A 70,589-nucleotide genomic window follows, 5' to 3' on the forward strand; every position below is an offset into this window, starting at 1 on the left:
CCGGGGTGGACTGCTCGCCTGTGCATCGGTTGGGGACGTCTCTGCGCTACTGACATGTCTCCGCTCGGGATGGTCTTTTGCTGGCCCCACTATGGACTGGACTCTCACTGTTATGTTGGATCCACTAGGGACTGTACTTAGAGGGGGGGTTACCCACATATGCGATCTTCCCCAAGATTTCTCATAGTCATTCACATCGACGTCCCTTGTGTGGGCTCTGTGTCGAGGATATCGTTGTGGCTTGTGCAGCCCTTTGAGACTTTTGTGATTTAGGGCTATATAAATAAACATTGATTGATTGATTGATTGATACTGAAATGAAGGCTAAAAGGGCATTAATGGGAGCCTTAAAAAAAGAAAGAAAGAAGTAACTAAATAGTTACTTTTCACAGTAACGCATTAATTTTTGGTGTAAGTAACTGAGTTAGTAACTGAGTTACTTTGGAAACAAAGTAACTAGTAACTGTAACTAGTTACTGGTTTTCAGTAACTAACCCAACACTGTTTATGGGATGCAAAGTTTCTATAGAAAGGGTGAGTAAATTATACCTCTCTATTTGAAAAAGCACATGAATTCTTCATTTATTGTCATTTGTTGGCGTGTCAGAGGTCACACAGGCCCCTGAAATAGATGCCCAGGCTATGCCTGTAAAAATCTTTATGAGATTGTCAACAACGTGTGAAAAACTTTGACCAAATGCTGAAGTCCTCAACTGTGCTCCGGCGTCCAGGAAACATAGAAAGTCTGCGTTTATTTAAGGACGGGTTTCGGACTGGTGGTGAAAACTGACCTGTTGACTCCAATAAAAAGGTGGAGGTCTGGTGTTAGGAGTTCATGCCCAAATCCACACATAAAATAACAATTATTATAATAAATATAGTGCATAGTAAATTGTTCTATCAATATAAATGATTAATTTGAGGATGACTACATTTTACATTTTATTTTGAAATACGGAGTGAGGAGTTGTCATTTTGGATATGTAAAAAACAACACAAAAAAAATGTATATAGTAATGTGCAAATATAAAAAACTAATATTTCAGTGATTATTGTTATATATTGTCATATTTTAGTGATTTTTTAAATCATTTCCAGGCAGTGAATTGTTTTTATTTTTTAATGTTGTTTGTTTTCTTTTTATTTATTTGAGTCCTTTTAACCGTAAGCACATTTTCACAATGCAAATTGTTTGCCATTTGCCAAAACTTGAAATCGAATTTGTAGCAATGTCCCTAGTTTTAAGAGCTATTTCTTCTACTTTACACCGTGACATTAATTTAGCATAAATAATTATGCTCTCTGAGCTGCCACCTTACTGTGGTAGAGTAGTTTGCGTGTCCCAATGATCCTAGGAGCTATGTTGTCCGGGGGCTTCCATGCCCCCTGGTAGGGTCTCCCAAGACAAACAGGTCCTAGGTGAGGGATCAGACAAAGAGCAGTTCGAAGACTTCTATGGAAATACAAGAACTGAGACTCAGATTTCCCTCGCCCGGACGCGGGTAACCGGGGCCCCCCTCTGGAGCCAGGCCCGGAGTTGGGGCACGATGGCGAGTGCCTGGTGGCTGGCCTGTCCCCATGGGGCCCGGCCGGGCACGGCCCGAAGAGTTAACGTGGGTCCTCCCTCCAATGGGCTCACCACCCATAGCAGGGGCCATAGAGGTCGGGTGCAATGTGAGCTGGGCGGAAGCCGAAGGCAGAGCACTTGGCGGTCCGATCCTCGGCTACAGAAGCTAGCTCTTGGGACGTGGAACGTCACCTCGCTGGGGGGAAAGGAGCCTGAGCTAGTGCGCGAGGTGGAGAAGTTCCGGCTAGATATAGTCGGACTCACTTCGACGCACAGCAAGGGCTCTGGAACCAGTTCTTTCGAGAGGGGCTGGACTCTCTTCCACTCTGGCGTTGCCAGCAGTGAGAGGCGACGGGCCGGGGTGGCAATTCTTGTTGCCCCCCGGCTCAGAGCCTGCATGTTGGAGTTCAACCAGGTGGACGAGAGGGTAGCTTCCCTCCGCCTTCGGGTGGGGGGACGGGTCCTGACTGTTGTTTGCGCTTACGCGCCAAACAGCAGCTCAGAGTACCCACCCTTTTTGGATTCGCTCGAGGGAGTACTTGAGGGTGCCCCCCTCGGGTGATTCCCTCATTCTACTGGGGGACTTCAACGCTCATATTGGCAACGACAGTGAAACCCGGAGAGGCGTGATTGGGAAGAATGGCCGCCCGGATCTGAACCCGAGTGGTGTTTTGTTATTGGACTTTTGTGCCCGTCACGGATTGTCCATAACGAACACCATGTTCAAGCATAAGGGTGTCCATATGTGCACTTGGCACCAAGACACCCTAGGCCGCAGTTCCATGATCGACTTTGTAGTTGTGTCATCGGATTTGCGGCCTCATGTTTTGGACACTTGGGTAAAGAGAGGGGCGGAGCTTTCTACCGATCACCACCTGGTGGTGAGTTGGCTGCGATGGTAGGGGTGGATGCCGTACAGACCTGGCAGGCCCAAACGCATTGTGAGGGTTTGCTGGGAACGTCTGGCAGAGTCTCCTGTCAGAGAGAGTTTCAATTCCCACCTCTGGAAGAACTTTGAACATGTCACGAGGGAGGTGCTGGACATTGAGTCTGAGTGGACCATGTTCCGCACCTCTATTGTCGAGGCGGCTGATTGGAGCTGTGGCCGTAAGGAAGTTGGTGCCTGTCGTGGCGGTAATCCTAGAACCCGTTGGTGGACACCGCCGGTGAGGGATGCCGTCAAGCTAAAGAAGGAGTCCTATCCGGTTCTTTTGGCTCATAGGACTCCTGAAGCAGCGGACAGGTACCGACAGGCCAAGCGGTGTGCGGCTTCAGCGGTCGCGGATGCAAAAACTCGGACATGGGAGGAGTTCGGGGAAGCCATGGAAAACGACTTCCGGATGGCTTCGAAGCGATTCTGAACCACCATCCGCCGCCTCAGGAAGGGGAAGCAGTGCACTATCAACACCGTGTATAGTGAGGATGGTGTTCTGCTGACCTCGACTGCGGATGTTGTGGATCGGTGGAGGGAATACTTCGAAGACCTCCTCAATCCCACCAACACGTCTTCCTATGAAGAAGCAGTGCCTGGGGAATCTGTGGTGGGCTCTCCTATTTCTGGGGCTGAGGTTGCTGAGGTAGTTAAAAAGCTCCTCGGTGGCAAGGCCCCGGGGGTAGATGAGATCCTCCCGGAGTTCCTTAAGGCTCTGGATGCTGTGGGGCTGTCTTGATTGACAAGACTCTGCAACATCGCGTGGACATCGGTGGCGGTACCTCTGGATTGGCAGACCGGAGTGGTGGTTCCTCTCTTTAAAAAGGGGAACCGGAGGGTGTGTTCTAACTATCGTGGGATCACACTCCTCAGCCTTCCCGGTAAGGTCTATTCAGGTGTACTGGAGAGGAAGCTACGCCGGATAGTCGAACCTCGGATTCAGGAGGAACAGTGTGGTTTTCGTCCTGGTCGTGGAGCTGTGGACCAGCTCTATACTCTCGGCAGGGTCCTTGAGGGCGCATGGGAGTTTGCCCAACCAGTCTACATGTGCTTTGTGGACTTGGAGAAGGCATTAGACCGTGTCCCTCGGGAAGTCCTGTGGGTAGTGCTCAGAGAGTATGGGGTATCGGACTGTCTGATTGTGGTGGTCCGCTCCCTGTATGATCAGTGTCAGAGCTTGGTCCGCATTGCTGGCAGTAAGTCGGACACGTTTCCAGTGAGGGTTGGACTCCGCCAAGGCTGCCCTTTGTCACCGATTCTGTTCATAACTTTTATGGACAGACTTTCTAGACGCAGTCAAGGCGTTGAGGGGATCTGGTTTGGTGGCTGCAGGATTAGGTCTCTGCTTTTTGCAGATGATGTGGTCCTGATGGCTTCATCTGGCCAGGATCTTCAGCTCTCACTGGATCGGTTCGCAGCAGAGTGTGAAGCGACTGGGATGAGAATCAGCACCTCCAAGTCCGAGTCCATGGTTCCCGCCCGGAAAAGGGTGGAGTGCCATCTCCGGGTTGGGGAGGAGATCTTGCCCCAAGTGGAGGAGTTCAAGTACCTTGGAGTCTTGTTCACGAGTGAGGGAAGAGTGGATCGTGAGATCGACAGGCGGATCGGTGCGGCTTCTTCAGTAATGCGGACGCTGTATCGATCCGTTGTGGTGAAGAAGGAGCTGAGCCGTAAGGCAAAGCTCTCAATTTACCGGTCGATCTACGTTCCTATCCTCACCTATGGTCATGAGCTTTGGGTTATGACCGAAAGGACAAGATCACGGGTACAAGCGGCCGAAATTAGTTTCCTCCGCCGGGTGGCGGGGCTCTCCCTTAGAGATAGGGTGAGAAGCTCTGTCATCCGGGGGGAGCTCAAAGTAAAGCCGCTGCTCCTCCACATCGAGAGGAGCCAGATGAGGTGGTTCGGGCATCTGGTCAGGATGCCACCCGAAGGCCTCCCTAGGGAGGTGTTTAGGGCACGTCCGACCGGTAGGAGGCCACGGGGAAGACCCAGGACACGTTGGGAAGACTATGTCTGCCGGCTGGCCTGGGAACGCCTCGGGATCCCCCGGGAAGAGCTGGACGAAGTGACTGGGGAGAGGGAAGTCTGGGCTTCCCTGCTTAGGCTGCTGCCCCCGCGACCCGATCTCGGATAAGCGGAAGAAGATAGATGGATGGATGGATGGATAATTATGTTTTGTCTGTTCCGGTTTCCAAAGGTCAACATTGAGAAAATAACTATTCAAAGAAAATCATCACATAGAAAGTCTTCTTCAAAGATTCTGCATCATCCCAATGATGCTCGGTTTAAGGATTGCACCTTGAATAATTCTTGTTTTCAGAATAAAACACTTACTTTTAGCTTCAAAGTCCTGCTTGTTTTTACTACTTACTTAGGCCTTTAAATTCCCTGAGGAACATAGGCCATTGATGAAAGTCCTCCATCCCCTTCGGTCTTGTGCCCTCCGCTCCAGTTGTTGCCATGACAGCCCTTGCGCCTTCATCTCCTGCTCTGTGGTTCTTCTCCTTGTTTTTAGACTAGCACATTTTAATTCAGAATGTCTTTTCAGACATCTTCTATCTTCTCAGCTCTTTTTTGTGATATGTGTGCTTTTTTAATGCCCCAGAATGAAGCACATATATTCTCTCCGATATTTTACATTCCAGCAAAAAAAACTTTTTTCAAAATGCATCAAAATAATTTCATGTCAGCAACAAACAAAAACAAGACAAAAATAATAATACAGTAATGTGCAAATATAAAAAAGTTATTTTAATTATTTTTTTGGATAATTTCCAGGCAGCGAATTGTTTTTCTTTTTTAATGTAGTTTGTTTTCTTTTTATTTGAGTCCTTTTAACCGTGAGCAAATAGTCACAATGCAAATTGTTTGCCACTTGCCAAAATGTAAAATTGTATTTGTAGCCATGTCCTTATTTTTAAGAGCTGTTTCCTCTACTTTACACCGTGACATTAATTTAACATGAATAATTATGTTTGGTCTGTTCCGCTTTCCAAACGTCAACATTGAAAAAAATAACTATTGAAAGAAGGTCATCATAACATCATGCTGTTTAAGCAGAAATCCATGCAGGAAATCACCGACAATCAGAATAAGAATCAAATCAGAATCAGCTTTATTGGACAAGCATGTGAAATACCAGGAATTTGACTTGGTAGGCCTTGCTCTCTTTGTTCATTGTAAACAATAATGATTAACTACAAATATTAACAAGTACTTCAATAAGTCAAATGTAAAAGGCTAATAAATAACAGTGCAGTGATGAATAGAGCAAAGAGCAACAAAGATGATGACTTGAACATGACTTATTATATCCAAAGTCACAGATTAGCTCCAGAGTTGCAACTGCGACATTATTATTAGTATCCCTTTAATTTAGGTAGCCAGGGACTGCAGATGGAAATTAGCTATTTAGCTATAATCTGGTACAGAACATATCTGTCTTTGAACTTAATGTTTCTGTGCATTGTCCCTTCAAATAAAGACTAAACTAACTAACTATTGCGATATTTCAACTTAAGAGCACAAATAAGCAGCATTCTGTGTTAGCATTCACAGAAGAACATTAAAAGAGTTTGGTGGTAGCAAAACCTGCCTGAAATATTTTCCCGGTCATGATGAGTTTAAAAGCTGTTCTAAACCAGCTGTAAAAGAAAGCATAGATGAAGGGGTTAAGCATGGAATTGGAGAGGGTCAGCCAGTTTAGTGTCTCTATCACAGCAACGGGCGTGATACGGAAAGTGAAAGGCTGAAAGATGATACAAACAAAGTACGGCGTCCAACATAGAATAAAAACTCCCATCACTGTAGCCAACGTTTTGGTCGCTTTCCTCTCCATCTTACTGACGCCTCCTGACTTTGACTTGTGGATGACGCGTACTTGCCTCTGTGCCACGAGAAATATTCTCAAGTAGATGCTGAGCATGATGATGACTGGAATGTAAAAGGAAAATATGCACCCTATAGTGATTGATATCAACGCGTCCATTAAACAGCTGCCTTCACATTTGCCTTGATTAAATCCCGCAACCGTGACTCCGATTCCTAACAGTGCAGAAATCCCCCAGCTTACCAGGACCATAGCACCAACCACACGGTGGCTGATTTTGCTCCTGTACGTCAGGGGCTGGCACACTGCGTGGTATCTGTCGACAGAAATGCAGCACAGGTTCAAAATGGACGCCGTGCTCAGCGTGACGTCAAAAGTACCTCGTATTTTACACAACAGGCCTTCGTGATGCCAGCAGGAGAACACAGTGAAAGCCATACTGAAAGGAAAAACTAGAATCCCGACGAGCAGGTCGGCCACAGCTAAAGACAGAATGAGGTAGTTAGTCGGACTCTGTAGCTGTCGGAAACAAACTACAGCGATTATTACGAGAAGGTTCCCGCATACGGTGCAAAGTGACAAAAAGCCAAGAAAAACATACAAAGCAAGGCACGCAACTGAAGGATGACTTGCAAATATGTAAGTTGTATAATCTAATGTGTAGCAGGGGTGGATGTCATCTAAAACGTTGGTCTTGTTGACAGTCATCTCCTCTTCCATCCCTGTGGATTCCTGGAATCAAATACACAACTACTGAAAAGCATACAACACCATCAGGAACATAACATGACAAACTCTTACCAAGTCAGTCAGAGCATCAATGCTGCTCTCAGTTTCCGTGGAGCCCTTTTCAACTTCCACATAATTAACATAATTCATGCAAATATTTCTCGGCCAATGATTTTGCATTCATTGATGACCGCACGTTTCAGTGGTTTGAGACGTCTCGAAACCAGTTTGATGCTTGAGGTGGAGACATAGTAAGTACCTCTAACACAGTACCAACTCCCAAAAGATCAGCCAAGCCATCGGCCCACATGATGACCTGCTCGCCACGTTCATAAAGCGGAAACTGAGGTGGTACGGACACATGACCAGATCCTCAGGCCTTGCAAAAAACATCCTGCAAGGTGGCAGGAGACAAGGGACACAAAAGAAAAGATGGGAAGATAATATCGGAGAATGGACTCACTTGAAACTCACTGAGGCAATGAGAGCTGCTGAGGACAGAGAAGGATGGAGAGAGCTGGTCAACAGATCGTCTGTGGTGCCCCAACGACCCCCCGGGGTTATGGGATAGGTACAAGGTACAGGTACAGGTACAACTCCTGGTACCTGGGAATCAATACTGATACTCAATGGCACCAATGTGTGTGTTGATAAATGTTAATTTGTTTAAAGGATGATTTTAATCCACATTAAAAACACTTCCTTGTGGTCCAGATAATATTATTTGATATGCTTTGGTGTACGTTTGTTATGATCGGGTTGCATGATGATGCGGGGTATGTTCTCCCAGGATGCAGAGGACAAATCCGGACAGGACTTGCAGGCAAGGACTTGATTTAATAGTTAAGCAACACAAAACAGGTACAAAACAGAAAACAAACCGACTGGATAAGGTGCCGAGCGCACCGGAAGCTAAGGCTACAACTTAGCACAGACTAAGATCACGAGCAGGAGCTAGGAGACAAGCAAAACCTCACGTAACAGTGGCGTAATGCAAATAAATAAGCCAGACCGACTGACTGGAAAAGGCAGGCTTAAATAATGTCAGTGATTGCAAACAGGTGCGCGTCCGGAACAGAAGCGGCAGGTGAAAATAATAAGTAGCTATGGAAACCAACTCAGAGGTGAACAAACAGGAACCAAAGGAGTCCAAAACTAACAGAAAAACCCAATGACTCGAAAAACCCGAACAGAACATGATCCGGGCAGCGGATCACAACAACGTTCTGGGTAAATTTTGCTTCACCATCTTTTAATAGACTTACTGGTCCTGAGATAAGCCAAAAGTTCAACTCAAGGCTTAACTGATTCTCAAATACATCGGTGAAGCACTTTAGCTACGGAGCTAACATGATAGCATTGTGCTTAAATGCAAATAGAAACAAAATAAATAAGCCCCTGACTGGAAGGGTAGACAGAAAATCAACAATACTACTATCAGGAGACACCGAACCAAACACTGGACCTGTAAATACACGGTTAATGCTGTGCCGCCTGTCGAAGCCTAGCAATGCTGTTGTTAACGACGCCATTGAAGCTAACTTAGCTACGGGACCTCGTCAGAGCTATGATAAAAACATTAGCTATCCACCTACGCCAGCCCTCATCTGCTCATCAACACCCGTGCTCACCTGCGTTCCAGCGATCGACGGAAGGACGAAGGACTTCACCCGATCATCGATGCGGTCGGCGGCTAGCGTCGGATAGCGCGTCTGCTATCCAAGTCAAAGTCCTCCTGGTTGTGTTGCTGCAGCCGGCCGCTACCACACCGATCCCACCTACAGCTTTCTTCTTTGCAGTCTCCATTGTTCATTCAACAAATTGCAACCAACACAGATGTCCAGAATACTGTGGAATTTTGAGATGAAAACAGAGCTTTTTGTATTGGATTCAATGGGCTCCGAATACTTCCGCTTCAACCGTTAACGTCACGCGCAAACGTCATCATATCGAGACGTTTTCAGCCGGAAGTTTGCCGGGAAATTCAAAATTGCACTTTATAAGTTAACCCGGCCGTATTGGCATGTGTTGCAACGTTAAGATTTCATCAGACTGGGTTTCAGTAGGCCTTTAACAAAAGGGCCCTCATCTGTATAACTTTATGATAAGAAGACATATTAACTGACACCTTATCCATTATCCAGTGTTGTAAATAATATTGTCTTCAATTAGCACCAAATTGATTCTCTAAAATATGATCATGATCAGTCGACACGTGTACTGTGCAGTGAGAAATTGGGTCCATAGCTCGTCATATTTAAATAAGGTGGTGATGTGTATTTCTGGTCTTGTCATCCTCGTCCGGACAGAAGGGTGACACGGCAGTGCGGCTGGATCAAAAGAGACACTTTACCAAAAGTTGCTTTATTACAGGAGAGCGTCATTATACAGGACTGCAGTTCCTGGAGGAGGTCAGGTCAAGAAAATGAAGCACTCCTAACTTGGAGAAGCCAAACCATCAGTTTTTGTATTCCTCCTTCCTGTCTCTGTGTGTGTGCTAAGTCAGGAGAGCGCATCCTGACCATAAAAGGAGAAGTTTGTGTGTAAGTGTCAGAAAAACAACTGCTCTAAGTCATAACTTAAATGTTATGCGTTGGGCTGAACATGTAGTCTCTTCTCAAGGATAGGGCTATCACTTTTGCATTCAAAAGTCCCAATTAGGGCTTCTAGTGTCCTAAACATGTGACACCATTTAAAGTACATTTAAACGTTGGAGCTGCTTCAGGGTCACATCTGTGGTCCCACAAAAACACTGTGCCTCATCTCAAAGCCCTATCAAGTTTGAAGTGGGAATATAATTCCAGGGCGTCATTATCTGCACGGAGACAGCCCTGTGGATGACCCTTGACCTTTTTTGTAATTTTTTTTAGATTTACCCCATTCACTTTTAAATTGAGCGGTGGATGCTTGATGTCTTTCTTAAGGTTCAAGGGGGAGTGAAAATGACTAACCTCTCTCCTTTCCTTCTCGCTTCCTTTATTTGAGAGGGGGAGATCAGGTGACAGCCAACAAAAGGTGGAAACTCCACAGCTGCCGAGTTTTTTCCTTTTTATTCCTACACCGGACCAATGCTGAAACCACATTCATTGCCTACAATACATTACAACACCGTGTTTTTCAATATTCTACCATAAAACAAGGTTTAAACTCTTTTTGTTAACCAACTTAAGTTAAAAGTTAAAGCACCAATGATTGTCACACACACACTAGATGCGGCAAAATTATTCTCTGCATTGGACCCATCACCCTTGATCACCCCCTGGGAGGTGAGGGGAGCAGTGAGCAGCAGCGGTGGACGCGCCCAGTAATCATTTTTGGTGGTTTAACACCCAATTCCAACCCTTGATGCTGAGTGCCAAGCAGGGAGGTAATGCGTCCCATTTTTATAGTCTTTGCTATGACTCGGCCGGGGATCGAACTCACAACCTACCGATCTCAGGGCAGACACTCTAACCACAAGGCCACTTTCCTCAACACACTCGACCCTGCCCAAGCTTCCCCTGCTCTTCCCTGATCTCACAATTCATGCTTTTTACAAGAATAACAGCAAATCTAAACATAGTTAAAGAGTCTAAAGCAGGGGTCACCAACGCGGTGCCCGCGGGCACCAGGTCGCCCGTAAGGACCAGATGAGTAGCCCGCTGGCCTGTTCTAAAAATAGCTCAAATAGCAGCACTTACCAGTGAGCTGCCTCTATTTTTTAAATGTTATTTATTTACTAGCAAGCTGGTCTCGCTTTGCCCGACATTTTTAATTCTAAGAGAGACAAAACTCAAATAGAATTTGAAAATCCAAGAAAATATTTTAAAGACTTGGTCTTCACTTGTTTAAATAAATTCATTAATTTTTTTACTTTGCTTCTTATAACTTTCAGAAAGACAATTTTAGAGAAAAAATACAACCTTAAAAATGATTTTAGGATTTTTAAACAAATATAAATGTTTACCTTTTAAAATCCTTCCTCTTCTTTCCTGACAATTTAAATCAATGTTCAAGTAAATTTTTTTATTTTATTGTAAAGAATAATAAATACATTTTAATTTAACTCTTCATTTTAGCTTCTGTTTTGTCGACAAAGAATATTTGTGAAATATTGCTTCAAACTTATGATTAAAATTCAAAAAAATTATTCTGGCAAATCTAGAAAATCTGTAGAATCAAATTTGAATTTTATTTCAAAGTCTTTTGAATTTCTTTTAAAATTTTTGTTCTGGAAAATCTAGAAGAAATAATGATTTGTCTTTGTTATAAATATAGCTTGGTCCAAATTTTTATATATTCTAACAAAGTGTAGATTGAATTTTAACCTATTTAAAACATGTCATCAAAATTCTAAAATTAATCTTAATTATGAAAAATTACTAATGATGTTTCATAAATTTTTTTTTAAATTTTTTTAAAAAGATTCGAATTAGCTAGTTTTTCTCTTCTTTTTTTCGGGTGAATTTAGAATTTTAAAGAGTCGAAATTGAAGATAAACTATTTCAAAATTTAATTGTCATTTTTTTCATGTTTTCTCCTCTTTTAAACCGTTCAATTAAGTGTAAATATCATTAATTATTAATAATAACAGAGTTAAAGGTAAATTGAGCAAATTGGCTATTTCTGGCAATTTATTTAAGTGTGTATCAAACTGGTAGCCCTTCGCATTAATCAGTACCCAAGAAGTAGCTCTTGCTTTCAAAAAGGTTGGTGACCCCTGGTCTAAAGCAAGGGTGTCCAAACTGAGGGCCGCACATGGAAAAATTAAAGGCCTACTGAAAGCCACTACTACCGACCACGCAGTCTGATAGTTTATATATCAATGATGAAATCTTAACATTGCAACACATGCCAATACGGCCGGGTTAACTTATAAAGTGCAATTTTAAATTTCCCGCCACACTTCCGGTTGAAAACGTCTAGATATGATGACGTATGCGCGTGACGTAAAAAGTTGATACGAAAGTATTGGTACCACATTGAATACAATACAAAAAAGCTCTGTTTTCATTTCAAAATTCCACAGTATTCTGGACATCTGTGTTGGTGAATCTTTTGCAATTTGTTTAATGAACAATGGAGACTGCAAAGAAGAAAGTTGTAGGTGGGATCGGTGTATCAGCGGCGGACTACAGCAACACAGCCAGGAGGACAGAGATGGATAGCAGACGCGCTAGCCGCCGAACTCACCTTAACTTCCTCCGTCTCGCCGACCGCATCTGCAATTGGGTGAAGTCCTTCGTCGCACCGTCGATCGCTGGAAGGCAGGTGAGCACGGGTGTTGATAAGCAGATGAGGGCTGACTGGCATAGGTGGATAGCTAATGTTTTTAGCATAGCTCTGTGAGGTCCGGTTGCTAATTTAGCTTCAATGGCGTCGTTAGCAACAGCATTGTTAACCTTCGCCAGGATGGAAAGCATTAACCGTGTATTTACATGTCCCTGGTTTAATAGTATTGTTGATCTTCTGTCTATCCTTCCAGTCAGGGATTTATTTATTTTGTTTCTATCTGCATTTAAGCACGATGCTATCACGTTAGCTCCGTAGCTAAAGTGCTTCACCGATGTATTGTCGTGGAGATAAAAGTCACTGTGAATGTCCATTTCGCGTTCTCGACTCTCATTTTCAAGAGGATATAGTATCCGAGGTGGTTTAAAATACAAATCCGTGATCCACAATAGAAAAAGGAGAGAGTGTGGAATCCAATGAGCCAGCTTGTACCTAAGTTACGGTCAGAGCGAAAAAAGATATGTCTTGCACTGCACTCTAGTCCTTCACTCTAACATTCCTCATCCACAAATCTTTCATCCTCGCTCAAATTAATGGGGTAATCGTCGCTTTCTCGGTCCGAATCGCTCTAGCTGCATTGAAAACAATAGGAAAATGTGAGGAGCCTTTCAACTGACTACATCACGCTACTTCCGGTAGGGGCAAGGCTTTTTTTTATCAGATACCAAAAGTTGCGATCTTTATCGTCGTTGTTCTATACTAAATCCTTTCAGCAAAAATACGGCAATATCGCGAAATGATCAAGTATGACACATAGAATGGATCTGCTATCCCCGTTTAAATAAAAAACATTTCATTTCAGTAGGCCTTTAAAGCATGTGGGGGCCATTTTGATATTTTTCATTTTCAAACCATTAACAAAATATATGCATTTTTTATTTATTTTACCTTAAGGGGTCCCGGGGACCATAAAGGGTCTCAGTCATTAAAATGTTAAAAATAAGTCAGATTATTATTTTTTTCAAATTATTTAACGCTTACAGTAAATCTCTATATCAACTTCAAGTTGATATGAAGTAATACAAAATGTTTTATGGCTTTTCTGTCAAAAACAACTTAGTTTTTTTTTATAGTAAAACTGAAATATGCAGTATTTAGTAATAGAACCCTAAAAGATCAATAATGCAGGACACCATTGATTTTAATTTGTTCATATTTTTGAGTAATCACAGTGAAAAAATAAATAAAAAATCACTAAATATATTTGGGACCCAAAAGGTGCCCCACTCATAAAGTGATACATTTTTATTAGGTTTTTCTTTTACTTTCAACACTTAAGTTACGAGATCAACTTCAGATATATCTGTCCATTTTATGCTGGAACGGTTATTTTGTTTGTTTTATGCGCTTTTGTCAAAGAAAACTTTGATGTTTTTATATGGCTACTACACAATATATGCAATATTTACCACGTAAAACATTTTAAAGTGAAATATTTGAAGTAATTGGAGCCCTGATAATAATTCATTATAACATGGATTTGTTGTCATTATTTTTTTTTTTTGAGCAACGGCAAAAAAAAGAAAAATGAAGAAAGACAAAAGAAAAAAAAAAACAGCCTGCATGGCAGCTTTTGTGTCAACATTGCAACTTTTTCTCGTTAGATTTCACCTCATTCCACTTTTTTTAATGTTCTTTTTTTATTTTTACAATAGTATTTCCAGAATGTGTGGCGGGCCGGTAAACAATTAGCTGCGGGCCGCACTTTGGACACCCCTGGTCTAAAGAGTCTAAGCATGTTTGATATTCGAGGTGGAGAAACTGGCCCTAAATGGTGCCAATTTTCAATCCTGGAGTGTGGTAACAAACGTCATTTTGTTCAAAAGTGTGACGATCTGTCACATTCACGCCGGGTTGTGTTTTCCTGGGTTGGTGTTTATTTCCTCTCAGTGCTCTTATTTGGGTTCAATTTCCTGCTTGTCTCCCTGAGCGCTGTTTCCCTTCACCTGCTGCTGATTGGCAGCCGGGCCACACCTGGTGTTAATCAGCAGGCTGCTATTTATGCCTGCCCTGTTCCTCAGGGCTCGAGGGTTGATTTATGTTTTGGACCGTTTACATGCACGACTGCTTCTTTCTCTGTTTAAATATATTAAAATCCTCTTACCTGCGTGTCGATCACCTGTTTCGTTCATTTTGGGGTTCGCAACATAAACACCAACCCAGGAAAACACAACCCGACGTGAACGTGACAGATCGTCACAAAAAGTGATTTAGGATTATTTTTAATCTACATTTAAAACACTTCCTTGTGGTCTAGAACCACTTCGCCTACTCAGTGGCCTAGTGGTTAGAGTGTCCGCCCTGAGATCAGTAGGTTGTGAGTTCAAACCCCGGCCAAGTCATACCAAAGACTATAAAAATGGGAGCCATTACCTCCCTGGTTGGCACTCCGCATCAAGGGTTGGAATTGGGGCGTAAATCACCAAAAATGATTCCTGGGCGCGGCCACCGCTGCTGCTCACTGCTCTCCTCACCTCCCAGGGGGTGATCAGGGGTGATGGGTCAAATGCAGAGGACAAATTTCACCACACCTAGTGTGTCTGACAATCATTGGTACTTTAACTTAACTTTAACGTAACTTAGATCAGTGTTTTTCAACCTTTTTTGAGCCAAGGCACATTTTTTTGCGTTGAAAAAATGCGGAGGCACACCACCAACAGAAATGCGGAGGCACACCACGAGGCACACCACCAGCAGAAATGCGGAGGCACACCACCAGCACAAATGCGGAGGCACACCACCAGCAGAACTGCGGAGGCACACCACCAGCACAAATGCGGAGGCACACCACCAGCAGAAATGCGGAGGCACACCACCAGCAGAAATCATTACAAAACGAAACTCAGTTGACAGTAAAAAGTCGTTGTCGCAATTGTTGTATACGACTTTAAACCATACCGCCCGAATTCAGCTGACATAGGCTCCAGCGACCCCGAAAGGGACAAGCGGTAGAAAATGGATGGATGGACTTTAAACCATAATCAAGCATGCATCACTACAGCTCTTGTCTCAAAGTAGGTGTACTGTCACCACCTGTCACATCACTCCCTGACTTATTTGGAGTTTTTCGCTGTTTCCCCGTGTGTAGTGTTTTAGTTCTTATCTTGCGCTCCTGTTTTGGTGGCTTTTTCCCTTTTTTTGGTATTTTCCTGTAGCAGTTTCATGTCTTCCTTTGAGCAATATTTCCCAGCATCTACTTTGTTTTAGCAATCAAGAATATTTCAGTTGTTTTTATCCTTCTTTGTGTGGACATTGTTGATTGTCATGTCATGTTCGGATGTACTTTGTGGACGCCGTCTTTGCTCCACAGTAAGTCTTTGCTGTCGTCCAGCATTCTGTTTTTGTTTACTTTGTAGCCAGTTTCGTTCCCCTAAGTTTCACTGCCTTTTCTTAGGGACACTCACCTTTTGTTTATTTTTGGTTTAAGCATTAGTCACCTTTTTACCTGCACCCTGCCTCCTGCTGTTTCCGACATCCACAAAGCAATTAGCTACCGGCTGCCACCTACTGATATGGAAGAGTATTACACAGTTACTCTGCCTAGCTCTAGACAGCACCGACACTCAACAACAACACATCATATGCAGACTATAATTACTGGTTTGCAAATTTTTTTTTTAACCCAAATAGGTGAAAATAGATAATCTCCCACGGCACACCAGACGGTATCTCACGGCACACTAGTGTGCCGCGGCACAGTGGTTGAAAAACACTGACTTAGATAATATATTAGATATGCTTTGGTGTAACTTCTCTGTGAATTTTGCTCCACAGTCACTTTTATAACCGTATTTTTTTTTTTGTCTGTCTGCAAAATGTTGGATTACAGTGGATTGTGCTAGCGGGTCCAGCGTGGTTAGCACCACCTGCTGTTATATCCTCAGGACCCAGTCTCCCGGGGATACCGGAGGTGGCACTTGTTTGTCTGGGGTCTTGGAGGAGACATCTTGCACCTGTGGTGTCACACAACTAATGGCTGATAATAGCAGTCTTAGTATATTTAGAGTAAAGTTTTTGAGCTTGGTCTCTAACTTTTGGAGTATTTTAGGACCAGCAGTTAATTTATTTGTTTATCTTGTTTAGCTAAGACAGCTCTTTCTCCCGTATATTTATTTCTTAGACATTATTTTTAAACATTACAATTTCACCAGATTTTTGTTACAGTATTTAAATATTTATTCCTGTGTGTATGATCGCTCTATTTGAACTTTTCCACATGTTTTGTTTATTGATAATTTAAGCATTTCCTTTTCTTTTTTTTTGGACTTATCTTGACCAATGTTCCCTCTAATTTTTCATGTGTGTGAGCAAAGGCAAAAAGTCCCTGAGCATTCAGTGGAGCCCACGTGAACAACATCACACGTGCACACTGTGGCTACACCAGCAGCACACCTGTCCCAAACCTGACTAAATAACAAGTTCAATCTCCATCCTTCCATCCATTTTCTACCGCTTGTCCCTTTCGGGGATCACGGGTGGTGCTGGAGCCTATCTCAGCTGCATTTGGGCGGAAGGCGGGATACACCCTGGACAAGTCCCCACCTCATCGCAGGGCCAACACAGATAGACAGACAACATTCTCTTATTATTATAATCAAATGACAGCAGTCATTTCCATTTCTAATATAAGTGTTTAGGCCCACTTACAATGACAATAACAACAAATATTGTTTTTCATGAACTGTGTACTTGTATTGTTTGTCTGGGTGGAGGTCCTGCTTTGGAAATAATTTGTACCCCTTTCAGACATTGCATTTAGTTCCCATTAAAACATTCACATGTTGCACAATGAGATGTAAGCAGGAGATCATGTGTACATTCCTGCAACTTCCTGTTTGTAAAACAAATTTTTTTTATTAGTATTTATTTAATATACTGACAGCATTTCATGATTAATATTTATAAATTAAGATTCCTAATAAATGACACTAGAATAAGCACACATTTGATTGGTAAATCATAGTGTAACGACCTGGAATGACACTTTATGTGTGGTGTTGGAGTTGTCCGACTTTTTGTGTGGCTGTAAACGCATCACTGGCTAAGTGCCATATGTGCATGTGTTGGCGCAAGTGAGAAAGAGCGAGCGGCTGCTGTTGATATAACAAAGTTGCTTTTGGTCTGGTTTGTACTGCAGAAAATGACCACTTTTGCTAGATATCATTTTTTTTTACTAATGTTTTGGTGATGTGTTTATGGCCGACAATAAAGAGTTTTGCTCAGTAAAGTGATGGATGGAATTCATGTCCTCAAAGCGTCTCGACAGACGTTACAATATTTGAACAATGATGACGAAAACTGGGGTAAAATTTAAAACTTTTTTTTTTTTCATAAAGAAATACAATCATGTGTGCTTACGGACTGTATCCCTGCAGACTGTATTGATCTGTATTGATATATAATGTATATATTGTGTTTTTTATGTTGATTTAATAATTTTTTTATTTTATTTTTTGGGGACCACTGATTTAGATAACAGACAAGAGTTTGTGGATTTTGTGGGTAATACATCTGAACAAATGAGGATTGAATGTGGAATTCCACAAGGTTCGGTTTTAGCACCAAAATAGTTTATTTTATGTATTAATGACATATGTGAGGTATCAAAGTTATTGAAATGAGTATTATTTGCGGACGACAACAACTTTTATAGTTCGGCACATGACTTAAAAGCATTCTCAAACATTATTGAACAGGAAATGATTGAACTTAAGAGATGGTTTGATGTCAATAAATTATCATCAAATGTAAAAAAACAAAATTCTATGATTTTTTTGTAAGAGGAAAAGGGAGGAAACGATCAAACTGTCAATAAATGGAATTGATGTTGAAAGGGTTTATGAACTTAGATTTTTAGGAGTGATACTGGATGACGGTCTGACATGGAAATCTCATATTGCACATGTACGGAAAAAGATGTCCAAGAGTATTTTTATATTAAATAGGGTAAAATATGTGTTAGATTACAGGGCAATGCGTATATTGTATTGTGCACTTATATTGCCATGTATCAGCTACTGTGTGGAAGTGTGGGGGAACACAAACAAGAGTAACATAAAGGCATTGTATCAACTACAGAAAAGAGCTATACGGATTATTCATAAAGCAGATGATCTAAAACACAGCAACATATTATTTATTAATTCTGGTTTATTGAAACTGCAGGAGCTAGTAAAATTACAGACAGTATGTGTTATGTTTAAGGCTAAAAGTAAAACATTACCAGCCAATTTACAAAAAATGTTTGTCATCACTTCTGAGAATGAAGAGCGCAGAAGAAAAGGTCATTTCCAACATCAGTATTCAAGGACAACTTTAAAACAAATGTGTATATCAGTGGTGGGGGTTAAACTACGCAATTCGGTTCCGTAGTTTCAAGCGCTGCCAACGCTTGAAAATTTGTCCCACGGACGGTATGGTATTTTTTATTTATTTTTTTACTTTTTTGTCGTAAAGAAATACAATCATGTGTGCTTATGGACTGTATCCCTGCAGACTGTATTGATTTATATTGATATATAATGTATATATTGTGTTTTTTATGTTGATTTAATTTTAAAAAAAAATTTGTGCGACCGCGGCCCGGTACCAATCGGTCCACGGACCGGTACCAACCGGTCCACGAATCGGTACCGGGCTGCGGCCCGGTGGTTGGGGACCACTGGTTTAAAGGGTTCTTGAAACCAGGTCCAGTCCAGATTATGTCCAGGCAGCTAATGTACACACCTTCATTTATGTACACTCAAATTAGGGAACACAACAACAGATTGCATATAATCTATAAGCAAAATGACATTTTCCATGTATGTACAGTCCAGATTATGTCATTTATGTACACTCAAATTAGGGAACACAACGACAGACAGGCAAACATCTCACTTTCCAGACCCCTCCTTATAATGCTTGATGCTAATGTCAGTTAAGTCTGGTTCTAGAAAAATTGCTTTGGAATACTTTACCTAATATAAGGATTTTAAAAGCTGACTGGAACCAGCTGTAAAAGAAAGCATAAATGAAAGGATTGAGCATAGAATTTGACAGAGCCAGCCAGGTAAGTCCTTCACCAACGGCTATCGGTACCTGGTTGAAAAGCTGTACAGAAAAATAAATGAAGAACGGAGTCCAGCAGATGAGGAAAACACCCATAACTATAGTCAGAGTCTTTGTGGCCTTTCTCTCCATCTTACTGACATTTGCTCCTGGTGTTCTACTCGGATAGTTGGTGTTTTGGATGCTGCGAGCCTGGTTCTGTGCTACAAGGAAGATCTTTGCATAGATGCATATCATTATGATCACAGGTATGTAGAAGGAGCAGATGACTCCTAAAATATATATATATTGTTGCGTCGACAGCTCTTCCTCCCAAGGAAGTCAAAGTCTGCTGTCCACTCCCAAGTTCTTTTAATGGCAAATATGCTGATGTTAAATTGACCACCAAAAGCAGTAGTTGGTATTTCGTTGTTTATTGTCAAAGCTTTGGCAATAATGAGACCAATCCAGCACCCAAGCGTTCCCTAGCCCGGTCCAGATCGGTCTCGCCCAGTCTCCCGGAGGTCCCGTGATCTTCCGTCTGTCCCTCGCCCTCACTCGCTTTGTTTAGACTACTCCGAGTTATCTCTACTCTGACACATTCCAATCTAGAAGGCCAACACCTTACTATGAGACTCAAAAGAGGAAGAATACTAGCTATTATTTATATGACTATAGGAGTTTAGAAAGAAGTAACACTTAAATATGGATATATGGAAAATATCCCGTTCCATCACTCCCCCTTTAAGATCTTCTTATAAGATCTTTTACTACTAGTTAAACACTTCTAAAGCACGCCCCACATTAAAGTAGGTGCTGTTTTTTTTCTTTGAGCAAGCTAGCAATAAAACAACAGCTTATTTACATGGGAGATAGATGGAGGGAGTCCACGTCAATGTCGTCATGGTCAGGGAAGTAAACCAACAATTCTCGAAAGTCTTAAAGTTACCACTTTGCTAGACCCCCTTTAGTGACACTTAGCCTAAGGGGCGATAAAGCAACCGCATGAGGCTATGATGGCCAAAAAAAAAAAAAAAAAACTCCGAATGGAGACCAAGACAGACTTAATTAGGTCAGTCCACCTGCCTAATGTGTCCCTAGACAGGGCCTGGAGGCCCTTTAAGGCCCTCTGAACTGAGCCATCGGGGGCAGTGTTGTTAGGAATGAAGGTACAGCGTTGGTCACCAAACATTGCACACACTCCTTCTTCCTTGGCTAGGATGCGGTCAAGGGCTATGCGGATCTGAACGGCCCTGAGGGAGGTCGGGGCAAGTTGTTCAGCAAGTCCCTCAACGGCGTCACGAGTCAGGTTGGTTAGTCTCAACGGCGGCGGGGAGTTAGAGAGGCCGCTGAAACAGGAGTTCCAAGGGGTGTTAATTTGGTGACTGGGGTCACCAGTCTAACCATAGCACAAAGCCCAACGGCTGACGTCGGGATTCTAATGTACAATCTGTGCTCCCCACAACACCAGAATAAGTCAGCTCGTGCCTAAGGGCCTATCCTAGAGCCATCTATCAGTGTGGTGCACCAGTAACGGTTAATGTCACCCAATTTGTTGGGGGACGGAGAGGGTCCTGTAATTTGAAAACGTGTGTAATTCAGCTTTTGGGCCACAAAGGGAAGAAGTCGGGTGGCATTGTCAACAGAAGGGTACACATGTCAGTCAACTTAAAAGGGGCGGGGTAAGTGTGGGAAAAGGGACGTCCAGCGGAAGAAGCAACACAGTCACCCAGGTTTTGGCATCCACCTGTGCCACAGGTTGTCTGCACCCGCTCCTAAGGTCAAAGGTCAAAGTTACCAGGCCTTCGGTGGTGATGTCATTAGCACGCACGGATGTGAGCCTTTGAAACACCACCGAGGTGGGGTGGTACTTTAGGTGCTACAGAGGGTGTAGAGGTAGTTAACGCCCTCTCAACGACATTAATTTTAATAATTCCTTTAGCGTCTGTATCAGTCAGGTCAAGCCCGAAAACAACATAAAAGGGAAGATGGGCACAACTTACCAGAGTATGTTGTCTGCATCCGACACCAATGGTTCAGGGTTGAGTCGTAACAAATATAGAGGTTATTACCACGGTAATAGCTATTGTGTCCCTTGTAATTAATCACACTGCACAGGTCAAAAAATAAGTCTTGCTATCCCCTTTGACCCAGTCTATTTAAAGTCCGCTGTATGTTCTTAGACACTTGTCAGTCACTGTCGTCAGGAAGGATGAACTGAGACACAAAGACAGTAGAACACGCCCAAGGGATAAACGGGGATAAACATCAAACTTTTCACTTAATGTAACGACACAGATAGTTATGCTGCAAACAAGCAAGAAAAACTAAGAAACATTTAGCATACTGGATTGGTCTCACACAAGGATATACAATATAGAAGTTGAAAAGAGTAATGTAGGTAGAAAATCTCTCTCGTCTCCTGGGCTGAGGGGCAGATGTTGTGGCGATGTCAGCAATGACATCCGCTGGTAATCTGTCAGGTTCTTCAGCTGTAGTGCAGAGGGAGAGGTGGTACCAGGTGTCCCCTCCACCAGCCAGTCGAAGGGCGTGGGACGTCCGTTCCACGACCTTGAAGGGACCAGTCCACCTGAGCTCCGTCCACTTGCGTTTGATGACCTTGATCTTGACCCTCTCAGCGGGCGGAAGGGAATCTGTACAGAAGAACTGGCACACAAATTCTGCAATTTTTTGTGTAAAATACCATTTTGGTTTTACGCTGAGTCCTCCTTCCATGGGGGGCTGCTGGTCCTGTGAATGGCTGACCTGTATGCAACTCGTAGGGTGAAAAACTCAAAGGGCGGTAAAACAGTTTTATTCACGGACCTTCGAATGATCATTAACACTAATTGCAACATGTCAATCCAATTAAATTTGGTCTGTGCACAGATTTTAGCCAATTAGTTTTTAATGTTTTGGTCCATCCTTTCAACCTTACCTTGGGACTCAGGATGGTACCCCAAACCTGTGTTCTAGTCCGAAAGCCTTTTCGACCTAAGTGAGTATTTTTTTTTTTTTTTTATGGTTGCCGTTGTCTGACCTAATCTTTTTGGGGAAACCATGTCGGGGTACTAGGTCATACACAAGTCATTTAATTACTGATATTGCATCCTCTTTTGAGGTTGTTGTTGCTTCCGGCCAACCACTGTGATTGTCAACACAAGTCAGTACGTACCTTTTCCCTTGTACCGTATTGATCATATCAGTGAAATCAAAGACTATACATGGTTCACCCTCACCTCCTCCATATTCTAAATTTGATCTATTAAACTACTATCGATGTGTAAAATCGTTATTTTCAAATTAAAATTAGTTCTAACTTCTTACCCACGGTAAAAACGTTAAAACTATGGAATGTGTCAGAGTCGGATGATTGTCGATTTTGTTCCAAGGAGTCTGTATCCACCCTCACTCACCCCCTTCTGTTTCTGAAAAAAGGACTGTGTTAGTCATACTATCACTTTCAGAAACATCTAAGAAAAAGGTCAGCTAATAGTCAAGTAGCGGAGGACAGGTCATGTTTGAGGTCAATGAAAGTCTCTTTAGCCTCTATGGTCCACTGGGGGGTGGTGTTAGGGTAGGGGACCCCTTAGCGATATCACAAATAACTCAAACTCAACTAAACCCTAACTTTTATGTAACTTATTCAATATGGTGAAAGTAACAAATATGCTTATATTTATATTGTCACCAATACTAGAAAAATACTAGCCTTGTGGCGAATGCTTTAGCAATAGTATTTTGAAATTTTACCACACCTGGTAGCCCCAATAATTCATTAAGTCAAGCTCATGTTGTAGAAAGTTGAATAAAGCAGACACGTTTGTTACTGAATACTTTCTATCAGACTTCTGCCATGGCAACTTTGTGTATGTAATGAGCAACTATAATTATTTGATATGCTTAAATGTGTAATGTGTCGTTTTAGCTCAGCTGTTGTGTAGCTGCTAGCTCCTCGTAGCCTACAGGTGTCTAAAGTGCAGCCCATAGTAATGTGTTTAACATCACTATGGGCTAAACCTAAACAATTGAAAATGTGGTATTTGGGTGTCGGTGTAATGTTTGGCAGCTACGCCGTGTCTTATCATTGGACCTAAGTTCTTTGGTTTTGTAGGCGAGACAGAGAGCAAGGGAACAATGTGGGACACTATTGTGTCCATCTTATACCATGCTAGCTGTTGCAAAGATAGGTCAACATGAGCAGCCACACCTTGAGTTCCAACATATATAAATAATCATAACATATGGCGAGTCGGGTGGCAGAACACACGGAAGCATCTCAGTCAGTCAGGGTTTTCACCGTTAGAGCCATTCCTGTTGTTTCAGGCTGTGGTATGCTTCGTAGTGGTGTCGCAGCTGGGTGGTTCAGCCGTCAGGTAACACCAGGAATGTTCCTTCTTTGCGATTTGAATGTCACGGTACAGTCTGTAAAGGAGGTCCAGCAATCTGAACCGGAAGTGGTTTGGTGACAGTTAACCTTCTTGTGACCCCAGCGAAGCCTTCGACCTTTAAAGAGGAAGCACACAGTTTTTTTGGTACCTCTGCATTCAGAATCGAATGGGTGGCTGATAAAATTGTCCGTTGACACTCATGTCCAGCAGGGGTCCTGTCGGTACTTCCTGCTGCGGCTCCTGATGTGGGCGTCCTCTTACACGCCTTCGTGTTCGTTTGTTGGCACGACGGAACCTTTCCTGTTCGGAAATGTTCGGACAGTCACGACTCCAGTGACCAGGCTGGTCACGGCCGAAACAGTGTCTACCCCAGACCGGCTTTGAAGCATCGTGTTGTCCACCACCCGAGTCCAACCGCACGTCTGTTGAGGATTCTTTCCTCCACCTGTTGGAACTCAAAAGCAAGGTCACCCACTGCTGAATATACCCTAGCTGATCTTTGACCTTTTGGTTCTTTTAACCTTTTATCTTCAGCGATCTGTAATTTAAGTAGTCGTTTCCTTGTTGCTCTGTCATTAGCCCTATTTTGCATGGAATGAATAAAATGTCCTGCCATATATTGTTTTGGCACCGTGTATATCAGGGTTAACTTTGTCCAAAGTGTTTGGCCAAAGGTTCCCTCCCGGAGGTACAGGTGGGAAACAAGGTCAACAATGGCTTGCATGTATGCATCGGCAAGAGACTTATATTAAAGTAGGCCCCTATAATTGTCATGTGTCAAAAATGTCTGGTGTGCACCGCCCTCTGCTGGAGGAAAATGGTCAGACTTGCAAAATAAGCGGTTAATACTTTCTCTTTTAACGTTGATGTTCCAGGTAATTTAATGTTCAGTGAATGTATAGGATAGGCTGATGTCGTTGTGGCTTGTACAGCCCTTTGAGACACTTGTGATTTAGGGCTATATAGATAAACATTGATTGACTGATTGATTGATGGTTGATGGTTGATTATATGACCAAAATGAACTTATTTCATTTATTCATTCATTTTCTATCGCACTCATAGTTTTATTCCATTTTGCATCTAATTATTCCTATTGATTTCTTCCCATTTCACTCAAACAACTAAACAAACAAATAAACAAACTTGCAGCTAACCACAATCAACAGCATACCATTTACGAATACCTTCATTTGTCACTTTCTCATCTTTCTTTCACTTTCGTTTTCCTTTACAAACAACCTCCTGTTCCCTAACTCTTCCTTACACTTCACACAATGTTTCTATTTTCTGTTGTCCTAGAAACCATTCACGTAACGTAAGGTTATAAACATCCTTTTCCCCTATTGTTAATGTCATTTGTCAAAAATGTCTGCCGTAGGAAAATGGACAGACGTGTAGAAGGGGTTAATTTTCGGAGGCAAGATCAATCTTAGAGGGGGCGTGTTAATACCTCCTTCTCTTGTCACTGGAGTAGGGGGCGGTGTCAGTCAAAGTCTGGGCGGGTCGTTTGAATTGTCTTGCGCATGCGCGGCAGACAAAAAAACCAATCAGTTCATTCTGTCATTAATCATCGTTTCTTTTGCTGCATTTCGTTTTTCCACGTAATCCCCGTTTACTTTTATCATACGCCAAACTCTTAAATTCTCGAGCACCAACCCTGTTCCATTTTCACCAGCGCGCGCACACACACACACACACACACACACACACACACACACACACACACACACACACACACACACACACACACACACACACACACACACACACACACACACACACACACACACACACACACACACACACACACACACACACATACACAAACACACACATGTAAGCACATGAGCAAGCAAGCGCTTACGCACACACACATGTAAGCACATGAGCAAGCAAGCGCTTACGCACACACACACGAGCACGCGCAACCTGCAGCACACACACACACACACACACACACACATACACACACACACACATGTAAGCACATGAGCAAGCAAGCGCTTACGCACACACACACGAGCACGCGCAACCTGCAGCACACACACACACACACACACACACACACATACACACACAAGAAAAAGCTGCACCTACCCTTATCTCTGCGTTTCACTTTACCATAAAACTTCCAGTTACTTTTTTTTAATTTATTTTTTATTTTATTTTACCAGACGTTTGAGTTCACGACTTTTCGAGTATTGTAAACTCCCTCTTAACCCTTTCAAGGAACGTTCTCCTTTTTTTTTTTTTCTCTACCTGCTAGTTCCATTGTCGACAACCGTCCATTCAATTGATCATTGAACGGTAGCCAATCATCACATTTTGCCCCGCCGCCATCACATTTCTGTTTGTCACACTCCAAGGCCATTGTGTCTATATTTTCTTAATTCTAGTGCCCTCAACGCAAAGGGATCTTCCAACCCGCTTCCTTAGTTTTAGTGTCTTATCACACTGGGATCTATCAACCCGCTTCTTTAGTTTTAGTGTCTTATCACACTGGGATCTATCAACCCGCTTCCTTAGTTTTAGTGTCTTATCACACTGGGATCTATCACCCCGTTGCTCTTTTAGGCGGCGACCAACTACCCAGGGTGAGCCACACCCAACTATTAGTTCACTCGTCAATGAAACTGCCCGTCACGGTAATCGAGACACAATGCCGTGAGTTGCACACTCCAAGGCCATTGTGTCTATATTTTCTTAATTCTAGTGCCCTCAACGCAAAGGGATCTTCCAACCCGCTTCCTTAGTTTTAGTGTCTTATCACACTGGGATCTATCACCCGTTGCTCTTTTAGGCGGCGACCAACTACCCAGGGTGAGCCACACCCAACTATTAGTTCACTCGTCAATGAAACTGCCCGTCACGGTAATCGAGACACAATGCCGTGAGTTGACCACTTATTTACAATTTTAATGCAATGGCAGGCTCGGCAAAAATGCAATCAATCTATCGAAATCACAGCTCTGCGTCTGGGGTACAATATAGTGTTTGACTTACAGACTTCAGGACAGACTCCTAACGCAGATTTTATCTAAAAAGAAAGGTTCTGCTCACCTTGAATTGGCCAATTGAGTCTGTCCAGAAGATTGCAAGAAGTCATCGATCAACAGCGTGCCATCCCGGACGAGCCCCCAAATTGTTGCGTCGACAGCTCTTCCTCCCAAGGAAGTCAAAGTCTGCTGTCCACTCCCAAGTTCTTTTAATGGCAAATATGCTGATGTTAAATTGACCACCAAAAGCAGTAGTTGGTATTTCGTTGTTTATTGTCAAAGCTTTGGCAATAATGAGACCAATCCAGCACCCAAGCGTTCCCTAGCCCGGTCCAGATCGGTCTCGCCCAGTCTCCCGGAGGTCCCGTGATCTTCCGTCTGTCCCTCGCCCTCACTCGCTTTGTTTAGACTACTCCGAGTTATCTCTACTCTGACACATTCCAATCTAGAAGGCCAACACCTTACTATGAGACTCAAAAGAGGAAGAATACTAGCTATTATTTATATGACTATAGGAGTTTAGAAAGAAGTAACACTTAAATATGGATATATGGAAAATATCCCGTTCCATCAATATATATATATGTACATATATACTAGGGCTGTCAAACAAAGTATTTAATCGTGATTAAAGGCCTACTGAATCTTTTTATTTTATTTAAACGGGGATAGTAGATCCATTCTATGTGTCATACTTGATAATTTCGCGATATTGCCATATTTTTGCTGAAAGGATTTAGTAGAGAACAACGACGATAAAGATCGCAACTTTTGGTATCTGATAAAAAAAAGCCTTGCCCCTACCGGAAGTAGCATGACGACACCGGGGGAAGGACTGCTCATATTTTCCTATTGTTTACACCAGCAGCGAGAGAGATTCGGACCGAGAAAGCGACGATTACCCCATTAATTTGAGCGAGGATGAAAGATTCGTGGATGAGGAACGTTAGAGTGAAGGACTAGATGCAGTGCAAGACATATCTTTTTTCGCTTTGACCGTAACTTAGGTACAAGCTGGCTCATTGGATTCCACACTCTCTCCTTTTTCTATTGTGGATCACGGATTTGTATTTTAAACCACCTCGGATACTATATCCTCTTGAAAATGAGAGTCGAGAACGCGAAATGGACATTCACAGTGACTTTTATCTCCACGACAATACATCGATGAAACACTTTAGCTACGGAGCTAACGTGATAGCATCGTGCTTAACGGCATATAGAAACAAAATAAATAGCGACGATTACCCCATTAATTTGAGCGAGGATGAAAGATTCGTGGATGAGGAACGTTAGAGTGAAGGACTAGATGCAGTGCAAGACATATCTTTTTTCGCTTTGACCGTAACTTAGGTACAAGCTGGCTCATTGGATTCCACACTCTCTCCTTTTTCTATTGTGGATCACGGATTTGTATTTTAAACCACCTCGGAAAATGAGGGTCGAAAATTCATTTCAGTAGGCCTTTAAAACATTGAACACTGTTTCCAGACTCCAGCCCGTTCCAGTGGGCCTCTGGCCAGCGTATTTGAAGCTGTGAGGGGATTGTCTGTCCTGGTCTATTATCCTGTGTGGAAGTTGCTTCCTAGCAGATCCACTGTAGACACGGCACAAGAGCCAAGCGTGCAGTTTTTAACAAAGTGTTTAATGCACATAGGTTTTATCAAAGTCTTTCTCCCGCAGAACGTGACTTTTCAGTCACGTCCGTATCCTCTCTCCCCCTCTGCTCTCGGCCGCTCACTGTCAGCTGTGTCTCGCCGTCAGCACATGCCCCGCCCCCATTCGATGGTGCTCGTCCTCAGCACCATAGACAGAGGCGGTGACCTTTGCTCCTGCAGGCGCACTGACCACACCTCCTTCCACATCCTGTAATTGTGTAATTGTCTGTTTTATAATGTCTTATTCATTTAGTTCTTATTTCTGTCATCGTGGTTTTAAAGTCTTATGTGTCTCACTGTGTTATTTTAAAAACCTGCCTTGGGACTACGGCTGAAAATGAGCATTTATGCTAAGTCCGGCGCATTTACACTCTTTATTCAAGTGTTGATTAATGTGCACTGTCCCAAACAGCAACTGATAATAAGAAATACACTATAGGGGTGTTTATCGATCTTAAAAAAGCATTTGACACTATAGATCAGGGGTGTCCAAACTTTTTCTACTGAGGGCCGCATACGGAAAAATTAAAGCCTGCGGGGGCCATTTTGATAGTTTTCATTTTCAAATCATAACAAAATATATGGATTTTTTATTTTTTTTTACCTTTAGGGCTCCCGGGGACCATAAAGGGTCTAAGTCATTAAAATGTTAAAAACAAGTCAAATTATTATTTTTTTTTAAATTTAACGCTTACAGTAAATCTCTACAGTATATCAACTTCAGGTTGATATAACATTTAAAAAAACAAAAATATTTTATGCCTTTTCTGTCAAGACAACTTTGTTTTTTATAATAAAACTGAAATATGCAGTATTTCCCCCACTGCCCAAAACCCTCAGAAAGCAATGTTTGATGTGAAGTAATTAGAGCCTTAAAAACATCAATAATGCAAGACACCATTGATATTAATTCATTGTTATTTTTGAGTAATCACAGTGAAAAGATAAATAAAATCCCAATAAATATATTTGGGATCCAAAAGGTGCCCCACTTATAAAGTGATACATTTGTATTAGTTTTTTTTTACTTTCAACACTTAAGTTACGAGATCAACTTCAGATATATCTGTCAATTTTACGTTTGAACTATTATTTAGTTTGTTTTATGCTCTTTTGTCAAAGAAAACGTTGATGTTTTTGTATGGCAACCACACAATATATGCAATATTTGCCACATAAAACATTTTAAAACTGAAATATTTGAAATAATTGGAGCCTTGAGAAGGTCAATAATTCATTTTAACATTGATTTTTTATTTTTTTTAAGCAATGGCAAGAAAAGAAAAATAAAGATAGACAAAAGAAAAAAACAGCCTGCATGGCAGCTTTGTGTCAACATTGCAACTTTTTCTAGTTAATGTTTATTTTTTATTTTTGCAATAGCATTTCCAGAATGTGTGGCGGGCCGGTAAACAATTAGCTGTGGGCCGCAAATGGCCCCCGGGCCGCACTTTGGACACCCCTGCTATAGATCATTCTATATTATTGTCCAAGTTGTATTAATTTGGTGTGAGAGGAGTAGTTTTAGACTGGCTAAGAAGTTATTTAGATAACAGACAAGAGTTTGTGGATTTTGTGGGTAATACATCTGAACAAATGAGGATTGAATGTGGAATTCCACAAGGTTCGGTTTTAGCACCAAAATAGTTTATTTGATATATTAATGACATATGTGAGGTATCAAAGTTATTGAAACGAGTATTATTTGCGGACGACACCAACTTTTATAGTTCGGCACATGACTTAAAAGCATTATCAAACATTATTGAACAGGAAATGATTGAACTTAAGAGATGGTTTGATGTCAATAAATTATCATTAAATTTAAAAAAACAAAGTTTTATGAAAAGGGAGGAAACGATCAAACTGTCAATAGATGGAATTGATATTGAAAGGGTTTCTGAACTTAGATTTTTAGGAGTGATACTGCATGATATGGAAACCTCATATTGCACATGTACGGAAAAAGATGTCCAAGAGTATTTTTATATTAAATAAGGTTAAATATGTGTTAGATCAGTGGTTCTCAACCTTTTTTCAGTGATGTACCCCCTGTGAATTTTTTTTAAATTCAAGTACCCCCTAATCAGAGCAAAGCATTTTTGGTTGAAAAAAAGAGATAAAGAAGTAAAATACAGCACTATGTCATCAGTTTCTGATTTAGTAAATTGTATAACAGTGCAAAATATTGCTCATTTGTAGTGGTCTTTCTTGAACTATTTGGAAAAAAATATATAAAAATAACTAAAAACTTGTTGAAAAATAAACAAGTGATTCAATTATAAATAAAGATTTCTACACATAGAAGTAATCATCAACTTAAAGTGCCCTTTTTGGGGATTGTAATACAGATCCATCTGGATTCATGAACTTAATTCTAAACATTTCTTCACAAAAAAAGAAATCTTTAACATCAATATTTATGGAACATGTCCACAAAAAATCTAGCTGTCAACACTGAATATTGCAGTGTTGCATTGTAATGAATGGAATAGCCTACTTGATTTGATGTTCAGTTTATGAACTTACATTCATATTTTGTTGAAGTATTATTCAATAAAAATATTTATAAAGGATTTTTGAATTGTTGCTTTTTTTAGAATATTTAAAAAAAATCTCACGTACCCCTTGGCATACCTTCAAGTACCCCCAGGGGTACGCGTACCCCCATTTGAGAACCACTGTGTTAGATTACAGAGCAATGCGTATATTGTATTGTGCACTTATATTGCCATGTATCAGCAACTGTGTGGAAGTGTGGGGGAACACATATAAGAGTAACATAAAGGCATTGTATCAACTACAGAAAAGAGCTATAAGGATTATTCATAAAGCAGATTATCTAAAACACACTAACTATTTATTAATTCGGGTTTATTGAAACTACAGGAGTTAGTAAAGTTACAGACAGTATGTGTTATGTTTAAGGCTAAAAGTAAAATATTACCAGCAAATTTACAAAAAGTGTTTGTCATCACTTCTGAGAATGAAGAGCGCAGAAGAAAAGGTCATTTCCAACATCAGTATTCAAGGACAACTTTAAAACAAATGTGTATATCAGTGGTGGGGGTTAAACTACGCAATTCCCATTAAAATGAGATAAAAGATTGTAGAAATATATTCCAATTGAAAAAATATATATAAAGACAGAACAATAAGATCATATGGACAGCCGTAATTGTCTACATTGTGCTTTATATTTATTATTTTACTTATTTTTTGTCTGGTTTTGTATCATCCCTTGAGGTGTATATTCCTTTTTTTGTTCGGTTGGTACTTCATGAAGTTTTGCACTTATTTTATTTTATTTATTTATTTATTTTTTTGTGTTTTTTGTTTGTTTTCATTATATTTGGATGTATCTGTTTGGTTTGTATGCGTGCGCATCTGGGCTATCCATTAAGTAAGACTACTTATTATGTTGAAGGGGGCAGGAAATATAAGATTTTCCTCATCCTGTTCTTTCTCAAGCATAGGTGTATAAATATGTGTTTAGTTGCTAAAGTTGTCTATTGATCAAAAATGCACATCAATGAAGGAGATAAAAAAAAATAAAAAATGAATGAATGAATTAAATTAAATAAATAAATAAAAATCATATTTTTCTTTGCCCTACTCCATTTGTTGTTTATTCTTGAAACACCTTTTTACCTTCCTTTCGCTATGTTTTGTGTTTGGTCTGTTTTTTTTTTTTTGCGTTTGAGTGTGTGTGTCTGTGTATGTGTGTCTGTGGGTGTGTGCGTGCGCAGGTGTCAGTGTCAAGCCGTCCTTCTGCCATAGGTACTAAAAGTGCATTGTTGTTTGGCTGCAGGAATAAAGCTGGCCTACAAAGTCCTTCTATGTCCCTCTGCACCAGAACCTGAACACAACGCAGTGTAGTCGGGCCAAGCACACCAGAACTTAAACGAGCGAGAGGGCGGCGAACGAAAGCAAAAAGGAAGTGGAAACAAAATGAATAAGCACTCGATTATCCGATTATGACATGGCAACCCTTAAAGCATTTGAAACACAACAAGATAGCACAGTAAATAATTTCCCTGCTAAAGAAAAAAAAATCTCTAAGCTTAGATTGTTTTCCTCAATTGCTATTGATTATTTGTAATACAAACATCTCACTTTTAAATTTGTTTAATTTTTTAAATCAACATTAAAAACACAAGATACACTTACTTAAGTGCACCAACCCAAAAACCCTCCCTTCCCCATTTACACTCATTCTCACTCATTTACAAAAAAGGGTTGTTTCTTTCTGTTATTAATATTCTGGTTCCTACATTATATGTCAATATATATCAATACAGTCTGCAAGGGATACAGTCCGTAAGCACACATGATTGTGTGTGCTGCTGGTCCACTAATAGTACTAACCTTTAACAGTTAATTTTGATTAATTTCCATGAATTACTAGTTTCTATGTAACTGTTTTTATTTTATTTTAATTTCTTTTTTTGTTCAATATTTTTTTTATCTATTTAATTATTTATTTTTCAAATAAAGGACATTATCTTCACCAGACCAGGTTGTCAATGAAATTAGATTGTTTAAAGCAGTGGTCCCCAACCTTTTCGTAGCTGCGGACCGGTCAACGCTTGAAAATTTGTCCCACGGACTGGTGGTCGTGAAAGGGGCGGGGGGGGGGGAGGTTATGGTATTTTTTAATTTATTTTTTGTCATAAAGAAATACAATCATGTGTGCTTACGGACGGTATCCCTGCAGACTGTATTGATTTATATTGATATATAATGTATATATTGTGTTTTGTATGTCCAATTAATTTTAAAAAATGAAATAAAAAAAAATAAAAAAGTATTTTTTTTTTTTTTTTTGTGCGGCCGCGGACCGGTACCGGGCCCGGTGGTTGGGGACCACTGGTTTAAAGGGTTCTTAAAACCAGGTCCAGTCCAGATTATGTCCAGGCAGCTAATGTACACACCTTCATTTATGTACACTCAAATTAGGGAACACAACAACAGATTGCATATAATCTATAAACAAAATGACATTTTCAAAATGAGCATGTATGTACAGTCCAGATTATGTCATTTATGTACACTCAAATTAGGGAACACAACGACAGACAGGCAAACATCTCACTTTCCAGACCCCTCCTTATAATGCTTGATGCTAATGTCAGTTAAGTCTGGTTCTAGAAAAATTGCTTTGAAATACTTTACCTAATATAAGGATTTTAAAAGCTGACTGGAACCAGCTGTAAAAGAAAGCATAAATGAAAGGATTGAGCATAGAATTTGACAGAGCCAGCCAGGTAAGTCCTTCACCAACTGCCATCGGTACCTGGTTGAAAAGCTGTACAGAAATATAAATACAGAACGGAGTCCAGCAGATGAGGAAAACACCCATAACTATAGTCAGAGTCTTTGTGGCCTTTCTCTCCATCTTACTGACATTTGCTCCTGGTGTTCTACTCGGATAGTTGGTGTTTTGGATGCTGCGAGCCTGGTTCTGTGCTACAAGGAAGATCTTTGCATAGATGCATATCATTATGATCACAGGTATGTAGAAGGAGCAGATGACTCCTACAATATTTGCGATCAAAATATCGACGTAACATTCTTCCCCACACTTTGCATAGTTGAATTCCGCCACCACAAAACCGGCGGCGACGAGAAGTGAAAGAGTCCAACTGAGCAGGATCATGACCGCAACCGCTTGAACAGTGAGCGTGGTTCTGTAAGTCAGAGGTTTACACACCGCGTGATACCTATCTATGGAAATACAGCATAAATGTAGAATAGAAGCAGTGCTCAGGGTCACGTCGATGCTGTTCCGCACTTTGCAAATCACTTCTTCTTGGTAGACACAGTAACTGAGGGTGAATTCAATGCTGAGAGGGAACAATAAAACACCGACAAGTAAGTCGGCCACTGCCAGAGAGAGAATGAGATAGTTAGTGGGAGTGTGGAGCTGCTTGAAATACACCACAGTGATGATTATGAGGAGGTTTCCACATATTATGATGACGGATAATAAGCAAAGAAATATGTTCAGAAGCACACACCCGGAGGAACGTGTTTTTGACGGTGCATCGTACATATCGACTTCATAACAAGGATGTATGACAGCAGTTCTGTTGAAGGTGACCTCTGGTGCCATGTATCTGGGTGCCTGCAAATACACTCAGTTAGTCATAAGCCATATTATTGATATGTCATGAATAGTTCCAGTCTGGCTTACCTTCTTTGCACCAACGTGTTGAAGAATCTTCAATGTGTGTTCCTTAGAAGCATGTGACAATGTGTAGACGTCTTTTATACCACCATGTGTACATATGCATAATATATTCATCTTCACTTGTCCAATTGAAAGTGAGACAATGTTTGGTTGACATTAGCCCAACCCAGGCTTAGCAATACTTTGACTCAAGGGCCAATTTGGATCAAAAGAAAAAAAAATATATAAAAAAAAAATATGTATATATATATATATGTACATATATACTAGGGCTGTCAAACAAAGTATTTAATCGTGATTAAAGGCCTACTGAATTTTTTAAAAAATTTAAACGGGGATAGTAGATCCGTTCTATGTGTCATACTTGATAATTTCACGATATTGCCATATTTTTGCTGAAAGGATTTAGTAGAGAACAACGACGATAAAGATCGCAACTTTTGGTATCTGATAAAAAAAAAGCCTTGCCCCTACCGGAAGTAGCATGACGACACCGGGGGAAGGACTGCTCATATTTTCCTATTGTTTACACCAGCAGCGAGAGAGATTCGGACCGAGAAAGCGACGATTACCCCATTAATTTGAGCGAGGATGAAAGATTCGTGGATGAGGAACGTTAGAGTGAAGGACTAGATGCAGTGCAAGACTTATCTTTTTTCGCTTTGACCGTAACTTAGGTACAAGCTGGCTCATTGGATTCCACACTCTGTCCTTTTTCTATTGTGGATCACGGATTTGTATTTTAAACCACCTGGGATACTATATCCTCTTGAAAATGAGAGTCGAGAACGCAAAATGGACATTCAGTGCCTTTTATCTCCACGACTATACATCGGCGAAATGCTTTAGCTACGAGCTAACGTGATAGCATCGTGCTTTAACTGCATATAGAAACAAAAAAATAAAGGATAGAAGGAAGGATAGATAGAAAATCAACAATACTATTAAACCGTGGACATGTAAATACACGGTTAATGCTTTCCAGGCTGGCGAAGGTTTACAATGCTGTGCTAACGACGCCATTGAAGCCAACTTAACAACTTAGCAACGGGACCTCACAGAGCTTTGCTAAAAACATTAGCTCTCCACCTACGCCAGCCAGCCCTCATCTACTCATCAACACCCGTGCTCACCTGCGTTCCAGCGATCGGCAGAAGGACGAAGGACTTCACCCGATGCGTTTGGCGGCCCGGAGACGTAGGAAGTCAAGGTGAGGTCGGCGGCTAGCGCGGCTAGCGCTCCAACAAAGTCCTCCTGGTTGTGTTGCTGTAGTCCGCTGCTAATACACCGATCCCACCTACAACTGTCTTCTTTGCAGCCTTCATTGTTCATTAAACAAATTGCAAAAGATGTCCAAAATACTGTGGAATTATGAAATGAAAACAGAGCTTTTTGTATAGGATTCTACGGGTACCATAACTTCCGTTACTCTGACTTCGTCACGCGCATACGTCATCATACCGCGACGTTTCAGCCGGATATTTCCCGGGAAGTTTTAAAAGTCACTTTATAAATTAACCCGGCCGTATTGGCATGTGTTGCAATGTTAAGATTTCATCATTGATATATAAACTATCAGACTGCGTGGTCGGTAGTAGTAGGTTTCAGTAGGCCTTTAAGAGATGGTTTGATGTCAATAAATTATCATTAAATTTAAAAAAACAAAGTTTTATGAAAAGGGAGGAAACAATCAAACTGTCAATAGATGGAATTGATATTGAAAGGGTTTCTGAGCTTAGATTTTTAGGAGTGATACTGCATGATATGGAAACCTCATATTGCACATGTACGGAAAAAGATGTCCAAGAGTATTTTTATATTAAATAAGGTTAAATATGTGTTAGATCAGTGGTTCTCAACCTTTTTTCAGTGATGTACCCCCTGTGAATCTTTTTTTAATTCAAGTACCCCCTAATCAGAGCAAAGCATTTTTGGTTGAAAAAAAGAGATAAAGAAGTAAAATACAGCACTATGTCATCAGTTTCTGATTTAGTAAATTGTATAACAGTGCAAAATATTGCTCATTTGTAGTGGTCTTTCTTGAACTATTTGGAAAAAAATATATAAAAATAACTAAAAACTTGTTGAAAAATAAACAAGTGATTCAATTATAAATAAAGATTTCTACACATCTACACGGCATATAGAAACAAAATAAATAGCGACGATTACCCCATTAATTTGAGCGAGGATGAAAGATTCGTGGATGAGGAACGTTAGAGTGAAGGACTAGATGCAATGCAAGACATATCTTTTTTCGCTTTGACCGTAACTTAGGTACAAGCTGGCTCATTGGATTCCACACTCTCTCCTTTTTCTATTGTGGATCACGGATTTGTATTTCAAACCACCTCGGAAAATGAGGGTCGAAAATTCATTTCAGTAGGCCTTTAAAACATTGAACACTGTTTCCAGACTCCAGCCCGTTCCAGTGGGCCTCTGGCCAGCGTATTTGAAGCTGTGAGGGGATTGTCTGTCCTGGTCTATTATCCTGTGTGGAAGTTGCTTCCTAGCAGATCCACTGTAGACACGGCACAAGAGCCAAGCGTGCAGTTTTTAACAAAGTGTTTAATGCACATAGGTTTTATCAAAGTCTTTCTCCCGCAGAACGTGACTTTTCAGTCACGTCCGTATCCTCTCTCCCCCTCTGCTCTCGGCCGCTCACTGTCAGCTGTGTCTCGCCGTCAGCACATGCCCCGCCCCCATTCGATGGTGCTCGTCCTCAGCACCATAGACAGAGGCGGTGACCTTTGCTCCTGCAGGCGCACTGACCACACCTCCTTCCACATCCTGTAATTGTGTAATTGTCTGTTTTATAATGTCTTATTCATTTAGTCCTTATTTCTGTCATCGTGGTCTTATGTGTCTCACTGTGTTATTTTAAAAACCTGCCTTGGGACTACGGCTGAAAATGAGCATTTATGCTAAGTCTGGCGCATTTACACTCTTTATTCAAGTGTTGATTAATGTGCACTGTCCCAAACAGCAACTGATAATAAGAAATACACTATAGGGGTGTTTATCGATCTTAAAAAAGCATTTGACACTATAGATCAGGGGTGTCCAAACTTTTTCTACTGAGGGCCGCATACGGAAAAATTAAAGCCTGCGGGGGCCATTTTGATAGTTTTCATTTTCAAATCATAACAAAATATATGGATTTTGGGTTTTTTTTACCTTTAGGGCTCCCGGGGACCATAAAGGCTCTAAGTCATTAAAATGTTAAAAACAAGTCAAATTATTATTATTTTTTAAAATTTAACGCTTACAGTAAATCTCTACAGTATATCAACTTCAGGTTGATATAAAATTTAAAAAAACAAAAAGATTTTATGCCTTTTCTGTCAAGACAACTTTGTTTTTTATAATAAAACTGAAATATGCAGTATTTCCCCCACTGCCCAAAACCCTCAGAAAGCAATGTTTGATGTGAAGTAATTAGAGCCTTAAAAACATTAATAATGCAAGACACCATTGATATTAATTCATTGTTATTTTTGAGTAATCACAGTGAAAAGATAAATAAAATCCCAATAAATATTTGGGATCCAAAAGGTGCCCCACTCATAAAGTGATACATTTGTATTAGTTTTTTTTTTACTTTCAACACTTAAGTTACGAGATCAACTTCAGATATATCTGTCAATTTTACGTTTGAACTATTATTTTGTTTGTTTTATGCTCTTTTGTCAAAGAAAACGTTGATGTTTGTGTATGGCAACCACACAATATATGCAATATTTGCCACATAAAACATTTTAAAACTGAAATATTTGAAATAATTGGAGCCTTGAGAAGGTCAATAATTCATGATAACATTGATTTTTTTTTTTTTTTTTTAAGCAATGGCAAAAAAAGAAAAATAAAGATAGACAAAAGAAAAAAACAGTCTGCATGGCAGCTTTGTGTCAACATTGCAACTTTGCAATAGCATTTCCAGAATGTGTGGCGGGCCGGTAAACAATTAGCTGTGGGCCGCAAATGGCCCCCGGGCCGCACTTTGGACACCCCTGCTATAGATCATTCTATATTATTGTCCAAGTTGTATTCATTTGGTGTGAGAGGAGTAGTTTTAGACTGGCTAAGAAGTTATTTAGATAACAGACAAGAGTTTGTGGATTTTGTGGGTAATACATCTGAACAAATGAGGATTGAATGTGGAATTCCACAAGGTTCGGTTTTAGCACCAAAATAGTTTATTTAATATATTAATGACATATGTGAGGTATCAAAGTTATTGAAACGAGTATTATTTGCGGACGACAACAACTTTTATAGTTCTGGACATGACTTAAAAGCATTATCAAACATTATTGAACAGGAAATGATTGAACTTAAGAGATGGTTTGATGTCAATAAATTATCATTAAATTTTAAAAAACAAAGTTTTATGAAAAGGGAGGAAACGATCAAACTGTCAATAGATGGAATTGATATTGAAAGGGTTTCTGAACTTAGATTTTTAGGCGTGATACTGCATGATATGGAAACCTCATATTGCACATGTACGGAAAAAGATGTCCAAGAGTATTTTTATATTAAATAAGGTTAAATATGTGTTAGATCAGTGGTTCTCAACCTTTTTTCAGTGATGTACCCCCTGTGAATTTTTTTTAATTCAAGTACCCCCTAATCAGAGCAAAGCATTTTTGGTTGAAAAAAAGAGATAAAGAAGTAAAATACAGCACTATGTCATCAGTTTCTGATTTAGTAAATTGTATAACAGTGCAAAATATTGCTCATTTGTAGTGGTCTTTCTTGAACTATTTGGAAAAAAAAAAAAAAAAATAACTAAAAACTTGTTGAAAAATAAACAAGTGATTCAATTATAAATAAAGATTTCTACACATAGAAGTAATCATCAACTTAAAGTGCCCTTTTTGGAGATTGTAATACAGATCCATCTGGATTCATGAACTTAATTCTAAACATTTCTTCACAAAAAAAGAAATCTTTAACATCAATATTTATGGAACATGTCCACAAAAAATCTAGCTGTCAACACTGAATATTGCAGTGTTGCATTGTAATGAATGGAATAGCCTACTTGATTTGATGTTCAGTTTATGAACTTACATTCATATTTTGTTGAAGTATTATTCAATAAATATATTTATAAAGGATTTTTGAATTGTTGCTATTTTTAGAATATTTAAAAAAAATCTCACGTACCCCTTGGCATACCTTCAAGTACCCCCAGGGGTACGCGTACCCCCATTTGAGAACCACTGTGTTAGATTACAGAGCAATGCGTATATTGTATTGTGCACTTATATTGCCATGTATCAGCAACTGTGTGGAAGTGTGGGGGAACACATATAAGAGTAACATAAAGGCATTGTATCAACTACAGAAAAGAGCTATAAGGATTATTCATAAAGCAGATTATCTAAAACACACTAACTATTTATTAATTCGGGTTTATTGAAACTACAGGAGCTAGTAAAGTTACAGACAGTATGTGTTATGTTTAAGGCTAAAAGTAAAATATTACCAGCAAATTTACAAAAAGTGTTTGTCATCACTTCTGAGAATGAAGAGCGCAGAAGAAAAGGTCATTTCTAACATGAGTATTCAAGGACAACTTTAAAACAAATGTGTATATCAGTGGTGGGGGTTAAACTACGCAATTCCCATTAAAATGAGATAAAAGATTGTAGAAATACATTCCAATTGAAAAAATATATATAAAGACAGAACAATAAGATCATATGGACAGCCGTAATTGTCTACATTGTGCTTTATATTTATTATTTTACTTATTTTTTGTCTGGTTTTGTATTTGTTTTGTATCATCCCTTGAGGTGTATATTCCTTTTTTTGTTCGGTTGGTACTTCATGAAGTTTTGCACTTATTTTATTTTATTTATTTATTTATTTTTGTGTGCTTTTTGTTTGTTTTCATTATATTTGGATGTATCTGTTTGGTTTGTATGCGTGCGAATCTGGTCCATCCATTAAGTAAGACTACTTATTATGTTGAAGGGGGCAGGAAATATAAGATTTTCCTCATCCTGTTCTTTCTCAAGCATAGGTGTATAAATATGTGTTTAGTTGCTAAAGTTGTCCATTGATCAAAAATGCACATCAATGAAGGAGATAAAAAATAAATAAATGAATGAATGAATTAAATTAAATAAATAAATACAAATCATATTTTTCTTTGCCCTACTCCATTTGTTGTTTATTCTTGAAACACCTTTTTACCTTCCTAGTTTCTATGTAACTGTTTTTATTTTATTTTAATTTCTTTTTTTGTTCAATATTTTTTTTATGTATTTAATTATTTATTTTTCAAATAAAGGACATTATCTTCACCAGACCAGGTTGTCAATGAAATTAGATTGTTTAAAGCAGTGGTCCCCAACCTTTTCGTAGCTGCGGACCGGTCAACGCTTGAAAATTTGTCCCACGGACTGGTGGTCGTGAAGGGGGGGGGGGGGGGGGGGTTATGGTATTTTTTTATTTTTTTTTTTGTCATAAAGAAATACAGTCATGTGTGCTTACGGACTGTATCCCTGCAGACTGTATTGATTTATATTGATATATAATGTATATATTGTGTTTTGTATGTTCAATTAATTTAAAAAAATGCAATAAAAAAAAATAAAAAAGTTTTTTTTTTTTTTTTTTTTGTGCGGGCGCGGACCGGTACCGGGCCCGGTGGTTGGGGACCACTGGTTTAAAGGGTTCTTAAAACCAGATCCCGTCCAGATTATGTCCAGGCAGCTAATGTACACACCTTCATTTATGTACACTCAAATTAGGGAACACAACAACAGATTGCATATAATCTATAAACAAAATGACATTTTCCAAATGAGCATGTATGTACAGTCCAGATTATGTCCAGGTCGGGCTCAGCAACACACACCTTCATTTATGTACACTCAAATTAGGGAACACAACGACAGACAGGCAAACATCTCACTTTCCAGATCCCTCCTTATAATGCTTGATGCTAATGTCAGTTAAGTCTGGTTCTAGAAAAATTGCTTTGAAATACTTTACCTAATATAAGGATTTTAAAAGCTGACTGGAACCAGCTGTAAAAGAAAGCATAAATGAAAGGATTGAGCATAGAATTTGACAGAGCCAGCCAGGTAAGTCCTTCACCAACTGCCATCGGTACCTGGTTGAAAAGCTGTACAGAAATATAAATACAGAACGGAGTCCAGCAGATGAGGAAAACACCCATAACTATAGTCAGAGTCTTTGTGGCCTTTCTCTCCATCTTACTGACATTTGCTCCTGGTGTTCTACTCGGATAGTTGGTGTTTTGGATGCTGCGAGCCTGGTTCTGTGCTACAAGGAAGATCTTTGCATAGATGCATATCATTATGATCACAGGTATGTAGAAGGAGCAGATGACTCCTACAATATTTGCGATCAAAATATCGACGTAACATTCTTCCCCACACTTTGCATAGTTGAATTCCGCCACCACAAAACCGGCGGCGACGAGAAGTGAAAGAGTCCAACTGAGCAGGATCATGACCGCAACCGCTTGAACAGTGAGCGTGGTTCTGTAAGTCAGAGGTTTACACACCGCGTGATACCTATCTATGGAAATACAGCATAAATGTAGAATAGAAGCAGTGCTCAGGGTCACGTCGATGCTGTTCCGCACTTTGCAAATCACTTCTTCTTGGTAGACACAGTAACTGAGGGTGAATTCAATGCTGAGAGGGAACAATAAAACACCGACAAGTAAGTCGGCCACTGCCAGAGAGAGAATGAGATAGTTAGTGGGAGTGTGGAGCTGCTTGAAATACACCACAGTGATGATTATGAGGAGGTTTCCACATATTATGATGACGGATAATAAGCAAAGAAATATGTTCAGAAGCACACACCCGGAGGAACGTGTTTTTGACGGTGCATCGTACATATCGACTTCATAACAAGGATGTATGACAGCAGTTCTGTTGAAGGTGACCTCTGGTGCCATGTATCTGGGTGCCTGCAAATACACTCAGTTAGTCATAAGCCATATTATTGATATGTCATGAATAGTTCCAGTCTGGCTTACCTTCTTTGCACCAACGTGTTGAAGAATCTTCAATGTGTGTTCCTTAGCAGCATGTGACAATGTGTAGACGTCTTTTATACCACCATGTGTACATATGCATAATATATTCATCTTCACTTGTCCAATTGAAAGTGAGACAATGTTTGGTTGACATTAGCCCAACCCAGGCTTAGCAATACTTTGACTCAAGGGCCAATTTGGATCAAAAGAAAAAAAAAATATATAAAAAATAAATAAAGAAATATATATATATATATATATGTATATATATACTAGGGCTGTCAAACAAAGTATTTAATCGTGATTAAAGGCCTACTGAATTTTTTTTATTTATTTAAATGGGGATAGTAGATCCGTTCTATGTGTCATACTTGATAATTTCGCGATATTGCCATATTTTTGCTGAAAGGATTTAGTAGAGAACAACGACGATAAAGATCGCAATTTTTGGTATCTGATAAAAAAAAAGCCTTGCCCCTACCGGAAGTAGCATGACGACACCGGGGGAAGGACTGCTCATATTTTCCTATTGTTTACACCAGCAGCGAGAGAGATTCGGACCGAGAAAGCGACGATTACCCCATTAATTTGAACGAGGATGAAAGATACGTGGATGAGGAACGTTAGAGTGAAGGACTAGATGCAGTGCAAGACTTATCTTTTTTCGCTTTGACCGTAACTTAGGTACAAGCTGGCTCATTGGATTCCACACTCTCTCCTTTTTCTATTGTGGATCACGGATTTGTATTTTAAACCACCTGGGATACTATATCCTCTTGAAAATGAGAGTCGAGAACGCGAAATGGACATTCACAGTGACTTTTATCTCCACGACAATACATCGATGAAACACTTTAGCTACGGAGCTAACGTGATAGCATCGTGCTTAACGGCATATAGAAACAAAATAAATAGCGACGATTACCCCATTAATTTGAGCGAGGATGAAAGATTCGTGGATGAGGAACGTTAGAGTGAAGGACTAGATGCAGTGCAAGACATATCTTTTTTCGCTTTGACCGTAACTTAGGTACAAGCTGGCTCATTGGATTCCACACTCTCTCCTTTTTCTATTGTGGATCACGGATTTGTATTTTATACCACCTCGGAAAATGAGGGTCGAAAATTCATTTCAGTAGGCCTTTAAAACATTGAACACTGTTTCCAGACTCCAGCCCGTTCCAGTGGGCCTCTGGCCAGCGTATTTGAAGCTGTGAGGGGATTGTCTGTCCTGGTCTATTATCCTGTGTGGAAGTTGCTTCCTAGCAGATCCACTGTAGACACGGCACAAGAGCCAAGCGTGCAGTTTTTAACAAAGTGTTTAATGCACATAGGTTTTATCAAAGTCTTTCTCCCGCAGAACGTGACTTTTCAGTCACGTCCGTATCCTCTCTCCCCCTCTGCTCTCGGCCGCTCACTGTCAGCTGTGTCTCGCCGTCAGCACATGCCCCGCCCCCATTCGATGGTGCTCGTCCTCAGCACCATAGACAGAGGCGGTGACCTTTGCTCCTGCAGGCGCACTGACCACACCTCCTTCCACATCCTGTAATTGTGTAATTGTCTGTTTTATAATGTCTTATTCATTTAGTTCTTATTTCTGTCATCGTGGTTTTAAAGTCTTATGTGTCTCACTGTGTTATTTTAGAAACCTGCCTTGGGACTACGGCTGAAAATGAGCATTTATGCTAAGTCCGGCGCATTTACACTGTTTATTCAAGTGTTGATTAATGTGCACTGTCCCAAACAGCAACTGATAATAAGAAATACACTATAGGGGTGTTTATCGATCTTAAAAAAGCATTTGACACTATAGATCAGGGGTGTCCAAACTTTTTCTACTGAGGGCCGCATACGGAACAATTAAAGCCTGCGGGGGCCATTTTGATAGTTTTCATTTTCAAATCATAACAAAATATATGGATTTTTTTTTTTTTTTTTACCTTTAGGGCTCCCGGGGACCATAAAGGGTCTAAGTCATTAAAATGTTAAAAATGTTAAAATTTAACGCTTACAGTAAATCTCTACAGTATATCAACTTCAGGTTGATATAAAATTAAAAAAAACAAAAAGATTTTATGCCTTTTCTGTCAAGACAACTTTGTTTTTTACAATAAAACTGAAATATGCAATATTTCCCCCACTGCCCAAAACCCTCAGAAAGCAATGTTTGATGTGAAGTAATTAGAGCCTTAAAAACATTAATAATGCAAGACACCATTGATATTAATTCATTGTTATTTTTGAGTAATCACAGTGAAAAGATAAATAAAATCCCAATAAATTTATTTGGGATCCAAAAGGTGCCCCACTTATAAAGTGATACATTTGTATTAGTTTCTTTTTTACTTTCAACACTTAAGTTACGAGATCAACTTCAGATATATCTGTCAATTTTACGTTTGAACTATTATTTAGTTTGTTTTATGCTCTTTTGTCAAAGAAAACGTTGATGTTTTTGTATGGCAACCACACAATATATGCAATATTTGCCACATAAAACATTTTAAAACTGAAATATTTGAAATAATTGGAGCCTTGAGAAGGTCAATAATTCATGATAACATTGATTTTTTTTTTTTTTTTTAAGCAATGGCAAAAAAAGAAAAATAAAGATAGACAAAAGAAAAAAACAGCCTGCATGGCAGCTTTGTGTCAACATTGCAACTTTTTCTAGTTAATGTTTATTTTTTATTTTTGCAATAGCATTTCCAGAATGTGTGGCGGGCCGGTAAACAATTAGCTGTGGGCCGCAAATGGCCCCCGGACCGCACTTTGGACACCCCTGCTATAGATCATTCTATATTATTGTCCAAGTTGTATTCATTTGGTGTGAGAGGAGTAGTTTTAGACTGGCTAAGAAGTTATTTAGATAACAGACAAGAGTTTGTGGATTTTGTGGGTAATACATCTGAACAAATGAGGATTGAATGTGGAATTCCACAAGGTTCGGTTTTAGCACCAAAATAGTTTATTTGAAATATTAATGACATATGTGAGGTATCAAAGTTATTGAAACGAGTATTATTTGCGGACGACACCAACTTTTATAGTTCGGGACATGACTTAAAAGCATTATCAAACATTATTGAACAGGAAATGATTGAACTTAAGAGATGGTTTGATGTCAATAAATTATCATTAAATTTAAAAAAACAAAGTTTTATGAAAAGGGAGGAAACGATCAAACTGTCAATAGATGGAATTGATATTGAAAGGGTTTCTGAACTTAGATTTTTAGGAGTGATACTGCATGATATGGAAACCTCATATTGCACATGTACGGAAAAAGATGTCCAAGAGTATTTTTATATTAAATAAGGTTAAATATGTGTTAGATCAGTGGTTCTCAACCTTTTTTCAGTGATGTACCCCCTGTGAATTTTTTTTAAATTCAAGTACCCCCTAATCACAGCAACGCATTTTTGGTTGAAAAAAAGAGATAAAGAAGTAAAATACAGCACTATGTCATCAGTTTCTGATTTAGTAAATTGTATAACAGTGCAAAATATTGCTCATTTGTAGTGGTCTTTCTTGAACTATTTGGAAAAAAATAAAATAAAATAACTAAAAACTTGTTGAAAAATAAACAAGTGATTCAATTATAAATAAAGATTTCTACACATAGAAGTAATCTTTAACTTAAAGTGCCCTTTTTGGGGATTGTAATACAGATCCATCTGGATTCATGAACTTAATTCTAAACATTTCTTCACAAAAAAAGAAATCTTTAACATCAATATTTATGGAACATGTCCACAAAAAATCCAGCTGTCAACACTGAATATTGCAGTGTTGCATTGTAATGAATGGAATAGCCTACTTGATTTGATGTTCAGTTTATGAACTTACATTCATATTTTGTTGAAGTATTATTCAATAAATATATTTATAAAGGATTTTTGAATTGTTGCTATTTTTAGAATATTTAAAAAAAATCTCACGTACCCCTTGGCATACCTTCAAGTACCCCCAGGGGTACGCGTACCCCCATTTGAGAACCACTGTGTTAGATTACAGAGCAATGCGTATATTGTATTGTGCACTTATATTGCCATGTATCAGCAACTGTGTGGAAGTGTGGGGGAACACATATAAGAGTAACATAAAGGCATTGTATCAACTACAGAAAAGAGCTATAAGGATTATTCATAAAGCAGATGATCTAAAACACACTAACTATTTATTAATTCGGGTTTATTGAAACTACAGGAGCTAGTAAAGTTACAGACAGTATGTGTTATGTTTAAGGCTAAAAGTAAAATATTACCAGCAAATTTACAAAAAGTGTTTGTCATCACTTCTGAGAATGAAGAGCGCAGAAGAAAAGGTCATTTCCAACATCAGCATTCAAGGACAACTTTAAAACAAATGTGTATATCAGTGGTGGGGGTTAAACTACGCAATTCCCATTAAAATGAGATAAAAGATTGTAGAAATATATTCCAATTGAAAAAATATATATAAAGACAGAACAATAAGATCATATGGACAGCCGTAATTGTCTACATTGTGCTTTATATTTATTATTTTACTTATTTTTTGTCTGGTTTTGTATTTGTTTTGTATCATCCCTTGAGGTGTATATTCCTTTTTTTGTTCGGTTGGTACTTCATGAAGTTTTGCACTTATTTTATTTTATTTATTTATTTATTTTTTTGTGTTTTTTGTTTGTTTTCATTATATTTGGATGTATCTGTTTGGTTTGTATGCGTGCGAATCTGGGCTATCCATTAAGTAAGACTACTTATTATGTTGACGGGGGCAGGAAATATAAGATTTTCCTCATCCTGTTCTTTCTCAAGCATAGGTGTATAAATATGTGTTTAGTTGATAAAGTTGTCTATTGATCAAAAATGCACATCAATGAAGGAGATAAAAAAAAATAAAAAATGAATGAATGAATTAAATTAAATAAATAAATAAAAATCATATTTTTCTTTGCCCTACTCCATTTGTTGTTTATTCTTGAAACACCTTTTTACCTTCCTTTCGCTATGTTTTGTGTTTGGTCTGTTTTTTTTTTTTTGCGTTTGAGTGTGTGTGTCTGTGTGTGTGTGTCTGTGGGTGTGTGCGTGCGCAGGTGTCAGTGTCAAGCCGTCCTTCTGCCATAGGGACTAAAAGTGCATTGTTGTTTGGCTGCAGGAATAAAGCTGGCCTACAAAGTCCTTCTATGTCCCTCTGCACCAGAACCTGAACACAACGCAGTGTAGTCGGGCCAAGCACACCAGAACTTAAACGAGCGAGAGGGCGGCGAACGAAAGCAAAAAGGAAGTGGAAACAAAATGAATAAGCACTCGATTATCCGATTATGACATGGCAACCCTTAAAGCATTTGAAACACAACAAGATAGCACAGTAAATAATTTCCCTGCTAAAGAAAAAAAAATCTCTAAGCTTAGATTGTTTTCCTCAATTGCTATTGATTATTTGTAATACAAACATCTCACTTTTAAATTTGTTTAATTTTTTAAATCAACATTAAAAACACAAGATACACTTACTTAAGTGCACCAACCCAAAAACCCTCCCTTCCCCATTTACACTCATTCTCACTCATTTACAAAAAAGGGTTGTTTCTTTCTGTTATTAATATTCTGGTTCCTACATTATATGTCAATATATATCAATACAGTCTGCAAGGGATACAGTCCGTGAAGCACACAGGATTGTGTGTGCTGCTGGTCCACTAATAGTACTAACCTTTAACAGTTAATTTTGATTAATTTCCATGAATTACTAGTTTCTATGTAACTGTTTTTATTTTATTTTAATTTCTTTTTTTGTTCAATATTTTTTTTATCTATTTAATTATTTATTTTTCAAATAAAGGACATTATCTTCACCAGACCAGGTTGTCAATGAAATTAGATTGTTTAAAGCAGTGGTCCCCAACCTTTTCGTAGCTGCGGACCGGTCAACGCTTGAAAATTTGTCCCACGGACTGGTGGTCGTGAAAGGGGCGGGGGGGGGGTTATGGTATTTTTTAATTTATTTTTTGTCATAAAGAAATACAATCATGTGTGCTTACGGACGGTATCCCTGCAGACTGTATTGATTTATATTGATATATAATGTATATATTGTGTTTTGTATGTCCAATTAATTTAAAAAAATGAAATAAAAAAAAATAAAAAAGTATTTTTTTTTTTTTTTTTGTGCGGCCGCGGACCGGTACCGGGCCCGGTGGTTGGGGACCACTGGTTTAAAGGGTTCTTAAAACCAGGTCCAGTCCAGATTATGTCCAGGCAGCTAATGTACACACCTTCATTTATGTACACTCAAATTAGGGAACACAACAACAGATTGCATATAATCTATAAACAAAATGACATTTTCAAAATGAGCATGTATGTACAGTCCAGATTATGTCATTTATGTACACTCAAATTAGGGAACACAACGACAGACAGGCAAACATCTCACTTTCCAGACCCCTCCTTATAATGCTTGATGCTAATGTCAGTTAAGTCTGGTTCTAGAAAAATTGCTTTGAAATACTTTACCTAATATAAGGATTTTAAAAGCTGACTGGAACCAGCTGTAAAAGAAAGCATAAATGAAAGGATTGAGCATAGAATTTGACAGAGCCAGCCAGGTAAGTCCTTCACCAACTGCCATCGGTACCTGGTTGAAAAGCTGTACAGAAATATAAATACAGAACGGAGTCCAGCAGATGAGGAAAACACCCATAACTATAGTCAGAGTCTTTGTGGCCTTTCTCTCCATCTTACTGACATTTGCTCCTGGTGTTCTACTCGGATAGTTGGTGTTTTGGATGCTGCGAGCCTGGTTCTGTGCTACAAGGAAGATCTTTGCATAGATGCATATCATTATGATCACAGGTATGTAGAAGGAGCAGATGACTCCTACAATATTTGCGATCAAAATATCGACGTAACATTCTTCCCCACACTTTGCATAGTTGAATTCCGCCACCACAAAACCGGCGGCGACGAGAAGTGAAAGAGTCCAACTGAGCAGGATCATGACCGCAACCGCTTGAACAGTGAGCGTGGTTCTGTAAGTCAGAGGTTTACACACCGCGTGATACCTATCTATGGAAATACAGCATAAATGTAGAATAGAAGCAGTGCTCAGGGTCACGTCGATGCTGTTCCGCACTTTGCAAATCACTTCTTCTTGGTAGACACAGTAACTGAGGGTGAATTCAATGCTGAGAGGGAACAATAAAACACCGACAAGTAAGTCGGCCACTGCCAGAGAGAGAATGAGATAGTTAGTGGGAGTGTGGAGCTGCTTGAAATACACCACAGTGATGATTATGAGGAGGTTTCCACATATTATGATGACGGATAATAAGCAAAGAAATATGTTCAGAAGCACACACCCGGAGGAACGTGTTTTTGACGGTGCATCGTACATATCGACTTCATAACAAGGATGTATGACAGCAGTTCTGTTGAAGGTGACCTCTGGTGCCATGTATCTGGGTGCCTGCAAATACACTCAGTTAGTCATAAGCCATATTATTGATATGTCATGAATAGTTCCAGTCTGGCTTACCTTCTTTGCACGAACGTGTTGAAGAATCTTCAATGTGTGTTCCTTAGAAGCATGTGACAATGTGTAGACGTCTTTTATACCACCATGTGTACATATGCATAATATATTCATCTTCACTTGTCCAATTGAAAGTGAGACAATGTTTGGTTGACATTAGCCCAACCCAGGCTTAGCAATACTTTGACTCAAGGGCCAATTTGGATCAAAAGAAAAAAATATATATAAAAAAAATAAAAAAATTTTAATATATATATATATGTACATATATACTAGGGCTGTCAAACAAAGTATTTAATCGTGATTAAAGGCCTACTGAATTTTTTTTTTTATTTAAATGGGGATAGTAGATCCGTTCTATGTGTCATACTTGATAATTTCACGATATTGCCATATTTTTGCTGAAAGGATTTAGTAGAGAACAACGACGATAAAGATCGCAACTTTTGGTATCTGATAAAAAAAAAGCCTTGCCCCTACCGGAAGTAGCATGACGACACCGGGGGAAGGACTGCTCATATTTTCCTATTGTTTACACCAGCAGCGAGAGAGATTCGGACCGAGAAAGCGACGATTACCCCATTAATTTGAGCGAGGATGAAAGATTTGTGGATGAGGAACGTTAGAGTGAAGGACTAGATGCAGTGCAAGACATATCTTTTTTCGCTTTGACCGTAACTTAGGTACAAGCTGGCTCATTGGATTCCACACTCTCTCCTTTTTCTATTGTGGATCACGGATTTGTATTTTAAACCACCTCGGATACTATATCCTCTTGAAAATGAGAGTCGAGAACGCGAAATGGACATTCACAGTGACTTTTATCTCCACGACGATACATCGATGAAACACTTTAGCTACGGAGCTAACGTGATAGCATCGTGCTTAACGGCATATAGAAACAAAATAAATAGCGACGATTACCCCATTAATTTGAGCAAGGATGAAAGATTCGTGGATGAGGAACGTTAGAGTGAAGGACTAGATGCAGTGCAAGACATATCTTTTTTCGCTTTGACCGTAACTTAGGTACAAGCTGGCTCATTGGATTCCACACTCTCTCCTTTTTCTATTGTGGATCACGGATTTGTATTGTAAACCACCTCGGAAAATGAGAGTCGAGAACGCGAAATGGACATTCACAGTGACTTTTATCTCCACGACAATACATCGACGAAACACTTTAGCTACGGAGCTAACGTGATAGCATCGTGCTTAACGGCATATAGAAACAAAATAAATAAATCCCTGACTGGAAGGATAGACATAAGATCAACAATACTATTAAACCAGGGACATGTAAATACACGGTTAATGCTTTCCAGCCTGGCGAAGGTTAACAATGCTGTTGCTAACGACGCCATTGAAGCTAACTTAGCAACCGGACCTCAAAGAGCTATGCTAAAAACATTAGTTATCCACCTACGCCAGCCAGCCCTCATCTGCTCATCAACACCCGTGCTCACCTGGGTTCCAGCGATCGACGGTGCGACGAAGGACTTCACCCGATCACAGATGCGGTCGGCGAGACGGAGGAAGTTAAGGTGAGTTCGGCGGCTAACGCGTCTGCTATCCATCTCTGTCTTCCTGGCTGTGTTGCTGTAGTCCGCCGCTAATACACCGATCCCACCTACAACTTTCTTCTTTGCAGTCTCCATTGTTCATTAAACAAATTGCAAAAGATTCACAAACACAGATGTCCAGAATACTGTGGAATTTTGAAATGAAAACAGAGCTTTTTTGTATTGTATTCAATGGTGTACCAATTCTTCCGCATCAACTGATTCCGTCACGCGCATACGTCATCATATCTAGACGTTTTCAACCGGAAGTGTGGCGGGAAATTTAAAATTGCACTTTATAAGTTAACCCGGCCGTATTGGCATGTGTTGCAATGTTAAGATTTCATCATTGATGTATAAACTATCAGACTGCGTGGTTGGTAGTAGTGGCTTTCAGTAGGCCTTTAACCACATTTTGTTCATAGGTAACTCCAAATTAATTGTGATTAATTGCAGATAGATATCATTTTTCATCATTAATAAATGTACCGTAGACCAGTGTTTTTCAACCTTTTTTGAGCAAAGGCACATTTTTTGCGGTGATAAAACACCACCAGCAGAAATCATTAAAAAACGAAACTCAGTTGACAGTAAAAAGTTGTTGTCGCAATTGTGGGATATGACTTTAAACCATAACCAAGCATGCATCAATATAGCTCTTGTCTCAAAGTAGGTGTACTGTCACCACCTGTCACATCACCCCCTGACTTATTTTGACTTGTTTGCTGTTTTCCTGTGTGTAGTGTTTTAGTTCTTGTCTTGCGCTCCTGTTTTGGTGGCTTTTTCTCTTTTTTTGGTATTTTCCTATAGCAGTTTCATGTCTTCCTTTGAGCGTTATTTGCCGCATCTACTTTGTTTTAGCAATCAAGACTATTTCAGTTGTTTTTATCCTTCTTTGTGGGGACATTGTTGTCATGTTCGGATGTACATTGTGGACGCCGTCTTTCCTCCACAGTAAGTCTTTGCTGTCGTCCAGCATTCTGTTTTTGTTTACTTTGTAGCCATCATTTTTCTGCATAGCCTTCCCTAAACTTCAATGCCTTTTCTTAGGGACACTCACCTTTTGTTTATTTTTGGTTTAAGCATTAGACACTTTTTAACTGCACGCTGCCTCCCGCTGTTTCCGACATCCACAAAGCAATTAGCTACCGGCTGCCACCTACTGATATGGAAGAGTATTACACGGTTACTCTGCCGAGCTCTAGACAGCATCGACACTCAACAACAACACATCATTTGCACACTATAATTACTGGATTGCAAAACATATTTTTTACCCAAATGGGTGAAATTAGATAATCTCCCACGGCACACCAGACAGTATCTCACGGCACACCACTGCCCTAGACAAATAATCTCATCTCATCAAGCTCATCTCCTGCACGCGTCACTCTGGCGGCAGCAAGAAGCTACAATCAATCAGCACTCCGCGCACCTGTCGGTAATTGTTAGAATAATTGTTTCTAAATTATCACAAAAGCTTTGTATTACATTGAGTTCCTGGCAGGGGGATGGGAGCTGTCTTTGGGGCCTACCAGGAGGAAGGCTCGTAAAACTCCACTGTGACTTCAAAGCGGACAGATGGCAGGATCTTCCCAATTTCTAGACGAACTCTTTTTTTTTTTTTTTTCTTTAGTTTATTTCGAACATGAACACACTTACAGCTTAATACATCGCACAATTTCATATCATTTCATTTTACCTCATGCCCGAAAAGGAGTAGGAAGAAGCAAAGCTTATTTAATCCTACCCCTTTCCCACTTCAGAGCGTTTACAAATATATAGAATCATTTACTGACCTTTTTATACAATAAAATAACATCTATGAATTAGTATACACAACAGTTTTGTAATATGTAATTAATTAATTCAGTCATTATTAACATACTGAGATGAAGAATATCTTATTTTCAATAAGGTTGGAAGTATTTCTCATAATTCTTCTTCTTTGTACTTTGTAAGCACTATTATTTTTTAACAACCTCTTAAACTGGATCATATGAGTACAAGTTTTAACTTCTTTACTTAATCCATTCCATAATTTAATTCCACATACTGATATGCTAAAATTTTACGAACTCTCTTTGAACTATTTTATGGAACTCTTTTCGAACTATTTTACGACCTCTTCTTTTGAACTGTTCTGTAACCAAAGGCAACGCTGTTTACGACCCACTTCCCTCTGGAAGCAGCTGTGGTCAGGTGGGGGGAGAAAGTCAAATAAAGAAGGAGGAATGCAATCTTTTGGCAGAGCGTGGGTGACACTGTAAGAGGTTACAGGTCGACACGTTTTCTCCTCAATATTGAGTCCAAATTGAATTCTGCCTCTGTTTGATTCTTTGCCTCCTGTCTTGTTTAATAGATGTCATCAGTGTTTGAACCTGACAGTAATGATCTTCCTGGGCTTCTAAAGCTAGTGCAGATCCTGCGTTCCGGGCCAGAATGTAATCATCTGTTCCTGTACAGTAAGCCACGTCTAGCTCTATGCACACTCTTTGCTCTCTGTGTCCTCCTTGTCGCTCCAACTGCAGACCTTCATTCCCACGTTGACGAGCTGTGTGTCTCGTCATTCCTCGTTCCTCTGCTTCCCGGACTGCCTCTTGGATCTTGACCTCCTGCTTGGACACGGACCTCCTATGCCCCGCTATAGCCCCCGACTTCCTGCTTGTCTCACGGACATTCGAGCCTGCCTTTCCCCTCCGTGACTTCCGCCTCTCGCTCCACACTCCCGGTAACACACAACAGCTAATCTCCACACATAGTCTCACACACATACACTCTTGGATTTTTGTCACACTCAAATCCCTTGTTTAATTTATATATTTTTTTGTTATTATATGTATATAGTGTATATATAATAAATCATAGTACTAAAACGACTTCCGGACGGCTTCGAAACGATTCTGGTCCACCATCCGCCGCCTCAGGGGGGGAAGCAGTGCACTTCAACACCGTGTATGGTGAGGATGGTGTGCTGCTGACCACTACTGCGGCTGTTGTGGATCGGTGGAGGGAATACTTCGAAGACCTCCTCAATCCCACCAACACATCTTCCTATGAGGAAGCATTGCCTGGGGAATCTGTGGTGGGCTCTCCTATTTCTGTGGCCGAGGTTGCCGAGGTAGTTAAAAAGCTCCTCGGTGGCAAGGCCCCGAGGGTGGATGAGATCCGCCCGGAGTTCCTTAAGGCTCTGGATGCTGTGGGGCTGTCTTGGTTGACAAGACTCTGCAACATCGCGTGGACATCGGGGGCGGTACCTCTGGATTGGCTGTACTTCTGGATTGGCTGTCGGTAATGATCTTCCTGGGCTTCTTAAGGCAGTGCAGATCCTGCGTTCCGGGCCAGAACCACCACCCCTGTGACCGGGGTGGTGGTTCCTCTCTTTAAGAAGGGGAACCGGAGGGTGTGTTCCAACTATCGTGGGATCACACTCCTCAGCCTTCCCAGTAAGGTCTATTCAGGTGTACTGGAGAGGAGGCTACGCCGGATAGTCGAACCTCGGATCCAGGAGGAACAGTGTGGTTTTCGTCCTGGTCGTGGAACGGTAGACCAGCTCTATACTCTCGGCAGGGTCCTTGAGGGTGCATGGGAGTTTGCCCAACCAGTCTACATGTGCTTTGTGGACTTGGAGAAGGCATTCGACCGTGTCCCCCGGGAAATCCTGTGGGGAGTGCTCAGAGAGTATAGGGTATCGGACTGTCTGATTGTGGCGGTCCGCTCCCTGTATGATCAGTGTCAGAGTTTGGCCCGCATTGTCGGCAGTAAGTCGGACCCATTTCCAGTGAGGGTTGGACTCCGCCAAGGCTGCCCTTTGTCACCGATTCTGTTCATAACTTTTATGGACAGAATTTCTAGGCGCAGTCAGGGTGTTGAGGGGATCCGGTTTGGTGGCTGCAGGATTAGGTCTCTGCTGTTTGCAGATGATGTGGTCCTGATGGCTTCAACTGGCCAGGATCTTCAGCTCTCATGAAGGTTGAAAAGTTACTTGGTGCAGCTTTAAATAATTTTGAATAGGTTTTGAGTTCTGTAAAAAGAACAAAATTGTATCTTCTGCATCACAACACTTTTAAAGGGATTTTATTAGTTCTTCCGACCCACCAATTTGCAACACAAATGTGTCTCTTCACTTCGTTCCGAGCCACCAAACTACTTTTCTTAAATCATATTGTTTTTCTATTTTGTTTATTTGCATTTTATCTACTTACACTTTAGTAAAAGAACTCTGACCTAATATTGTCTGTTTATTTAAAAGGTGTCAGTGTGGAAATATACTATCATCCATACGTCATCAGCCTGATTTGCATAAGCTCGACCCCGAAGGGAATAAGCGGTAGACAATGGATGGATGGATGAGCCGTGAAATGCATTGGACACACAAAGCATACAGGTCTACAGGAAAAAATGGTTCCAGGAACTAAAGGTTCCAGGAACTTTAAGTGCCTGAACTTTTGGTGGAAAAAGGCCCATTTGTTCCTTTTTTCCTTTTGAATACTTATTGGACTGTTGTGCACCAGCAAGTTAATATGGAATGTGATTCTGTTTTTTTGTCCATTGTAAATGTATTTTCTGTTTTTTCCAACTGCAGTTTATTTTTTCCATTTTTTGGTGTGTTTTGCACTGTGGTTTTGGTTGTTGTCGCACAATCAATATGATCTAAGAAAATCAACCGGACTCTGCCTGATGGTGACTAGAGTCCCATCACATTCTGTAAAATCCATCAAACGTTCAAAAGGTTTTTGTGCGCACTATTCTTACAGTTTTTTCCCTACAGCAGGGGTGTCAAACTCATTTTTAGATGGGGGGCCACATCGAGAAAATTCTACTCCCAAGTGGGCCGGACTGGTAAAATCACGGAATGATTACTTAACAATAAAGACAACTTCAGATATTTGTTAAAGAATAGAACAAGCACATTCTGAAAATGTAAAAAATCATAATGTTGTTGTTGTTCTTTTTTTACACTTACATGTTGCGGTTAATAGCATTCTATCTTTATTTGTTGTTATTTATATTTTCTGAATAAATGATGTGATAATGTTCATCGGTCAACTCATTGGTGTTGATTTTCAATCTATCAAGATAAATTACAGGATGTTATTTTTGTAGTTTGATCATTTTTTTCGACTGATGTACTAACATCATGTGGTTTATTTTGTACATATGTAACAACATCTACACAGAGACAAAGAATTGCTATTGCGACATCCAGTGGACACATTTAGAACAGCAGTTTCATTCACCCAAAAATTTCAGGTTAATTTTTAGACTTAGCAAACTCATCCCGTGGGCCGGATAAAACCTGTTCGTGGGCGTGATCTGGCCCCTCGGACCGTATGTTTGACACTCCTGCCCTAGAGGCTTGTTGTGTGGTAATCTTTTTTATTTTTATATTATTAATTTTTTAAGTATCCTTCTTGTTTTCAGTTTTTTAAAGGTGACTTCCGTGGAACTCAACAAAAGTAATTATTGGTAATTATTACACATTTTGCATTGTACAGTCGCGATCAAAAGTTCACATACACTTTTGTTTCATCTGACATCACATGGACAAAGATAAAACCTTCTGGAGGGAAAGTTCTGTGGTCAGATGAAACAAAAATGTAGCTGTTTGGCCACAATACCCAGCAATATGTTTGGAGGAGAAAAGATGAGGCCTTTAATCCCAGGAACACCACACCTACAGTCAAGCATGGTGGTGGTAGTATTATGCTTTGGGCCTGTTTTGCTGCCAATGGAACTGGTGCTTTACAGAGAGTAAATGGGACAATGAAAAATGGAAGATTGCCTCCAAATTCTTCAGGACAACCTAAAATCATCAGCCCCGAGGTTGGGTCTTGGGCGCAGTTGGGTGTTCCAACAGGACAATGACCCCAAACACAAGTCAAAAATGGTAAAGGAATGGCTAAATCAGGCTAGAATTAAGGTTCTAGAATGGCCTCCCCAAAGTCTTGACTTAAACGTGTGGAAAACCAACAAATTTAGCTGAACTGCACCAATTTTGTGAAGAGGAGTGGTCAAAAATTCAAGCAGAAGCTTGTGGATGGCTCCCAAAAGTGCCTTATTGCAGTGAAACTTGCCAAGGGACATGTAAGCAAATATTACCATTGCTGTATGTATACTTTTGACCCAGCACATTTGCTCACATTTTCAGTAGAGCCATAATAAATTCATAAAAGAACCAAACTTCATGAATGTGTTTTGTGACCAACAAGTATGTGCTCCAATCACTCTATCACAAAAAAATAAGAGTTGTAGAAATGATTGGAAACTCAAGACAGCCATGACATTATGTTCTTTACAAGTGTATGTAAACTTTTGACCACGACTGTATTTTGCAAGTATTGTAAGTGATGTGTGTGGTTTGCATTTTGACACTACGCTTGCTGACTTCTGCGATAAAATGTTGGAGAAATTCAAAAGTGCTGTATGGACATTAAGGACTGTAAAAATTGTGCATTAATCCCTCTGTATAAAACACATTTAAGGGGCTTTTATTGGTTCTTCTTACACTGCAAAAACTGAAATCTAAGTAAGATTAAATATCTCAAATAAGGGTGATATTTGCTTATTTTCTGTCTGATAATATAATTCTTCTCACTAAGCAGATTTTATGTTAGAGTGTATTACTTGTTTTAAGTGTTTTGCTCCTAAATGATCTCAGTAAGATATTACAGCTTGTTGCTGAGATTTTATGACCTATATTACCTATATATAAGTCTCGTCTTAAGACCCACTTTAATTCTTTGGCTTTTAACACTACGTGAGTTGTGTGGTCCTCTGTCCTCTGTTGTCTTCCGTGTTTTTTTTTTTATACATTTTGATTTCTATTTACTGTTTTAATTGTTTTTTCCCTTTAAAATGGTTTTTATTTATATTTATTTTTTTATTGTTTTTATATTGGTTCTATATTTATTTATTTTTTGTTTTTATTCAGTCATTGTTGGAGCTAACGATAATATTTGATTATTGTTTTTAATATTGTTGTTAATACTGTTTTTAATATTGTTGTGCAGCACTTTGGAAACATTTTTGTTGTTTAAATGTGCTATATAAATAAAGTGGATTGGATTGGATATTGAGTAAAACATGTTTGAAACTAAAATATCAAGTGTTGCAAAGATATGTCATCAACACTCACAAGTATAAAACTACTTTTTTAAAGTAATCATTTCTTCTTTCAAGCATGGTATAAAAAATCATGACCTTGACACAATTGTGTCTCATAATTAAAACAGATGGCAGCCAAATGGACTTTGCGGTTTTATTTTCAATGAAACAATAGAAAAGATGTACTCATCTAGTAGTAGAGTTGGCACAGTACAGTAAACTGACAGTTAATATTTAAACATTTGACATTTCTAACAATTTTGAACAGAAATAGTTCATACACATTCAGATAAATTCTTCAAAATTACAATAAAAAAAAATTGCCCGTATATATATATATATATATATATATATATATATATATATATATATATATATATATATATATATATTTAAATTTTTTTTTTTTTTAGTATAAGTTTGCTAATTTCAAGAAATGTAATGCCGAGCACATATCATTATGTCAAGATAATGCACTAGCATTTACTTCATTTAAGAATAGTTTCTATTAAAAAAAAGTGCACTTGTTATTAGTGAGAATATACTTATTTTAAGGTATTTTGGGGTTCATTGAGGTTAGCTAATTTTACTTGTTTTGGAAAGTCTTGACAAGCCACATTTTCTTGTTCTATTGGCAGATAATTTTGCTTAGTTCAAGTAAAATACCCCTAATTTTTGTATTTTTTTCCCTTGTTTTTGAACACTGACTTCTTGCAGTGTGTTTCTTTGGCAGTGTTCTATGCTTGTGTGTGTGTGTGTGTGTGTGTGTGTGTGTGTGTGTGTGTGTGTGTGTGTGTGTGTGTGTGTGTGTGTGTGTGTGTGTGTGTGTGTGTGTGTGTGTGTGTGTGTGTGTGTGTGTGTGTGTGTGTGTGTGTGTGTGTGTGTGTGTGTTTCCTTCCGCACACAGCGCCTCTCACACGACACGTTGATGACAATTCACGTGCAGCTTACCCATACCGAGCATATTATTCAAGTCTGGTGTCTGAACAATCACTTAGACATATTTTTCCAGACATAACTTTTTTAAAAGCAGACCTGTACCAGCTGTAAAAGAATGCATAAATAAAAGGGTTGAGCATAGAATTTGACATGACCAGCCAGGAAAGAACTTCAGCTCCCTCAAATCTCACTGACACCTTGCTGATAAAAGATATCATAATGAATATAAAGAAAGGACTGCAACAGAGTAAGAAGGCGCTCATAACTATAGCCAGAGTTTTAGTGGCCTTTCTCTCCATCTTCCTGACAGTTGCTCCTGGCGTCCTGCTGGGATAGGTTCTGTTTTGGATGCTGCGTGCCTGTTTCTGCGCTACAAAGAAGATCTTTGCGTATATGCATAGGATTATGATCATAGGAAGGTAAAAGGTTAAAATGGGTCCTGAAACATTCACCATAAAAACATAAATATAACATTCTTCTCCGCATTCTGCATAGTGTAAGGTTGCAAACACAAAACCGACAGACAGTAGAAATGAAGAACTCCAACTCAACAAGATCATGAACACAACAACATTAACAGTGATTGTAGTTTTATATACCAGAGGTTTACACACTGCGTAGTATCTGTCTATAGAAATACACATTAAATTCAGAATAGAAGCTGTGGTCAGTGTTACTTTAAAGCATTGTTGAGCTCTACAAATCAAACCTCCATGGGTCCTACAGTAATCCTTACTGAATTGTCTGCTGAGAGGAATGATAAAAAGACCAACAAGTAAGTCCGACACAGCCAGAGAGAGAATGAGATAGTTAGTAGGAGTGTGAAGCTGCTTGAAATAAATGACAGACATGAGTATGAGGAGGTTTCCACATATGATGACAACACATATCAAGTAAGGGAATAATCTCAGTAAATCGCAGGAAACATATGGTTGACAGGAAATTATAACTTCAGTTGTGTTGTTTTTGCCTTCTGGTGCCATGTTTCATTGAGCTGAAAAACAAATGAGTTATTATTATGAGAGATTAAAAAGTCTCAAGTCGGATATATTGATCGGCTGGCCTACCTGTTTTAAATGAATCCTTGATGAATCATGACTGTTGTGTGTCCTTCAGAAGCGTGTTACTGTATGTACTCAGGTTATATATCAGTGGTCATCTAATTTGCACTGCATATTAATTTTTCCTTGTCCAATCAAATGTAGGACTGTCGTTTGTTGACGTCGGGGCCAAGGAAACTGTCATGGCTTGTCATGTCTGGTCTGACTTTTTTGTTTTTTTCCTACTTTGGTGTGTTCTTGCCTGTTTAGCTGTCTTATTTTGGTTTCACTTCCTCTCTGGCTCCACCCTTCCTCTGCTTCTGAACAGTTCTCCTCACCTGCTCTTGATTAGCAATCAGTTGGCTCACCTGTCTCTGATCCCAAATCAAAGCTTTTCATGCCGATGCAACCTGCATCTCAATGTTGGATGATTATAATTTGTCGTGCTTGCGCTTTGCTTACCATTTTTGCTTCATTCCTAAACGTGCACAGCTTCCGTTGTACAACTTGTGCGCTTCTTTGCTGCACTAGCAACTTGTGTTGGATGAATAAATGCCTTATTTTACCTTCAATTGTCTCCTGTCTCTGCATTTTTTGGTCAAAACTACTTTAAAGGCCTACTGAAATGATTTTTATTTATTTAAACGGGGATAGCAGATCCATTCTATGTGTCATACTTGATCATTTCGCGATAATGCCATATTTTTGCTGAAAGGATTTAGTAGAGAACATCGACGATAAAGTTCGCAACATTTGGTCGCTGATAAAAAAAAGCCTTGCCTGTACCGGAAGTAGCGTGACGTCACAAGTTGAAAAGCTCCTCACATTTCCCCATTGTTTACACCGGCAGAGAGAGCGATTCGGACCGAGAGAGCGATTCGGACCGAGAAAGCGACGATTACCCCATTAATTTGAGCCAGGATGAAAGATTCGTGGATGAGGAACGTGAGAGTGAAAGACTAGAGTGCATCTTTTTTCGCTCTGGCTCATTGGATTCCACACTCTCTCCTTTTTCTATTGTGGATCGCGGATTTGTATTTTAAACCACCTCGGATACTATATCCTCTTGAAAATGAGAGTCGAGAACGCGAAATGGACATTCACAGTGACTTTTATCTACAATACATCGGCGAAGCTCTTTAGCTACGGAGCTAACGTGATAGCATCGTGTTAAAATGCAGATAGAAACAGAAGAAATAAACCCCTAACTGGAAGGATAGACAGAAAATCAACAATACTATTAAACCCTGGACCTGTAAATACACGGTTAATGCTTTCCAGCTTGGCGAAGCTTGACAATGCTGTTGCTAACGACGCCATTGAAGCTAACTTAGCAACGGGACCTCACAGAGCTATGATAAAAACATTAGCGCTCCACCTACGCCAGCCAGCCCTCATCTGCTCATCAACACCCGTGCTCACCTGCGTTCCAGCGATCGACGGAAGGACGAAGGACTTCACCCGATCGTCCGTGCGGTCGGCGGCTAGCGTCGGATAGCGCGTCTCCTATCCAAGTAAAAGTCCTCCTGGTTGTGTTGCTGCAGCCAGCCGCTAATACACCGATCCCACCTACAACTTTCTTCTTTGCAGTCTTCATTGTTCATTCAACAAATTGCAAAAGATTCACCAACACAGATGTCCAGAATACTGTGGAATTTTGAGATGAAAACAGAGCTTTTTTGTATTGGATTCAATGGTGTCCGAATACTTCCGTTTAACTATTGCCGTCACGCGCATACGTCATCATACATAGACGTTTTCAACCGGAAGTTTAGCGGGAAATTTAAAATTGCACTTTATAAGTTAACCCGGCCGTATTGGCATGTGTTGCAATGTTAAGATTTCATCATTGATATATAAACTATCAGACTGCGTGGTCGGTAGTAGTGGCTTTCAGTAGGCCTTAAACAATGCGCAACCGTAACAGAATGATCCAACCGCAAATTGAACACGCGGTAACCACCTTTAATTTTAACGAGCAGGAAGAATGAAATATGAGGGTTGACTGCTTTACTCATCAGAGTATGTACAGTATGTATGTTCATGTTTATGTATACATTTATGTGTATATATATATATATATATATATATATATATATATATACAGTGTATCCGGAAAGTACTTTTTCCACATTTTGTTATGTTACAGCCGTATTCCAGAGTTCATTTTTGTCCTCAACACTTATCAAACAAAAGCCCATAAGGACAATGTGAAATTATCTTTTCAGAGCTTTTTGCAAATGTTTTAACAATTAAAAAAATACCAAGAAATCACATATACATAAGTATTCACAGCCTTTTCTAAATACTTTGTTGATGCACTTTTCGCAGCAATTCCAGCCTCAAGTGTTTTTGAATACGATGCCAGAAGCTTGGCACACCTAACTTTGGGTAGTTTTACCCATTCCTCTTTGCAGCACCTCTAAAGCTCCATCAGGTTGGATGGGTAGCGTCAGTGCACAGCCATTTTCAGATCCCTTCCGGATATATTCAGTGGGATTCTGTGATGTTCTCGGGCCAAACCGAGTCGATCGGGACCAGCCTGCCACCTGGACCCCACATTAGCGTCTCGTTCTCCTTGGGTGAATAACCCTTTGTCAAATTAGACTTACCCTTAGACTTCCTTTTTATTGTCATTCAAATTTGAACTTTACAGCACAGATAAGAACGAAATTTTGTTACATAAACTCATGGTAGTGCAGGATAAAAAAAGCAATAAAGTGCATATATAAATAAATAAATATATATAAATAATATATATATGTAATATATATATAAAATAAATAAATATATATAAATAAATAAATAGATTACTGTACAGATAAATATATTGCACTTTTTCACATACGTCCACGTTTATGGATGTATGTTATATTGTCTTTTTTGTTCCAGCGAGTTAATCCATTTTGGGGGGAGTTGAGGGGATAATTAATTATGATGCGTTTAAGAGTCTTACGTCCTGAGGGAAGAAGCTGTTACAGAACCTGGAGGTTCTGCTTCGGAGGCTGCGGAACCTCTTTCTAGAGTCCAGCAGTGAAAACAGTCCTTGGTGGGGGTGGGAGGAGTCTTTGTAGATTTTCTGAGCCCTGGTCAGGCAGCGGCTTTTTGCGATCTCCTGAAATACCTCCATTGCCTCCACGGTAAAGTCCTGGGCGTTGCATTCTGCAGGGAAACTTGCTGGTGGCAGTCTTTTGTAACGGACGGGTTGTATGTTTGCGGTGGTCGTGTCCTCGAGATGCAGAAAGGACGGCAGGATGCAAAGTGCAGGCAAGATAATGATTTATTCTTCAAAACAAAGCAAACATAAACAGTAACGCGTATATCGAACAAGACTGCCAGGCTGAGTGAAAGGACGAGGCAGGTATAAATAGCTCTGTGATTAGTGATCAGGCGCAGGTGATAGTCCCGACCACTAATCAGAGGCAGGTGCAGGAAATCAGCGCCCGTGGCAACATAAGGGACGCTGAAACAGAAAATGAACACTCAACCAAGGAGAAACAATAACAAATGCAACGGAATATGTCCAGGGGTGACAAGGTCATTACAGTATGTATGTATGTGTTTATGTATGTATGTATGTGTATGTGCAATATTTATGTATGTATGTGTTTATGTATGTATGTATGTGCATGTACAATATTTATGTATATATGTATGTATATACATATGTATGTATGTATGTATGTATGTATGTATGTGTAAGTACAATATATACGTATGTATGTATGTGAATATTTTTGTATGTATGTATGTTGTTCTTTGTATTGTTTTTATTTTTATTTGTCTGTCTGCCTCTCCTCACATCCCCATCTATCCGTTTCCAATACCTCTTTTTTTTATTGTTTTATTTTTATAAAGTACAATTGATCATTTAAAAAGGTTAAAATGTTATACTTTTCAGGACTCGGGCTAACATCCAGCTGACTCTACCAAGTTTTATACTGGCAACCATTCATTATTTTTGAACAATTTGCTTTGCCACTCCTCCACAAATGATAAACTTTTATTCATGATGCAAATTTGTATTTTAATAAAGGGACAGACTTGAGTTGATCCTCGGTCTTCATCATCAATAAACTGACTACTTGTTACCAACATTGAAATGATTATCAAATCTGGTGTAATGTTCGACTGCTTTTGTGGTCATTGTCTTATAGGTTGTGTTTGGAAAATTCAGAGGCCCCAATCTACCCCAAAATATTCATACTTTGACCTCTTCATGAGTGATCTGATCAGCATCACTCAGGACATATTTCAATGAATGCTTTACATTATGTTGATGATGTTTGGGACTTTGCTTGTTGTGAAGTAACTAATGTAAAATATAAACAAAGGCTCCACTGGATAACCCGCCCACATTAAAAGCCTCTTCAAGGAGAGGGATATGGCATGGGCCAAATATCGCTCATCCAAGCAACCCAACGATAGGGAAGAATATAGACTTTTGAGGAACCAATCTAAAACTACATCAAGGAATGCTAAATGTTATTTTTTATTATCCATTTCCTCAAAATGTACACAGCCCACAGCATTTTGGACACGTCTAAATAATATTCTATCTATATCCAAACACTAAATATATCCAAACTAGTGTTGTCCCGATAACAATATTTTGGTACCGGTACCAAAATTATTTCGATACTTTTTAGTACTTTTCGGTACTTTTCTAAATAAAGGGAATGATAAAAAATTGCATTATTGGCTTTATTTTAACAAAAAATCCTAGGGTACATTAAACATATGTTTCTTATTGCTAGTTTGTCCTTAAATAAAATAGTAAACATACTAGACAACTTGTTTTTTATTAGTAAATAAGCAAACAAAGGCTCCTAATTTAGCTGCTGACATATGCAGTAACATATTGTGTCATTTATCTACCTATTATTTTGTCAACATTATTAAGGACAAGTGGTAGAAAATGAATTATTAATCTACTTGTTCATCCATCCATCTTCTTCCGCTTACCCGAGGTCGGGTCGCGGGGGCAGCAGCCTAAGCAGGGAAGCCCAGACTCCCCTCTCCCCAGCCAATTCGTCCAGCTCCTCCCGGGGGATCCCGAGGCGTTCCCAGGACAACCGGGAGACATAGTCTTCCCAACGTGTCCTGGGTCTTCCCCGTGGCCTCCTACCGGTCGGACGTGCCCTAAACACCTACCTAGGGAGGCGTTCAGGTGGCATCCTGACCAGATGCCCGAACCATATCATCTGGCCCCTCTCGATGTGGAGGAGCAGCGGCTTTACTTCGAGTTCCTCCCGGATGACAGAGCTTCTCACCCTATCTCTAAGGGAGAACCCCGCCACCCGGCGGAAGAAACTCATTTCGGCCGCTTTTACCCGTGATCTTGTCCTTTCGGTCATAACCCAAAACTCATGACCATAGGTGAGGACGGGAACGTAGATCGACCGGTAAATTGAGAGCTTTGCCTTACGGCACAGCTCCTTCTTCACCACAACGGATCCATACGGCGTCCGCATTACTGAAGACGCCGCACCGATCCGCCTGTCGATCTCACGATCCACTCTTCCCTCTCTCGTGGGCAAGATTCCGAGGTACTTGAACTCCTCCACTTGGGGCAGGGTTCTTGTTCATTTACTGTTAATATCTGCTTACTTTCTCTTTTAGCATGTTCTGTCTACACTTCTGTTAAAATGTAATAATCACTTATTCTTCTGTTGTTTGATACTTTACATTAATTTGGATGATACCACAAATTTGGGTATAAATCCGATACCAAGTAGTTACAGGATCATACATTGGTCATATTCATATTCATGTGTCCAGGGACATATATCCTAGGTTTATAAATATAATATAATTTTTTTTTTAAACGAAAGAAGATGTGATACACTCCTGTACTTAGTATCATTACAGTGGATGTCAGGTGTAGATCCACCAATGGCGTTTGTTTACATTGTGACAAAAGTGAGCTACGGTGTGTAGTGAAACATGTTTAGCTATTCCTCGTCCTGCAGGGATGATACCTGTAAGAAACGTACTTTATTTGTCGCCGTGAAGGCGAGGATTAGTGATTTAGAAGTCGCTAAAACACTGCCGACTGGGGCTGGACTTTAGCCGCTAGCTAGCTAGCCATGTCTTAAAGCACCTCTTCCTGAGGGCGTTTCAGTGTTATAACTTCACCTTTATCGTTAGTTTTTAAGCCAAAATGCGTCCGTTCTCCCTTTTCTGTCTACACACTGTGTCTGCTTGTAAGTACTCCGTGATTGTGCGCACCGCGGAACATGCTCGTCTGCTCGTAAACCAGCAATGACACGACGTGACGACGACGGGTACGCGGGGGGGTGGCAGACCGGTAAATTTCAGATTCATTGTATTACGGTACTATGCTAATACCGGTATACCGTTCAGCCCTAATCCAAACAGTTAATAAAGGCATATAACATGTTTTTGCGCTATGGTTTTGTTGTGGTTCCACAATAAAAATGACCTGAACACTTCAAAGGAACTCTGGCTGATGGTGACGAGAGTCCCGTCACATTCTGGAACACACGATTTTACATGTAATGTTTTTACACTTTTTGTCCTACAGGTTGGTTTTGTTGTAATTTTCAAATTTTTATTCTACTATAATTCTTCTGTTTTTAAGGTAAATTCAGTGGAATTTAATACAAGTAATTATTAGTAATAATGGTATAATGTTGCATTATATTTTGAAAGTATTACAATTGATTTGTGTGGTTTTGCACATTTACACTGCCCTTGCTAGCTTTTGCAATAAAATGTTTGAGAAATTCAAAAGCGTATGGACATTGACATTCTTTTCCACCCCTGCAAGAAAACCATCGCCTTTGTCAGAGCTAGGGTCACGCCAACTCCTGCCAGAAGAACATCAGCAGGCATCTTGACGTCTGAAAGACACTGGCAGTTGTTGGTGGACCTTGAAAACCAGCTGAAGTTCCCCAGCCATATCGCAGTCACCACCCTGCGACCAGACATTGTCTTTGTGTCTGAGTCCACCAAACAAGCTGTGCTGCTGGAGCTGACAGTCCCGTGGGAAGATCGCCTGGAAGAAGCCTTCGGGAGGAAGCTCTCCAAGTATGCAGGACTGGTCAGTGACTGTCAACAGGCTGGTTGGAGAGCAAGGTGTTTCCCTGTGGAGGTTGGATGCAGAGGATTTGCAGCCCGTTCCTTGGTCAGAGCCTTCAGCAGTTTGGGCATCGATGGAGAGAGAAAGAGGAGAACCATCCGCAGTACCACCGAAACGGCGGAAAGGGCCTCGAGATGGTTGTGGCTCAAAAGAGGAGATCCTTGGAGTCACGGTAGCTAGCTAGCCGTCTGGACACAAGCCGGGGGATTTGATCACCCCCGGTTGGGTAGCTTGGAGGAGGGCGTATGACCAGTTGAGAGACCCGAAACGCCCGGTGAATCCAAGAGGTCACTGAGGATGTGTCCAGACTAGGCATCAGTAGATATATGTACACAGTAAGGACTGTAAAAAGTACACATTATTCTTTTGCGTCACAACACATTTAAAGGGGCCTTTATTGGTGCTTCTAAATCACAAACTTGCAACACAAATGTGTGTCTTCACTGTGTTCCGAGCCACCGAGCTACATTCTTGGTCACCTCTAAGAGCCAGGATCACCAAAAAGAGAGCTGCCGTTAACGGCTGTGATAAGCACGTCACACCGACCCCAGTGGTTACCCATCTGTATACCCATAAACGTGGATGCATCAGAATCAGAATCAGAATCAGAATAGTTTTATTGCCATTGTTTGAGAACGGGTTCACAAACTAGGAATTTTTCTTGGTGCAAACGTGCGACATAGAACACATATAACACATATTTGGTAATAAAAAGAGCTGTAACTGAGCTATCAGATAGACTTAGAAGGAATTCAAGGAGCTGCTGTTAGGAGTTATTGTTCATTTGCCTGATGGCCGAGGGGAAAAAACTGTTCGGGTGGCGGGAGGTGTGGGTCTGGATGGAGCGTAGTCTCCTGCCTGAGGGGAGAGGGGAGAATAGTGTGTGTCCAGGGTGAGAAGAGTCAGCTGTGATCCGACCCACACGCCTCCTGGTCCTGGAGGAGAACAAGTCCTGGAGGGATGGGAGCTTGCAGCCAATCACCTTCTCAGCAGCACGCACGATGCGCTGCAGTCTATTCTTATCCTGGACTGTGGCGCCGGGGAACCACACTGTGATGGAGGAGGTCAGGATGGACTCTATGATGGCTGAGTAAAACTGCACCAGCATCTCGGTCGGCACCTTAAGTTTCCTCAGCTGCCGCAGGAAGTACATCCTCTGCTGGGCCTTCTTGATGAGGGAGCTGATGGTCAGCTCCCACTTGAGGTCCTGGGTGATGGTGGTGCCCAAGAAACGGAAGGAGTCCACAATGGGGACGGGGGTGGGAGGTGCATATGCAAAAGTGCAATATATTTATCTGTACAGTAATCTATTTATTTATATCGGCACCTTATTGCTCTTTTATCCTGCACTACAACGAGCTAATGCAACAACATTTTGTTTTACCTGTACTGTAAAGTTCAAATTTGAATGACAATAAAAGGATGTCTAAGTCTAAGTCTAAGTCTGAGTGTGCCACCCTGCTGAAGCCAGGTTGTTCCCCGGAAGAAGGCATTGAGTGACCAGGCTGGCTTCCAAAGCTGAAAGACAAAGATCTGGCCTCTCTGCAAATTGTATACGAATTCCAGGACCATCCATCCATCAATCCATTTTCTACCATTTGTCCCTCTCTATACAGTAATATATGAACAAATATGTGTTTAATTTTGCATACTTGACAATGTCTTTGTATTATACATCTATTATCCATCTCACAATTTTTTTTGCATTTCGCTTGCTATGTTGCTTTAGCGGCATTCTCTCTCTCTCTCTTTGTGCTTGTGAATGTTTGTGTGTGTGTGTGTGTGTGTGTGTGTGTGTGTGTGTGTGTGTGTGTGTGTGTGTGTGTGTGTGTGTGTGTGTGTGTGTGTGTGTTTACTGCTCCACCCGTCACACAACATGTTGATGACAATTCACGTGCAGCTTACCCATACCGAGCATATTATTCAAGTCGGGTGTTTGAAAAATCACTTATACATATGTTTCCAGATATAACTATTTTAAAGGCAGACCTGTACCAGCTGTAAAAGAAAGCATAAATGAAAGGGTTGAGCATTGAATTTGACATTCCCAACCAGGAAAGAACATCAATTACTACAAATGACACTGAGAATTTGTTAACAAACACAATCATAATACATATAAAGAGAGGACTACAACAGAGTAAGAAGGCGCTCATAACTATAGCCAGAGTTTTAGTGGCCTTTCTCTCCCTCTTCCTGACAGTTGCTCCTGGCGTCCTGCTGGGATAGGTTCTGTTTTGGATGCTGCGTGCCTGTTTCTGTGCTACAAAGAAGATCTTTGCATATATACATATCACTATGATCATAGGAAGGTAAAAGGCAAAGATGGGCCCTGAAACATTCACAATAAAAACATCAATGTAACATTTTCCCCCACATTTTGCATAGTTTATTTCTGCAATCACAAAACCGACAGACAGTAGAAATGAAGAACTCCAACTCAACAAGATCATGAACACAACGACACTAACAGTGATTGTAGTTTTATATACCAGAGGTTTACACACTGCGTAGTATCTGTCTATAGAAATGCACATTAAATTCAGAATAGAAGCTGTGGTCAGTGTTATTTTAAAGCATTGTTGCGCTATACAAACCAAACCTCCATGGATCAGACAATAATCCATGTTGAATTCTCTACTGAGAGGAATGATTAAAAGACCAACAAGTAAGTCCGACACAG

General features: G+C 40.0%; 5 protein-coding genes across 5 annotated transcripts; all 5 read right to left on the reverse strand.

Moving 5' to 3' along the window:
• Nucleotides 1-6,066: 6,066 nt before the first annotated feature.
• LOC133640544 (trace amine-associated receptor 1-like) lies at nt 6,067-7,050 on the reverse strand. Its single transcript, XM_062034022.1, has one exon. The coding sequence runs from the start codon at nt 7,048-7,050 to the stop codon at nt 6,067-6,069; it is 984 nt and encodes a 327-aa protein (XP_061890006.1).
• Nucleotides 7,051-33,538: 26,488 nt separating this feature from the next.
• LOC133640565 (trace amine-associated receptor 1-like) lies at nt 33,539-34,522 on the reverse strand. The gene has a single exon (XM_062034050.1). The coding sequence runs from the start codon at nt 34,520-34,522 to the stop codon at nt 33,539-33,541; it is 984 nt and encodes a 327-aa protein (XP_061890034.1).
• Nucleotides 34,523-41,567: 7,045 nt separating this feature from the next.
• On the reverse strand, nt 41,568-42,551 carry LOC133640749 (trace amine-associated receptor 1-like). The gene has a single exon (XM_062034325.1). The coding sequence runs from the start codon at nt 42,549-42,551 to the stop codon at nt 41,568-41,570; it is 984 nt and encodes a 327-aa protein (XP_061890309.1).
• A 6,540-nt stretch (nt 42,552-49,091) lies between these two features.
• Nucleotides 49,092-50,075, reverse strand: LOC133640766 (trace amine-associated receptor 1-like). The gene has a single exon (XM_062034355.1). The coding sequence runs from the start codon at nt 50,073-50,075 to the stop codon at nt 49,092-49,094; it is 984 nt and encodes a 327-aa protein (XP_061890339.1).
• Nucleotides 50,076-59,845: 9,770 nt separating this feature from the next.
• LOC133640851 (trace amine-associated receptor 2-like) lies at nt 59,846-60,744 on the reverse strand. The gene is made up of 3 exons (XM_062034533.1): nt 60,498-60,744; nt 59,917-60,131; nt 59,846-59,866 (listed from the first exon to the last, which is right to left on the reverse strand). Exons 1-3 carry the CDS (start codon nt 60,742-60,744, stop codon nt 59,846-59,848), a joined length of 483 nt encoding a protein of 160 aa, XP_061890517.1.
• Between the last annotated feature and the right edge of the window lie 9,845 nt (nt 60,745-70,589).

Source organism: Entelurus aequoreus, linkage group LG23 (genome assembly GCF_033978785.1).
Source record: "Entelurus aequoreus isolate RoL-2023_Sb linkage group LG23, RoL_Eaeq_v1.1, whole genome shotgun sequence".
Lineage (NCBI taxonomy): Eukaryota > Metazoa > Chordata > Actinopteri > Syngnathiformes > Syngnathidae > Entelurus > Entelurus aequoreus.

Excerpts from the sequence above, each read along its gene's own strand:
- LOC133640851 (XM_062034533.1), bottom strand. The coding sequence starts at position 60,744 with ATGGCACCAGAAGGCAAAAACAACACAACTGAAGTTATAATTTCCTGT. Across the intron at positions 60,132-60,497 it reads TCCTCTCAGCAGACAATTCA|CGCAGAAACAGGCACGCAGC; the intron begins GTAAGGATTACT and ends TCTTCTTTGTAG. Across the intron at positions 59,867-59,916 it reads CTGAAGTTCTTTCCTGGCTG|CTGGTACAGGTCTGCTTTTA; the intron begins GTCATGTCAAAT and ends ATTCTTTTACAG.
- LOC133640749 (XM_062034325.1), bottom strand. The coding sequence starts at position 42,551 with ATGGCACCAGAGGTCACCTTCAACAGAACTGCTGTCATACATCCTTGT.
- LOC133640544 (XM_062034022.1), bottom strand. The coding sequence starts at position 7,050 with ATGGAAGAGGAGATGACTGTCAACAAGACCAACGTTTTAGATGACATC.
- LOC133640565 (XM_062034050.1), bottom strand. The coding sequence starts at position 34,522 with ATGGCACCAGAGGTCACCTTCAACAGAACTGCTGTCATACATCCTTGT.
- LOC133640766 (XM_062034355.1), bottom strand. The coding sequence starts at position 50,075 with ATGGCACCAGAGGTCACCTTCAACAGAACTGCTGTCATACATCCTTGT.